At 42.5% G+C, this 60948-nt stretch overlaps 1 protein-coding gene across 2 annotated transcripts; it reads left to right on the forward strand.

Moving 5' to 3' along the window:
• Window positions 1-20426: 20426 nt before the first annotated feature.
• On the forward strand, window positions 20427-60263 carry LOC123366009 (arylsulfatase D-like). Of its 2 annotated transcripts, XM_045009072.1 has the most exons (15): window positions 20427-20452; window positions 21654-21795; window positions 25962-26298; window positions 28326-28515; window positions 29649-29798; window positions 31585-31645; window positions 35090-35239; window positions 36481-36602; window positions 38611-38733; window positions 46986-47409; window positions 49833-49969; window positions 50778-50912; window positions 58462-58624; window positions 58940-59061; window positions 59559-60263. In XM_045009072.1, the coding sequence occupies exons 6-15, from the start codon at window positions 31611-31613 to the stop codon at window positions 59927-59929; spliced, it is 1782 nt and encodes a 593-aa protein (XP_044865007.1). In that variant the 5' UTR covers window positions 20427-20452; window positions 21654-21795; window positions 25962-26298; window positions 28326-28515; window positions 29649-29798; window positions 31585-31610; the 3' UTR covers window positions 59930-60263. The 2 variants fall into 2 exon arrangements, with proteins under 2 accessions (XP_044865007.1, XP_044865017.1); XM_045009082.1 differs by lacking the exons at window positions 20427-20452; window positions 21654-21795; window positions 25962-26298 and having other exon boundaries at window positions 28289-28515.
• Window positions 60264-60948: the final 685 nt, after the last annotated feature.

Genomic DNA, 60948 nt, shown 5'->3' on the forward strand with positions numbered 1-60948 from the left:
CTGTGGCCTGCGTCGTGCAGGGGGTCAGACTGGATGATCATAATGGTCCCTTCTGACCTTAAAGTTTATTACTTTAATTTAGAACACAGCTTTTTTTCCAGATTGTCTCAGTCTCTAAGGAATTAACATACAGTATATTTACAAAACTCAGTAACTGTGATATCACAATGTTTGACATTGTTACAAATGCCTGCCTGGTTTTTTAATCAACTGCTAAAGGAATTCAGTCTGGTTAACTTGCTAGCTTGTTGCCCTAAATTACAGTTATAAATGGATCAAATTGTGCTTTCAATTAAACTAATGTAAATCCAGTGCCATTATCCCTGGTTTACCACCAGGTTTAGATGAGTACTGGGTCCATTATCTTTACATTAGTAATATCTAAGGTACCTTGCATAAAACAACATTTCTACACTGCTCACACAGTGCTACGTGGTATATTTAGAATGTTCTGTTCTAAAAGTATAGTATATTATACACCATTTTTCCTGTAACAATTTTTTTCTGTACTATTTCCTTTTCGTTCATTTTTTGCTTCTAGTTTTAAAGAACATTATTCAAGTTCCTTTTTGACATTTCTGATATGCTTTATCTGTTTCAACGATTTTTATATTCCTTCCAGTATTACCACTGAATGAATTATCTAGTGACGAGGATATTTTGATCAGTAATGTAGTGTATGGAGTGACTTAGTGAATAGTTTTCATCCCACCTTCTGCAGGAAGTGATCTGAGCCATTTGGCTTATAAATGAGTTGACCTGGGAATTTAGTTTGAGTTAATGATCTTTTCCATGTAACTCTGAAAATACTCACAAAGGAATCTAGGTTTCATCCATGGTGTTGCAAAGTCTGGTAAATGCATTAGCTAAGGGCAGAGATTAATTCAACATCCATGTAAACAAAATATGCTGTCAGAGTGTTATGGGGTGTATAGACCCCCATGCTGGCCTGGTGACCAGGAAATGAATGCTGCAACCTCCAGCTAGCGCTGATTGGCAGCCTCACAGCAGCTGGGAAAATTAAAAGAGCTGAGAAGCAGAGGGGTGGGGTAGCTGCCAGAGGAGCAAGCAGGCTGAAGAAGGAAAGTACTGCCAACAAGCTGGTGAGAAGCTGCCCAGAGATGACACCACTGAGAAGGGATGATGGATCTACAGGCTGGAGAAGCCTGAAGAACCTAGGGAGGTAGGAAGGAGCTCAGGGCTCAGCAGGAGGAGTTGTTGAGGCTTGATTCTGCCTGCATGGTTTAAGGGCACTGAGCTGAAAACCAGGGGAGTTGATAGGCCTGGGTTCCCCTACCAATCCCTCAGAGACTTAAGAACTGAGCTGACCTCACGTAGGGTGACCAGATGTCCTGATTTTGGGGTCTTTTTCTTATATAGGCTCATATTACCCCCCACCCCCATCCTGATTTTTCACATTTGCTGTCTGGTCATCCTAACCTCACAAAGTATAAGGGGGGAACCTGCATAGCCCAGTGAGAGTGAGACTGAAACCCTTTATAGCCTAGAATGAGACTACCACAGGGACTCAGGCAAGAGGAGCTGACTAATCACCCTGCCTGTACAATCAAACTCTGTGCAACACTCCATCTGACCAATGGGGGTGCTGGCACATTAGCACACCAGCTAATACAGTCCAATATGTTCTTGGCAACAAGGGCACACTGCTGACTCATATCCAGCTTCTCATCCACTGTAATCCCCAGGTCCTTTTCTGCAGAACTGCTGTTTAGCCAGTTTCTCCTAGATAGTTCCTTACCCACATTAGCCTGCCTGCATAAATAAGGGACTGACCTCCATCTTCTGCATATGACACAATGTGCTACAATGATTGTAGCACAAATCCACTTTGTTGTTCTTAGCCAATTAGAGGTGCTGAAATAATCAAACTCAGTTTTAGTGAGTAGAGTATAGCTGTTTCAAAATCTTAGGATAGACACTAGCATACTATACTCCAGTAATGGCATGCATGCATTATAAGTTCTAAACTTGTCTCCAACATTTACTAAATTTTCCTAACTTTGCTATTAAGCTAACTATGCTACTCTGGGGACCAAGTATATTGATTTAGAATATTTCTTCTGAGAAATCTTAAAAGCCTAGAAGCTGAATTTAAATACTGTTAAGGTTTTGCCAAATGTTTTCCTGTTTATTATTTGGAATCAAGCTGAGTTTTTTTTCTTTTCTCCTTCAGTCTTAATTCAAGAGCATATTGAAATGAACTGAACCAACTATGTGTTTTCCCACTTAAATGATGAATGTTGCCAGGCTTTTTGGTGTGATCTGCTATCTGATAATATTGCTTTGAGCCACCACTTTCCTAACTATGTAGGAGGAAGTGTACACAATTGCTGATAAAATGAACAATGTGGCAATGGAAGGGGAAGGCTGCAATTTTGTCTCGTTAAAGTCAATTGGAGTGCTAGGATCTCAGAACCTCTGATAATCAGTTCCTTTATTCAAGTTCTGAATATGGATTTAGATGCCTAACTTTTAGGCATTCAAGTATTAAAAAAAAATTGTGATAAATCATGTAGTGATCTGAAATGGAGATTTATTATTTTGTCCATGTAGGGAAGAGAAGCAAATTGCTTAGGCTGGAGCTTGTGATGAGCTTAATAAACTGAATCATAGAGTTAGAAGGGGCCTCAAGGGTCATCTAGTCTAACCCCCTGCCAGGATGCAGGATTTGTTGTGTATAAACCATCCAAGACAGATGGTTATCCAGCCTCTTTTTTTTAAAAATCTCCAGTGAAGAAGAGTACAAGACTTCCCTAGGCAGTTTGTTCCATTGTCCTGCTGTTCATACAATCAGGAAGTTTTTCCTGAGGTTTTTATCTAAATCTGCTATGCTGTAGTTTGAGCCCATTGCTTATTGTTCTGCCTTCTGTAGGTTGAGAACAATTTTTCTCCATCATTTTATGGTAGCCTTTCAAGTATTTTAAGACTACTATCATGTCCCCTCTTAATCTCCTCTTTCCAAACTAAAATACCAAGTTCCTTCAACCTTTGCTCGTATGGCTTTCATTCCATCCCTTTGATCATCTATTTTGACCACCTCTGGATCCTTTCCAGTTTCTCAATATCCTTTCTCTACAGTGTTGCCCAAAATTGGACTCAATATTCCAGCTGAGGCCTAACTAGCACCAGGAGCAGCTCTAGGGATTTTGCTGCCCCAAGCACAGCAGGCAGGCTGCCTTCGGAGGGTCCGCTGGTTCCGCGGCACGCCTGCAGGAGGTCCTCCGAAGCTGCGGGACCAGCGGACCCTCCGCAGGCAAGCCGCCAAAGGCAGCCTGCCTGCCGCCCTCACGGTGCCGGCCGAGCGCCCCCTCTCCCCCGCGGATTGCCGCCCCAAGCACGCGCTTGGCGTGCTGGGGCCTGGAGCCACCCCTGACTAGCACCAAGTAGAGTGGTACTATCCCCTTCCGTGACTTGCATGCTAGGCCTCTGTTATTGCAACTCAAAATTGCATTTGTTGGTTTTACAACAGTAACTATTTTACAACAGATTGTTGACTCATCTTGAGGTTTAGTTCTACCACAACTCCCAGATCCTTCTCAATAGTGCTGCTGCCAAGCCAATTATCCCCCATTCTGTATTGCGAATTTGGCTTTTCTTCCCTACGTGCACCACCTTACATTTGTCTTCGTTGAATTTCATTTTGTTGTCTATAGCTCAGTTCTCCAATTTATCAAAAGCTTTTTGAATTTTAGATCTATCCTCCAAAATGTTTGCAACCCCTGCTAGCTTTGTGTCACTGGAAAATTTGATCAGTATGCTCTATCTTCTAACTAAATAACACTAGACCCAGAACAGATCCCTGAGGAACCCCACTTGGGACCTCCCTCCAATATAACATCATTGCATTAATAATTACTCCTTGTTTGTGGTTGTTTAACCAATCATGTATACTTACTGGCAATTCTACTAAGCCCACATTTCTCCAGTTTACTTACGATCATAGAATAATAGAAGATTAGGGTTGAAAGAGACCTCAGGAGGTCATCTAGTCCAACCCCCTGCTCAAAGCAGGACCAACTGTAACTAAATCATCCCAGCCAGGGCTTTATCAAGCCAGGCCTTAAAAACCTCTAAGGAAGGAGATTCCACTATCTCCCTAGGTAACCCATTCCAGTGCTTCACCACCCTCTTAGTGAAATAGTTTTTCCTAATATCCAACCTAGACCTCCCCCACTGCAACTTGAGACGATTGCTGCTTCTTCTGTCATCTGCCACCACTAAGAACAGCCGAGCTCCATCCTCTTTGGAGTCTCCTTCCAGGTAGTTGAAGGCTGCTATCAAATCTCCCCTCATTCTTCTCTTCTGCAGACTAATCCATCCATAGTATGTCTGTTGAGTCTCTTGTAAAGTAACCCATCAGTTTTGTTCTTTGCAGTAGACGGTTTAGACACCCAGGTCAATTCAATGTATACCAAGATGCCTGTATTTTGCTGACTTGTGACCTGCAATGTAGCAGCCCTGTGTATTCTGTCAAGCTGAGCTCTTACCCCAAAATAGCTATTTTTCAGTTGGCTGCTGCACTACATGGGAGAGACATCTGGTAATTCTGACTAGATTAAAATGCCTGTGTCCTGGGGGAACCAGAGCATAGTCTTTCTCTTTCTGCTGGCCAAGACAGGTGGCAGGAACCATAGTTCTCTGCAAAATGGTCTGGCAGCCCAAGATCTCATCTTGCATTTCTTGCACATGCAAAACTTCCAGACGGGTGTGCAGAAATGTAGGATTGAGTCCCCTTGTAGCATGGCAAATGCTTGGAAGCCACAAATATATGTTGTATTATAGAGCCCCAGCAAGTCCTTTGGGGACTCTGTCTGTTTGCAGCATATTCATATCCCCGTTGTGGTTCTTTGGCCGCTATACATTACTTTTGTATTGGGGATATCAATAACTGTTCATCTATAGCTTGCTTTACTCGCTATTACTCATCAGCGCACTGTAACAGTGTGCTGGAATGCAGTGCTTGCAACCCCTCCCAGCTTGGAGAGGCTAAGTGACTTGCCCAACATCACACCGGAAACCTATGGTAGAACAGGGGGTTAGGTTGTGACCCGTAACTCAGAGGGTAGCACCCTAGCCGTTGCACCATCCTTCCTTTCTAAGCCCCCCTGGGGACAGGCAGAGCCCTCCAGGCCATGATCCTGTGTTGCCTTGGAGGGAAACTAATTTTGCCCTCTTCTACTGGAAAACTTTGGGGGAAGAGTGTTATTAAGGTTGCAAAGTCATGCACTCAGAAATTTGGAAATGCAAACAACCTGAACCCTGCTCTGTACTGACACTATCCAATGACCATCTGCTTATGCAACACCTAACTTTCAGGGACCTAGAAAATCAACTGGAACAACAATGGGAGCCACAAAGCGGTAGGTGCCTACGCTCCCTGTGCAATGGAAGGGGAAAGACAGGTCGCTGAGAATGGGATCCACAAAAGCCAGTAAATTAGGCAGGGAGCTGCCTACGCTAGCTAATAGGAAATGCTGAGGAGAAGACAGTGTCCTAACCACTGCCCCTCTCAGTGTGTTAGGCACTGAACTGGACTTAAGCACTGATCTCTGCTTGTGGTCCACAATCTGGAACTCCTCTCTTGGAGTTGAGCAGCTTAGAAGAGACGATTTTGGCACCTAAGAACGAGTTAGACAGGCAACTAACTCCACACCAAATGGCTGGGGGAGGAGGAAAGTGGGATGAGATGGGAAGAGGACTACCTCCCTTATAAACATTAGCCCAGTTTTGAGGATACTCATCTGGGATGTGGGAGACCGCAATTCAAGTTCCCTTTCTGTCTGGTGATGAACAGGAGTTCCCATCCTCTCAGGTGAGTGCCCTAACCTCTGGGTTATTCTGTTGTAGGTATCTCTCTCTCTCTCTCTCTCTCTCTCAACCTCTTTTTGTTGAAGCTGTTCCACTTGGATTAAATATTAATTGGGCCAGAGAAAGTAAGAATCATGCTGTAGTCCTGTGGCAAGGGCACTCATCTGGGAGGTGGGAGATCCCTGTTCAACATCAGGCAGTGGCAGAACTTGAACCAAGCTCTCCCACGCCATATCCCAAGTGAGTCCCCTAATCACTGGACTAAAGGTGTGAAGGGAGGTCCTTCACCCTCCCATGGTGTGTGCTCTTGGCTTTCCACACCTCTGTGGTTGGGTCCTGCAGGTGAGTTAGGTAGTGGAGTGCCTATATTCTCCTAGTTTGACAATCATGCTGGGACTTAGGCAGCACAGAGGCACCCAGACTGTCAGAGTGAGGCAGCAGTGTGCATGCCCACAGACAGAAATGTAGATGCTGAGGGAACTTTTACAGTGGAAAATATAGGCACTGAATGAGTTTAGGTGCCTACAATCTTAGGTTGCAGCAGAATGGGGGTTTGTAAATCACAATGGTGCCTAAGTCCCCTTGTGGATCTGGTCCTATTGGAGTCAAGAGATATGGTTTCTAATTCTCGCTATGCCACTGACCTGCTGTGTGACGCTGAACAAGTTGCTTCACTTCTGTGTGGCTCTGATTTTTTTAATTTGTCTCTATTTAGATTGTAAATTCTTTGTGGCAGGGACTGCCTTTCACTATGTGTTTACACAATAGTGCCTTTATCTTACACAGGGCCTCTAGACTCTAGTATAATAATAATTACCATTAAATGCAAGATTGGGGCCATGATTGTATTTACTCCAGCTTGATATACTTGAGATGTCTTATACTCATGTGATCATACTTCTAGCACTGGCTTGCTGCTTTAGGGGTTCCGTTTTGCATCTGCCGTAAACTGTGCTTGCATTTTAAACTCATAGTTGATTGCAGGTATGAAAGTTATGTCTAATTATCTGATTATGCCCACCACTTTTGTGCTTGTAGTATAAATGGTAGGATTTAGGCCTGTAATGACAGTGGAAAATTGCATCCACAAAAAAAAAAGATTTGGCTGAGAAATCACTGTCCCATAGCATCTGTATGTTCAGCTACTATGCTGATAGGGACCATATAAAAACCTAGGAAGAAAGCTACTTTGAGCCCACTTATGTTCTTATTGAAGTAAATGAGAGAGCTGTGGTTCATGAATTAAATAGTGCAGGACTGGGTTCTCTTTATAACATAGTATTTTTGGACCATGAGCTCCAGAGTGACTAAAGCTGGTTATATGATACCATATTTAATATAAAATCCCTAAATTGCTGTTTAGGATTATTGCCAAAAACATTAAAAAGATGGTGTAAATTCTCTCTCACTCACATACACCGTCCAGGCCATTATGAGGGGAGGTCTTATCTTGGCTTTTTGTATTCTAGGCTGCCAAAAAGTAGACATAGGAGGATAAACAGAGAAAGAGAGGAAAACTCAGAAATTATACCATCTACATTTGAAACCAAAGGGGACACACTAAAATATTTGATGTTCCATATTACTATAAACTATCTATCATTAATGAGTGTTTGTTTAATTTTTACGAATGGAGAACTAGAAACACTACTAGATACACATAAAGAGTTTTAGTAGTGACTTTCTATACCGGCATGAGAAATAATTGATTTTTCATATGTTCAGCAACAAATCACATATGTTTTACCTCACTGAAAATAGCGTAGTAAGCAGAAAGAATAGTATGAAAAATGAGACTTCAGAAAAACAATAGCTTTCAATTGCTTTCTGACCAGACAACACCTTACCCGTTAGCAGGCTGCCAAGGACAAAGAGTCCACAAATTTCACTCCTATCAGGCCAGTCTGGCTTTTCTTTTTTCAGTCTTGAACCAATGGCTTTTATTTTATCATGAAAGGGAACTCTGCAAACTTGTTTACCTGCACTGGTTGCTTGTATGTGTCTGCCTTGTCTTACTAGACTACTAGAACACATCAGTTAACACATTTTAGCAGCATAGTGCACAGTTAACTCAGGCTCTTCCTTGGGTTTTTCCCCTGACCCGCCCCCCCCTCATCCACACACAAACCCCTCTCGCATGAATGTGGTGGTGATTTCACTCCAGACTAGTTGGCCAAGCTGGGACCATAGACTAAAACCTGGGCTCCACTTTCACTTGGGATGGAAACCCATCCACTTCGCAATTTGGATCTAGATTAAACCACTCAAGTGCTGATTTATAGCCCTGTAGTGCCTTCCCACAATCCCCACCATGTGCCTAAAAGGAAAGACAAGTTATCCCACAATTCACTAAGAAAGAAACACAGAGCAGCTCAGCTTTGTGCAGCACAAAAAATCATTATGGTCTAGATAATACTTAGTCCTACCATGAGTGCAGGGGACTGGACTAGATAACCTCTTGAGGTCCCTTCCAGTCCTATCATTCTATGATATGCTTCCTGAAGTCCTAGTAACACCCTCAGGTGAATGCAGCATCAGTGAGGACACAGTAACTCAGGTAGGGCTTTGCAGTGTGGCTGCTCCCATCTGGGCTATGCTAACCCAGATGCCGATCATCTGAGTTAACCCTGCAGTGAAGACGTACTCTGAGGAACTACACCAGAGTGAAGGTCCCCAACTTGGTTCTGCACCACCTCCTTCTCAGTTATCCTCGACTGTTGCTGACTCTCAAAGCAGATTTGTTGACATTAAACACCCAGTTATTTCTGGCCAGGAGGCTATGAAAGGAGAATGTTTTCGAAGAGGAATTCTCTACAGCAGCTGTTATTTAAATAAAGTTGCTTTTTCTCCCAATGGATTTATCACAAACTTTACGGAACTGGAAATTTGCTTTGAAAAATATAAAAATTCTGCTCTGTAAAAAGATGCATTTATCTTCCTTCTCTGTTCTCCTCCTTTTTCTTCTTGGAATTTGTTGTCCACATGGACACTTGACAGATAACAGCACATTGAGCCTTAATGGGGCTTGGCTTTATTAGTAATTCAAATAAGAATTAAAACAACCCATAAATGTCAGCCTAAACTTTCTCCCCAAGCTTGGCTGTTCCTAGGGCTTCTCTGCATGACCTCCTATGTACTACTCCAGCTGCTGTTATATCCTACTTGGAACTAACAAGATCCTCTTGACAGCATAAATCAGAAGTAATTACTCTGCATCTTTAGACCAGGTTCTAGCATCTGAGATCTGCTTAGCTCAACTATGCAGAGCAGGGCCCTAGAAACAGCCATTCTGATATAGAGGCTTTCAAGGAAAACCCTGGTGCTGCAAAACTGGTGATGATACAGTAACCCATGTACATCTTCTTGGGTGCTGAACCTATGTTCCCGCACTGTGTTACTGCTAGTGTTATTAATAGGAGATGTAAAACAGATCCTCCAGTTCATTTGTGGAGTGTATTTTTAAGTGGAACATGATTGTTAAGTGTGCACTGCATTACAAACCATTTTAAGGTAGGAAGAAGAATATTGTATCCACTCAAAACAGTATGGGGAATGTAAATAGGCAGAATGTATAATAATTCAAACTGGAATATGGCCAGGCCATGAGAGCTAAAACCTAGAGATTGATGAATTTCCCAAAATTCATCAAAGTGAAATTAAGAGATTAGCATAGGTTGAAGTTCATTCTGATGCGGGGGGGGGAAGAGGGGCAGGAATTAGGAAAAGTGCCAGCAGAACAGAAAGACGGCATCATGAAATGCCCAACAACATAGATTTTTGGAGAGTGGAGCTGAAATTCTCTGACATCAGCCTAGTCTTGTTTGGTAAACACTTTGTGACCACCCTTGATTCTCACATGTGGAGCAGCAAGTTCTAATATCCAGTTGATAGCTTGACAGAATAGTGCTGGGGTGAGAATGCACACCTGAGGTTGCATAGAAATGCTGTGAAAGCCGATGTGCACCCTCACATCGGTACCACTGTGCACACCAGATTCAGCAGAACATCTGGAATGCCAACTCCTTTCACTGTGAGACAAAGCACTGACCTGTCAACCAAATCAGAAATCAGTTTGACGTTGACATAGCTACATGAAGTAGGCAATTTAAATTCTTTGTGCAGCCCTGCCAGAAACTGAAGGGTAAGAACAGCGCCCACTGTTGACCACCCAACAGTGAAACCTGATTGCTGTGAATGACAATGTATGTTAAGAGGAACAGCTACATCCTACCAAGTAGAACATGAGCAAAGACTTATAACAATGAGACTGGAGTCTGGTTTCTACAATCTATCTGGAATCCTTTGCCCTTGAACAGGGACCACTATGATGCCATCTTTCTGTTCTGCTGGTATTTTTCCTAATGCCCACACTTTTAAGAAAAGTTGATGCAGGCCAGTGCTCACTGATTCCAAAGCACCTTAGAGCAGCTGGGGTGGAATACCATCAGGTCCAGCAGCATGTCCATTCCATAACTTTTGGATGGCCTTTTGTACTTCCTCAAGTGATAGAAGATCAGTGTTTGTCCCTGGGTCTGCAGCCATGTGGTTTGCTGGGTCACACAGCGCTAGACAGCCATCAGCAGATTCCGCATGCTTTCATAATGTGCTTTCTATCTATCCAGGAACTCGTATGCTGATGAGCAGGGAGAGCCATGTGGTTTCTTGATGAGTATGTTAGGAGGCTGTTTATAGCTGCCAAACATAGATATCATCCCAAAGTTAGACAGGGAAACTGAGGTGCATAGAGACAAGTGAATCATGCAAGACCTCTCATCAGTTTTCTGACTGAGCTGTGATAGGTCCAAGCTGCATAATTCAGATCCAGATTTCAGACACATCAAATTTTGATCCACTGTTTTGGTTCAGCTAGGGTGACCAGACAGCAAACGTGAAAAATTGGGGCGGGGGGGAATAGGCACCTATATAAGACTAAGCCCCAAATATCAGGACTGTCCCTATAAAATCGGGACATCTGGTCACCCTAGCTTCAGCCCACTATCAAGATGTTGGCATTTGCAAAATTCATATTCAGGCTTGGGTTTGAATCCTGAAGTTCAGATTTGTTGATATCTGGGTGGGGGAGGTTGTTTGAGATGAATTTCCAATTTTATTGTTTTTATTCCTCTGCTGCCTATTTTATACCTATTCTGCCACCTTTACTCCCATTGAACAGTACCTTACTCCCTAATAGCCATGTTGAGGAGAGGGGAGTAAGGAGCCCTATGTATGAAAAGCAATAATACTAAAGTTTATTGTAAATCAGCACACTGCTACCTAGCGTAAAGTACTGTGTCTCTACACCCTCTAGTGGTCAAAACTCCCGAACAAAAACAAATTAAAATAATCCATTCAGTAACAGTTTTAAAAGCATCATTCAGTTGTTAGCCACAGAACACATGATGGATTGGAGGCAGTTGCTGAAAAAAGAGTCTTAATGAAAAGCGAAGATGAGGCCATATTTTTTTATTTAAAGAGGGTGATGAGATACAGAACTTAAAGACCCAGTTAAAGAACTTAAATGGCACTCCACACAGGCAGAGGTGTCCATGCTAACTGATCCCAATCTCGTGGTGGGATTTACCACACATCAATTCAGCTTATTACTGCATTAAAACATTTACTGTTGATTCTTATGCATATCCTGGAGTATGCATATAAAAATACAATATACCTCAAATAATTTAGAATTGCTTATTTCATTCTTACAGTGTCCTCATTGAAATTCTCGGTTATAAATACGGAACATATTACTGTCGGTTATAAGGAAATGAAGAAAGTAGGTTTCAACCACAACAAGGCTCTTTCTAGGCACATTGCTTCTGACCAAAACAATGACTTTTTTTCTTGTGGTTCAACATGTATTCCACACATTATGCCTCAGTCCTACAAGCCATTGAAGTGAGTTGCCTCTACAGAGGGGTAAGGATCTGCCCATGCTGAACAGCTTGCAGAACAGAGACCTTAATGTTTGTATTAAAAAGCTTAATTTCATTTGGAGATTGGACACCGTTCCATAATTTATCACACTGATACGCCCATCACGTGCTGTGTGCATGACATGCAATATATATTAATTAAAACAGATAATTTTATACACGTAATATGATTTCACCCACCTTTTGTCTGTTTTTTTCTTAGTTTTTCATGGCAGGGATTAGGTGTAGCAGCTACCATCCTGATCGGGGCCTGTGGGCATTACCACTGCATAAATAGATAATAATAATAATTAATAATACTTCTAAGCATTCAATAGGTTTGGCAGTCTGGAACAATTCCAGTAATCTAAGGGTTAAAAGAAGTTACTGTTGTGACTTAAAGCAACAAATGGATAGAAATTCACACAAAAATGTAATCCCAGATACTGTTCATTTTATTATCCACACTTCAGTGCACCAAACTGTTTGGATAACATGGTCCTGGGCTTGGGTAATATTAAATATTTATTCAAACACACTCTATATTTTAAACAAATTATCTAAACACTTTGTATCTATTGGCACAATGAATATTTGCCTACTTGCAGCTTCCAACACTGTTTCCACTACTGACTTCCTGTCTTTACATTCATTATTATAAAAAATGACAATTAAAGGAACTCTCCCAAATGCTTTATAACTCCCGCACAAGAAACTTAGTTCATTTAGGCTTGGGATTGCTAGGTGCAAAGCTCACTGATGCATACTCTAAAAACCCAGGAAATAAGTAGGAAAGTCATTCAGCATCCCATCTACACTCCACTCATCTATTCCCGAAGACCAGGGCTGCCCTCTGTTGAATGCTGGTGGCTTGTCAGAGGAAGCAGCTGCCTCTGTAGCACAGCTGCAAACTCTACGGGTGAAATTCTGACCTCAGTGAAGTCAATGGCAAAACTTCCATTTACTTCAATGGGGAGGAGGGGGGGCAAGAGTTCATGCCAGGTCTCTGAGAATTTGAGCTTGAACTCCCATCTTCCTCCACTCTCCTTATTATCCAGGACTAGAACAGGATAGAGGTGGGCAGTGAGACGGGGAGAGTTGTAACCAATGTTGCTAGAGATAAGGAGATTGCAGCTCCACTACAGAGACAGGTTGTCCCCTGTAACACTGGGAAAGGGAAGGAATTGATGGTTCTGAGCAGTTCCATCTGCTTTTCTTCCTAGCGAACACTTAGGTTATGAAGGGTAAGAGGGAAACTTTGCTTTATGTGGTTAACTATAACATTCCAAAAATGTCTGGGTTGTGGTGTGAAGCCTGGAATGTGTAGGGGGCTCTGGTTCTCTCCCCAGTTAGACTAAAATAACTGGCCATCAGAGCAAAATTTCAAACGTACTTTCTCTGCTGAAGTCAGTACATATTTTTCTTTTAAAACTTACAAGGAAAATTCTGTTACTATGCCAAGTCTGGAGACTAAATGCAATAATTAAAGTGTAAAACAAAAGGTTTTTAGTTCTGTTTCAAGTGCAAATCTCAACACCACCATAACTGTGGAGTCACTACTTAGGCTCTCATAATAAGTGAAAGCTGAAAGAGACACTGTGTGAATTTTTTAGATATTTTCTTGGTGCCTTACTATGTATATATTTTAAGGGGGCAGAAGATATTAATCTTCATATTACATGTTGGGTGTTATCCTTAAAGCAGTGATCATTTTTCCCCCAGTGGAGATAGCAACAGAGTTCAACTCATTTTACATTTAAGAAAACAGATCTACTTTCTTTAATAAAAACCTCACAAAGTGGAGAAATCAGACATATTAAAATCTGATGTCCTCACTGGGGGGAAAGAATGAAATCTGAAATTTCATGAACTGACAGGTCATTCACCTTGAGAGAAAGCCCAGAAAGTTCTTTGGACATAGTAAAATGAGAGACAAAAGAACTACAGTACTTAACCATTTTTATAAAGCTACAGATTCCATAGTGTATTCTCCAGCCCACAGCATGATGTACAAGCAAGTGAGAATTCCAAAAGAATTTCAATACGGTATACTACTTTAAAAATTCTGGCTACATCTCTCACCAAAAGCAGCAGATGGTTTTTTTTGTTTTTGTTTTTTCCCTGTGGGGTCAGAAAAGGTAGAGTATGTGCATGAACAGAGAGACCGAGAATGAGATTGACAGAGCAATACTTAGACTTCCTAATAAGTTCTGTGTAGACTGTTAAAAATTGTGCTTGTTTTGTCTGTGTCTATACAGAAAATGTTTCAGCACTTTTCCCACCATTGGCCTTGGAGCGGGGTTACATGTTACGGGGATGGAAACGCACGCACCCAATCTACACAAGCACTTCTACCGTTGCTATTGCCCAGGGAGCTGTGCTGATGCTTGACAAATAGTGAAAAAGTACTATAGACAAAGGGGCAAGATTGGCATATCACCAATGATTTGGTGTACCTAAGGGGCCTAATTTTTAAAATTTGGGTGCTCAACAATCAAGATGGGAACTCAATCAGTAACTACTTGTGGGAAAAGACTAGATCAAGGCCTTTAATTTGGCTAGAATGATTTTTTAGGTTTCATAGTATGCAGGTCCATGTTGCCCTTCCTGCCTATCCATTTCTTTGAGTGACAAGCATTAAAAGCAACAAGTTTAAACTGCATCCCAGGGCTCTGAATTCTGAACTTTATGAAGTGTGGCTTGTTGTCATCACTGAGTATTTCCACTGAAATATTGAACATAGCTTTTAGGCTACTGTTTTCCAAGGATTTTAATGTAAATGTGGTACGTGGTTCTTTTAATTGTCATAGAATATCAGGGTTGGAAGGGACCTCAGGAGGTCATCTAGTCCAACCCCCCTGCTCAAAGCAGGACCAATCCCCAGACAGATTTTTGCCCTAGATCCCTAAATAGCCCCCTCAAGGATTGAATTTACAACCCTGGGTTTAGCAGGCCAACAGGGCCGCCCGGGGGTGGGGGGGCAAGTTGGGGCAATTTGCCCCAGGCCCCAGGCTCCACAGGGGCCCCCACAAGAATGGGTGAGGCTCCCTCCCTGGCCCCACCCGACCCTGTCTCCGCCCCTCTCCCATAGCCTCAGCACATCCAGCAGCATCCCTGGACAGCGCTGCAATGTGGCTTGGGCGGGGCCCCTGAGCGCCGCCCCGCTCAGAGCTGTGTGGTGAGGGAGCGGGGCTGGGAGCTCCACGCCGAGCGGAGGGAGCTGAGCTCAGCCTGGAGCTCGCAGCCCCGCCCCCTCACCACGCGGCTCTGAGCGGGGCAGAGCTCAGGGGCCCCGCCGGAGCCACGCTGCAGCTGTCGAGGGATGCTGCTGGATGAGCTGAGGCTCCGGGTGACGGGGGAGCTGGGGGTAAGGTGCCAGGGCCAGGGGGGTTGGATAAGGGGCAGGAAGTCCCGGGGACAGTCAGGGGATAGGGAGGGGGCAGAGGTTGGGGGGGCGGTCAGGGGACAGGGAATGGGGGTTTGGATTGTGGACGTTCCGGGGGTCTGTCAGGACTCAGAGGGGGGGTGGATAGGGGTCAGGGCCATCAGGGGACAGGGAACAGGGGTGGTGTCCCGGGGTGGTGGTTGGGGGAGGGTCTCTGGGGGATGGTGAGGGGACAAGGAGCAGGATGGGTCCGGGATTCTGAGGGGGGCGGGCAGTCAGGGGGCAGGAAGTGGGCGAGGGTTGGATTGGGGCAGGGCCAGGCTGTTTGGGAGGCACAGCCTTCCCTACCCTAAAGCTCATTCAGCAGTTTGAGGCTTGCAGAAGAGCCAAGCTGTTAGCTTTTCCATTAGGGCTACCATCCCTTTCACTTCTCAAATGCCAAATTATAGTCTATATTTAATTTCAGTGCCATAGGGAGAATCATGTCAGGGGAGGGTAGCTTCATTTAAAATTAGCCACTGGCGGAGGGATCACATGAGAAGAGCAATATCCTACACCACCTACCTCCTTCCCAACCCTACCAAGGGAGACCCCCCGCTCCCTTGCAGTGCATTCCCTGAGGCTTCAGAGAGGTTAATTCAGTGGTTCTTAAACTTTTATACTGGTGACCCCTTTCACATAGCAAACCTCTGAGTGCGACACCCCCCCCCTTATAAATTAAAAACACTTTTTAATATATTTAACACTATTATAAATGCTGGAGGCAAAGCAGGGTTTGAGGTGGAGGCTGACAGCTTGCGACCCCCAGTAATAACCTCGTGACCCCCTGAGGGGTCCTGACCCCCAGTTTGAGAACCCCTGGGTTAATTTAATTTTAGCACCCTGTGTCCAGTCACATGCATGTGCTATTTTGAGCATTTCAGTTTTGACAACATAGGCTCATCCCAAATTCTGGAACAAGCTCAAATGCTCAGTTCGTGGAGTATGTACATAAGCTATACTTAAGACAAACCCACAGTAACCGTCTCCAGTTTGTGAGGGACCCCATGGAGCCAGTCTCTAGGAAACAGATAAATGCATGGAGGTTAAGTCCATTAATGGCTATTAGCCAGGATGGGTAACAAATGGTGTCCCTAGCCTCTGTTTGTCAGAGGGTGGAGATGGATGGCAGGAGAGAGATCATTTCATCATTACCTGTTAGGTTTACTCCCTCTGGGGCACTTGGCATTGGCCATTGTCAGTAGACAGGATACTGGGCTGGATGGACCTTTAGTTTGACCCAGTATGGCTGTTCTTATGTTCTAACCTAAATGAACCCAAAGTTATGGAGACAGATATGAGTCAAGGAAGCCAGCAGAGTATCAGAAACTTGGAAAAATCTCTGACTGGATGGGCTCAGGCATTGGGTGACCAGCTAGGTGGTTCAAAAGTTTTGGATTTTTTTTTAAGCAGAATTTTTGTATTGTTTCTTTAAACAGTCAAACACAGCAAGCAGCAAATATTTGGCCACACACTTCTGAAACCCCAAATCATATTCAGGTTTTGGCAGACTAATTTTAGCTTTTCAATTAAAAAAAAAACAACCAATTTTGAAGGAAAGCAGACATTGTCCGTGATTTTTTTCTGCTTTTTAAAAACCCCTAGTTTTCGATCCAGAAAAAGTTTTGATAGAAAATATTTGTCCAATCCTTTTAATGAGCTTTAGTGCCTTTTAGCATTAGCTGATGCTGAGAACCAGTGACACCTTGTAAAGAAGTTTTCTCAAAACTGGGTTTGTGCCGAAATGCAGAAGGTTTATTTTTCCCAGGGCCGCCCATGGGGGGGGGGGCAAGTGGGACAATTTGCCTGGGCCCCGCAGGGGCCCCCACGAGAATATAGTATTGCAATTTTTTTTTATGGAAGGGGCCCCCAAAATTGCTTTGCCCCAGGCCCCCTGAATCCCCTGGGTGACCCTGCAGGCCAATGCTCAAACCACTGAGCTATCGTGTGTGGGGGGGAGGGAGGGGTGAGTTCTGCAGGTCTGTCATATTTCTATCTTGTGGTTTTTGTCCTGCACTATGACTGGACACCACAACATTGTTTAGGATCTCTCCCAACATTGTGTAGGGCCCAGATGCCAGCATACCTCAGAGGCTGTGGGGCTGATTTGTTTATAGGTGAAAACAAGTCCTCCTTCAATGAATAGCATTAACGACTTGGGTATGAGATTTCAAAGTCTTTAGGCCAGTCATTTCAAATAACTTTTGACATAGCTTTCAGCTGTATTTCAACACTGATGACCATTTTAATCAATTCTAGCTTCTGTGGTGAGACTGGCAGACAACCCCAAACCAAGCCCATACAGGCTCTTGTATTGCCCTAGGGATCTGGGTAGTCTCTAGGCCCCTTAATAACGTATGTGTTTATCACTAGGAACATATTTAAATCTTAGATATATGAATAGTCTTTGGCATCTGAGTGCCTTATCTAGCTCTTTGCCATTGTTTAGTGGTACCAGTGGCTTGTGGACTGTCACTACATATAATTATCAAGAGAATGCAAATATTTTGTGAAATTCTTCTACACTTGTTTGCTTACCAGCTAGTGTCTTCCTTGCTCTATGTGAACATATTTGGTCTCAGCATCTGTAAGCTGTCTAAAACAATATGCTGTAGGCTTTCAATCACCTCCATGTAGCTGGAGTTATACCCCACTGAGACAATAGCTACTGGTATCTGCAGAAACAGCTGTAGTCTTGGAAACACAGAATGGGGATAAGGTCAGTAAGTTCTTTAGCGCTTCAAACACACGATAATGTACTTTATCCCAGACCCATAACGAGGCTGATTTAAGTGGTTTTAAAGAATATGCATTCTGAGTACAGATTTTGCCTCCAGAAATGGTCACACCAAGAATCTGCTTTGATTCTGACATTTTTTAAGCAGGGGAAATCCTGCTGTTGCTTTGAATTCTTCTGGATCTGTTTAGCTTCAGCTGTAAGCAGAACAACCCTATCTCACTTTTTATTTTTTTTATTTATTTTCCATACATGAAAACACTTGGGATAGACATTTTAAAGGGGTGTGTGTGTGCATATAATATATATATATATATATATATATATATATATATATATATATATACAGTAAACTTTCACTCACTCCACTGTAAAAGAAGGAGAATGAGAGAGGCTCTGTTATCAGCTGTATTAGTTCTGCAGTGCAAATAGGATTAAAAATACAGCTACTAAAGGCAGCAGCTTAAACAGAATATCATGAAACCTCCAAGAAGTGAAGTAATTAACATTTACGTTAAACAGGAACTATACTGTGCACAAAGTGTTCACAAACTGACTGAGTCACCACGTGATCATATTTATGTAACCCTTCCTGTCCCTTCCTCTTTCATTCTCATGTTTTCTCCCTTACTTTCTATGTTATAGCCAATCCTCAAGTGTAAACTCTTTGGGCCAAAATCGTGTTAAGCTATATGCAAGTGGTCTAGTACAACTTTGGATGGACTGCAAATAATAATACTGTGATGAACAGGCTAAGCAGCAATCCACCAGTCCCATCCCCTCCCCCCTAAGCTATGATGACCCTCCAAGGTGAACATGCAGAGATCCTCCTATCCTGCCTAATAAGGGGAAGCGGTGGAAACTGAATGAAAGACTCTGACGCAGGAAGGAACCTTTCTCTGCAAGGAAGAAATACCGTCAGCTTTCCTGCATTGCTCCAAGCTTGGCATGTGGCTGCTGCAAGGGAAAGTGCTGAGAAGGCCAGAGAGCCACATGTAGAGCAGGCTGTGATGGGCAGATGTAACTGGGTTCACATCTGTGAAGAAGTTGTGAGGAAGCAGTAGAGAATGGGGAGGCAGGGTCTGCAGAAGGCTGAGCAGAGAGGAGCTTGAAAAGAACTCAGGGTGGGAGGGATGACACAGAGCAAAGGGCTAGCTCCGGCTCTTAGAGAGACAGGAGCCTGAGGAAGGCTGTTGCAGACAAAATGCACTAGACACTGTGGACTAGTCAGAGAAGTATTCAATGTGCTCTTGTAATCTATGCTTCTGTTGCTGTTCCTTTTGTAGTAGGAAAAGAGCCTGAGACATAAGCCCTTTTATCAGAGGCCTGGTATAAGGCAGGACCTGCTCACAGACTATGGCAAGAACAGGGCTGATATTGCAGAAATACACATCCCTAAGAAGTGCTAAGCACAGAGTACTCACGCAAACACATCCTGATATCAAGTGGTACCAGAACATCCCGATATCAAAGATAGTACAAAAACATTCCCCAAGGATAAGAGAAATATATTGGCCCCTCCTAAAAGATATGGTCAGGATAATAATACCTAACTTGTTTATATCCGGGTATAAAGATGTATCTCAGAGGGAGTATCTTTGGCCAGCCCAGGGGGCAGTGGAAAGTCCCATCCCTGACTGAGCTCCATCCATTGTCACAGGCATACCTGTCTTAATATCCTCATAGAGTCTTCCAGGTGCTATTACCATCCTTTGTCAACAATAAACCTGGACGGATACCTTTATACCTTAACGGATCTTGTGGTCATTGGGCAGTTCACTCAAGGTCTGCTGTGCCAGCTGTCTGCACAGAGCTGGGGCAGCACACAGGAAAAACACACACATGCAGCCAAACATCTAACACCACCTTTAAACAGTAGTAGCTGGAGGGGAGGGGGCATGAACCCTTGGAGCATGTTCAGCAGGGCAACTCCCAGGTTGGGGGCCAATTCCACTCCCAAGTATTTTTTTTAAAAAGGCACCATACTTGTGAGTGAGTTCAGCCAGACCCAGAGGGGATGTGAAGGTCTCTGCCTTGAGGGCTGATGCTCACCGGCCCGTTTTTACTAATTGCAACAAGAAGATAACCACAAGGAGAAGGAACCAGCCTATTGAAAGAACTGGGCATTTGCTGCTTGTTCCACTCAGGATGGTGTGGTGACATTAATGCCAAATCAGTGGTGTGTGTTTTAAATGCATAGGATTTGTGCACTGTGTACCTCTTTGGTACTGAAGAAATCTGTATGTTTAATACTATTATTTTTGTTTACATAGAATTTGCAGTATTGGTGTAAAGATAAGATTGTGGTTAGATTTATGAGGAGTCTTAGTTAACCCTCAAATTGTCGTCTTATTAATGTCATAGGGTTTTTTTTTGATCCGGGTAGCTTTACATTGTGGTGTCTTTATTCCAAACCGGAATAACTTAGAATACAGACATCCATATCTGCATATTTATCTTGTGCTGTTATCAACAGGTGGGAGACTTCCACTGTCAAAATAGGCTGAGCCTGCTCGCTATTCCTGCAGTAAAATGGAATTCTACCAGGTACCTGTGTAATCAAAGCTTAGTGGTTACACTCTGACTGGGTATTGGACCCACAAGAAGGGGCTACTGTCCAGGACTGTTGCGTACAGGGAGTGTGGGAGGCACTGGAGCCTAGCTACTGGTGCAATTGAAGCAGCCTACTGTCAGGAGCTATTCAGGAACTCAGTACTGCCAACCTCAAAAGTTCAAAAATCATGAGTCAGATTACCAAAAATCATGACTTTTTTTTTAAAAACAAAACTTATGTTTTTGGTCCTCCTTCGGATTTTTAAACGAACCCCCTTCCCCGCTCCCTCTCTCTTCCTGCCCCCCGGTGTGTGTGTGTGTGTGTGTGTGACAATTAGTGTCACCAGCACTCCCAAATGCCATAGACTAAGGTGACTTTGAACCTGGCTGCAGAAGCTCTTGCTGGCTGCCTGATGATGTGGAGCTTCCCGCTTCACCCTCAAACCCAAAATTATCATTAAATCTCTGCTCCACCCTGACACACATCTGCCCCTCAGCACACCTCTGCCTCTCCTGGGCTTCTTTACCCCCCCCTCTCAGACCTAGGAGGCAGTTGCAGCAGGTCCTTTTCTCCTCTTTCCCAGAGAGGCATTACTGGCTGGTTCTCTTCTCTAATCTTCCTCCCAGCCTGGGAGAGGGGAGAACATATCTACAGAAATGTCTGCTCATTTAGGTGCATTTTACTGAACACGCCCACTCTCGCATTACGCTCCTAGCTAGTTTTTACAAGAATGTTATCCTTAGCATCTACGTAAGCCCCTTCCATTTTCTCAGTGGTTGAAACATATTATTCTGAATGCCCTATGCTATCAATTACAGGCCCCCCCTCCAGCCCATTTGTATTTGTAAGGAGGTTCTGACTAATTTTAAAACAAAAGAGAAATAAGATTGCCAACTCAAGCTAAATAATTAGTGCTACGTTATTAAAATAAGAAAGTTCTTGCAATTATCATGTAAGAACAGTGAGGTTTTTATGCCTTGACATAAATGGCATAGATCATAAGAATGAACACAAGTGTACGTAAATGAAATCCTCAGTAAAGGTCACTTAGGACAGAAACTTGTTTCCTTTTCACTCTTGGGATTAAAAAGTTTTTAATGTGATTAAGCATTGTATTTGTAAATGATGTGAAATATCTCCACAACTGACACTTGGCTTTTTGTATATGTTGTATATTTTAAATTGTTTCCTGAGGACTCCATTGTGCAGCACTGGTATGGGCACTGATGACTCCGATACTAAAGTGAAGCGGTGCCTAAATCAATAAGGGAAGATGACATGAATGATGACAAGAAAAGGGGAAGTCTTAGGACTCACTATGAGAGTTAGACTGAAGGTGAGAAACAGAAGACACTCTGCCATTAAGAGTTGGAATAAACCAGTTTCACTCAGACAAACTTCAGTGATTATTACTGCAGTATCAATACTTTCATGATTTTCACTGTTGTTAAGATAAGTTACCTGCCTAACTCCTCCTATCAGAGATTTCCCTACACACACACACCAAATTTCCCCAACACCCTCCTCCTCCTCCCCCAGTTTTGTGAACTAGTTAAATGCAGCGTTGCCAATTTAGTGATTGTTTGGAAATTTGAATAGAAATTGAAACATTAATACACACTTTAAAAACATATAAAGTGCATGATAAAATACGTGTATCTGAAAAAGTATAATAGATTTGAAAAGTATGAACATAGACTAGCTTCCTTATACAGCTGTTGTTTTTTATGACAATGTCAGTGCATTCATTTCAGTGATGTTTGCCAACCCTTTTTTTTTTTTTTTTTTTTTTGCTTGTGGTGGCAAAAAACCTAGCGCCAGCCCTGCCAGCAATAGAAGCTACATTTGGATCAATCAGAGAGCTATCCATTGAAAAAGTACTGGAAGAAGCAAAGACTTCAGTCCAGAAGTTGATTAATGAAGGCATTTATACTGAATCCTTAAGTGAAGAGGACAAGAAGTGTTTGTTAAGACAATTGAAAAAGTACACAGACTTGATTCTTAAAAATCTACAATAGCAACTTGTAGGTTCTATTCAACTTCTACGTAGCTTTTACAGATCCCTGTCCTATAAAACACCGACAGTTGTTTGAGTGGAGTGAGGCACTACCAGCAATGGGGCTGCTATGTGCTCAGGACAGAATAGAGAATTTGAACACAGAGTGGACTATTATACGATGAATGAATGAAGATATGACTTCAACTTCTTTTTTATCATTTCTAGTGGCTTGACTCGATCTTTGTGCTATGTTTCCTGGGAGGAAAGAAGTAGGAATTCATCTCTTGCTCTCCCAGTCACAACAGCTACAGTTGAGCGTTCTTTTTCATCATTAAATAGAATTTTGTGTTCTGAAAGAAGTCGCCTTCTGCCTGATCATGTGAATGAACTAATAGCATATCAGTTGAAGGAATGGAAGTACTGGACACATGAGAAGCCACCAAAGATGAACACATTGCATTCAAGAAGTACATTAACAGAGTTGTGCAAAATTATAACAAGAAACCAAGAAGGATGTAGATGTAGTGCTTCATAGAAGACTTGAGTAGCCAACTTCAATTTGTGTGATGATTTTAAAACATGAGTTAAATCTAATAAAATGGTCATGAAACATTTTTCAGTTTTTACTATGGTGTCATACAGCCTCACAGTCTCACCCCACATCAGCCCTGACCTCTTCTTCCCTGCCATAAATTCAAGCCCCCCCCCCGCCCCCCATTTCAATTCCTGGGGAAAACATTGCCTCCTACTACTGATAATTTCAGAGTAAATGCTTTACTGTCATATTTTCCCCTTTGTTACTTGCCTAGGAAAATAATTATAGAACCATTGGATTAGAAGGGACCTCAAGGGTCATGTAGTCTAACCCCTGCCAAGATGCAGGATTTGTTGTGTCTAAACCATCCAAGACAGATGGCTACCTAGCCTCCTTTTGAAACCCTCCAGTGAAGGAGCTTCCACAGCCTTCCAATGCAGTCTGTCCCATTGTCCTATTGTTCTTACAGTTAGGAAGCTTTTTCCTGAAATTAAATCTAAATGTGCTATGCTGTAGTTTGAACCCCTTGCCTCTTATCCTGCCCTCTGTGGCAAGAGAGTACAACTTTTTTCCATTTTTTTTTAATGGAAGCCTTTCAAGTACTTGAAGATTACCATCATGTCCGTCTGTCCCATCGCCTCTTTTCCAACCTAAACATACCCAGTTCCTTCAGCCTTTGCTCATATAGCTTGCAGATCCCTTTGATCATCTTTGTTGCTCACCTCTGGATCCTTTCCAGCTTCTCTACATCCTTTCTATACAGTGGTGACCAAAATGGGACAGTACTCCAGCCGAGGTCTAACTAGCACCAAGTAGAGTGGTACTATCACCTCCTGTAGCTTGCATGCTAGGCCAGTGTTAATGCAACCCAAAATTGCATTCGTAGTTGGTTTTTTGTTTTGTTTGCAAAAGCATCACATTGTTGACTCGGCACAGCAGGGTCTGCCACCCAGCCCCACACAGCAGGGGTCGGGGTTAAGGTCGGGGTTGCTGCCTGGCCCCACACAATGAGGTCCAAGGTCTGGCTGTGTCTGGGTTGTGGGGTCGGGTCTGCTGCACAGCAATGTCTGGGGTTACGACTGCCGCCCGGCCCCACACAACAGGGTCCGGGGTCCAACTGTGTCCAGGGTCGGGTCTGCTACACGGCAGTGTCCAGGGTCACGGCTGCTGCCCGGCCCCCCACAGCAAGGGTCGGGGCTGCTGCCCAGTCCTGCATGGTGGGGGTCAGAGCTGCCACATGGCCCTGCATGGCAAGGTCTGGGGTCAGGGCTACAACCCGGCCCCACACGGCAGGTGGCAGGGTCGGGTTGGGGTTGCCACTTGGCCCTGCACAGTGAGGTCCAGGGTCCCTGCCACCCAGCCCCACCACTGGGGCTCCGCTCCTTGCCCCGCTCTGTGGAGGGTCTCTGGGCTGGGATGCTGGGCATAGCAGTGTGGGTGGGGAGAGTTGGGGGCTGTGCTGTGGTTCTCAACCTGCAGCCAGTCATGTGGCCCACAATGGTTAATAGGCTGAGAACCACTGCACTAGACTATGGAGAGATTTTTGGCTTCATTCTATAGTGTCCTGTATCTTGTGTAATCATTATCCCTTTGAAACATTAGTGAAAACAAGATGGTTAGCATTTTACACCCACTTTCCTCTCTTTGCACAAGAGTAAACAACTAAACAAGGTTCAAGGCAGGATGGATGAATCTAATCTTTTCTTCTGAAATATAAGCCTTCAGATATTAAATTAGCCACTAGAGGGACCCTGGTCTTCACCATACTGTATTAGAATTACTAGTTAAAATATGCAGTGTACTTGATGCTTTAAAACATTTTTTTCCTGTACCTTACAAAGGTGGGTTTATATCACTTCCCCCATTTTACTGATGGAAAAACTGAGGCTAAGCAAAATGACTGTGGTTTTGTTTTTGTTTTTTGTTAAAGAGATTCCGGACTAAGTGTTCTGATTCATCCTGAGCTCTATGTAACTGTAGATTCAGGGTGGGATTTTCTGAAATATTCCGGGTTGCCCTAGCTCTGCTCCCACTGAAATTCATGTGAATTTTATCATTGACTTGTGTGGGAGCAGAATTAAGTCAATGCTGAGAACCTTTGAAAATCCCATCCTTGAGAAAAAAACAGATGTACTCTCAATTTGGCCTTTGCTCTCTAGAGCAAAGCTTAAATTTAAAAGTAACTTTCTCATTGTTTTGTTGTATACCTTTAAAGCTAATACACCCATTAATGATCTTTTTTGCTTATGATTTTTAAATGAGGGGGTGTGTATAAGAATAGAATTTGTTCTAAAGGCTCACTAATCATTAGAATTTATTCATGTTCCAGAAGAATTTTACGGTAGCCAGCATTTCACAATGTAATACCTGCTTGGGGTGTTATCAGAGTTCATTGGAGAAGACTTTACTACTTTTCCACTGATTGATTGGTTTTTCATGAGGTTAGCATTGGCTGAATTGCATTAGCTGACCTTGGAGTGAATAAATGAATGTCTTTTGCCAGCCTAAGTTTTATTGTTGTGTGCTACAAATGTTTATGTATCTTAAAAGCAAGGTTTTTTTAAACAATTTGTCTACACATGTGTACAAATTACTGCTTAATAAGTTGTTGTTCGTTTCTGTTATGGAAGTTTATAACTTGTGGGGTTTATTGTCCATTCAGGGATCATTGATAAACCTTTCAAGGTCTCCCTCTCTGTGTCAGAGGAGAGTATGTATTTTAAAAGCTAAGGAAATTCTATCCTAAAATTATAGACATGCACTAGGTTTTTCACTGGATTCTAAATTTAGTAAAACATTTAGGAAATAAGATGGTAGTCATATCCTGTGGTTATACATAGCCAACACCACTAGCTTAAAACAAGCTGTGGAAGAACATATGAAAAGGGAATGAGAGAGCCAGTAGAAGATAACAAGAAGGAAAGGTTTTTATTTTAAAGGTTTTTCTATCTTCTCGTCCTTTTCTCAGGTTCAGGTCTAGATCATCAATTCAGAAAGAAAAATCCAAATCCAAGACTGAGAACATGGCACATGTAGATACGATTGGATGTGTGTAACAAAATGAGTGATTGCAGTGGCTATCAGCCTGTAAAGCGCTGGCTGGTGGTGCCCAGAATTAAATATTGTGAGAACCCAGCTGTAACAAGCCTGACCCTGGGGGTACGGAGACAGAGTCTGCAGGAAGTTCTCCAACTTGTATGAAGAAAGGCCCAGAGCAGACACCAGGCATGGCTGACCCTATGGCAGTCAGAGTGGGAGCAGTTTCCCCCTTCGGAGGCCTTGGGTCCTCACTGACCGAACTGAAGGTTTATTTAAACTGTGGTTTCCAAGGGGCTGGTGGGGGCCAGGGGAGGTGGTTGTGGTGTTTTCCCAAACTAATGCTGGGTTTCTTTTCCCTTTTAATACAAGGGGTGTGTGTGTGGGGGGGGGTATTTTGTTTTTGTTATTCAGACTTGGTGCTTGCAAGTATTGCTTCATAGAGGTGCCTAGGGATGGTGTTAAGTTTTCCCAGCTTACTGGATGCGGTCTTGAGCTGGCCCTGTGTTGTAGTGCCAAGAGGAATCCTTAGATATTGAACCTGGCCCTTGTTGCTGCTAACTTCCCCTGGCAGGAGGGTTACGTAAACAAATGGCTAAGCTGTGTCATTTAGGCACAGCCCTGCATTGGTGGTGGCTTGGGGCTACCCTTCCTCAGGGGGAACACAGAATGGATTGTGCATTTGGGCTTGTCTTCACTGAAAAGTTAATTCAAATGTTGTCTGTAACTTGAGTCCTGTCCACACACTAAAGCCCTTAACTCAAGTGTGGTGGTGCTTTTTACTTGAGTTGGCTGGCTCATCAGTTTGCTAACACCACCACTCCGCACTGTGGATGCAGGCGAGCTCCACTTGAACTCAAGTGTACTAACTTGAGCAAACTGGTGCAGCGAAGACAAGCCTTTAATGCCACACATGAGTGAGGGCTTGTCTAGGTGAACATTTAGTTCATGGGAAATGGGGATATGAATCTGTCCTGCGCTAGCCTGCCACACACTGTCCATGTGGACCCTGATGATACACCCTAATAGTTTGTTAGTGTATGTTAATAATCTCCCATTCCAAAGCAGGGCAGATCAAAGTGCACGAACAAACTGTTAGTGCACATCAGCTGGGTCCACATGGACAGTTATGGGTTTTTAATTCCAGGGTAGACATACGCTGACAAGCCCGTGCCAGCTGACTTAGTTTTTGGGGCTCGGGCTACAGGGTTGTATAATTGCAGTGTAGACATTTGGGCTTGGGCTGGAGCCCAGGATCTAGGACCCTGCAAGGTGGGAGGATCCCAGAGCTCAGGCTGCCACCCAAGCCAGAACATCTACACTGCAATTAAACATCCCTGCAGCCTGAGCCCCATAAGCCCGAGCCAGCTGGCATGGGCCAACCATGGGTGTCTAGTAGTGCATGGCAGGCTAGATTCTCTCTCACACACACACGGTAACAAACTAAATGTTTATATAGACAAGCCCTGAAAACGGCAACAATATGGACAGCAGCTCAAGTGTTATTTTGCAGTATGGCTACGTTCACTCAAGCTATGTTAACTCAAGAGAAGTAACTCAAGTGTTGTTAACTCTGCCATGAAGACATACCCTTTGTATGTATTGGTCAGGTCAATACAGAGTCAGAACTGCCTTTTAAAAAATAACATGATTAAAACATGTAATGCATATTATGCCTTTAGATACACTGACCATTCTTTATTCTGGTTACTGGGCATTATACCCTCCTTTCTGAAGACAAAATTGGGACATTATAGAGAAATATTGTAAATTCTCTCTGATATTAGAAGCTTATTTTCTTTAAAAAAAAATCTATTGCAATTCCTACTCATTGTTGCAGTCACTCAAAGCTGTTTAAAAGAGATTAGTTTCCCTCACTTCATGCAAACTTTACGGAATTGCTCCTTCACTAGAAGTGTAAAAGAAAGTATTACATTTCTTCTTTTTTCCAGGCCTGAGTTGCAGTGATGAATGCTTAGAGTTTCAGTGGAACTGTTTTGAGCTGAAAGGGAGACAGACCCCTTAATCTTCTTCTGGAATCCATTGAACAACAGAAATCATTTTAGCTAGGTCTCTAATGAAAGGCCTACTGTTCACTGATCAGTCCCACATGTGTTTATGAATGTTACCACTGTGCAAACATGAGCAGGAAGTATACTTTAGGGAAGTTTAGTATATTGAGCCTCTCAGCAGCAGAGATACGTAATAAGGTTTCTCTGGTTTGAATTCTCTGGTGCTATACTGATTAAGCTAAGCTTTCCTTCAGTGGGAAAGTGTCCTTCTTTCCATGCTGCAGAGCAGTGCGCATGAGCAGACAGAGGAAATATGATGACTGCCCTCCAGGCAACAGCTAAAACAGATGGTAAATGCTGTGCTGTGGCAGAGGTGGTTTCACCGACGAACATGAAATGACTTAAAATCAACTCTGAAGCTGAGCTCACAGACTGCCTTCTATTCTAAACTACTAGAGTGCAGCGTGACACCAGGTACTGTACTTTTCACTTTCTATGATCTATTGTAGCAAAATTTTGTTTGGAAATGTACAGGAAAATATTAATGGGCATTCCAAAAAGTTTGTTGTTTCCCTCAGTATAAAATAATTTGATAAAGCTTTTGAAAAACGTTTCTTGTTACAGTGATCACTGCCATGCACAAATATTCCTTGCCCATGATGGTGCTGTATAAAGTGGGAGCAATCAATTGCATTTTGCATACGGTGCATTTTGCATACTAGTTGATTTTGAATTATGAGATGTTTTACTTTGTATGCACTCAGTCTAAATTAAGTACATTTTAACTAATTCAGTGGCACAAAATAAAATCAAATGATCAAATAAGAGAATTCCATGAGTAATGATGAATTGTGTACTACAGACTGAGGTCATCCTTAAGAAAATGCGGGAGGGATAGCTCAGTGGTTTGAACATTGGTCTGCTAAACTCAGGGTTGTGAGTTCAATCCTTGAGGAGGCCATTTAGGGATCTGGGGCAAAAATCTGTCAGAGGATTAGTCCTGCTTTCAGCAGGGGGTTGGACTAGATGACCTCCTGAGGTTCCTTCCAACCCTGATATTCTATGATTCTATGAAAAGGATTATTGTGTCTAAAAATACCTATAGGTTTTGCCTAGGGCTGTGCTATTTTGCTTGAAGCTAGATGCTTCTGACTATTTTGAGAGCAAAATAGAGAGAAGTTTTAGAGGCACGGTCAGTATAAATCTTGTATAGTTAATAAAATATAAAAGGCCTCTTATTTACAACACCTTAAATTGTTAAAAGTGGGGTGTGATCCAATTTCATTTTCATTAGCTTTACTATTTTTTGTATTTGAATTTAATACAGTTTGGATAATAAAAAGTGACTAGTCTGTTTAAGAGCAGTTATGGGATAGTGGTTTGAGCTCATAGGAGTTAGAGGTTAGAGCAGCCCTGAGTTCTCCACACTTGCATATGGATTCAGCAGCCCCAAAGCCCCTGTTTAGGTAGCCAGGAATTACCAGTGTACAAAGGCACTCTGATCATACTCTACCCTCCTTAATCTGGGCAGGGGGAAAGAGACTTGGAGAATGTGAAGATAAATTAATTTAGTTCACTTTTGTCACATATTGTCTTTTATTTCATAGGCACCAGTCCCATATTCTGAGTAAATGTGAGGAGGGTAAATCCAAAGGTCTGACTTTACGGGCCAATCCAGACCTGAATAGCAGCTAAACGCACAATAACTGCACCTAACTTTCAAAGCTGCTGAGTACCTGCAACTTCCTTTAACTTTGGTGGGTATTAAAGTTGCTTAGTACAGTGATACTCAGACTAAGGCTCCGGAAGCCTCAAGTGGCTCTTTAACGTGTCTCCTGCAGCTCTTTGCAGCACATGATATTAAAACATTGTGTGATTTAATTATTAACCAATCAGGATGCTTTTACTATGTTATTAAACAGTTGTACTGAGGTCTGAGTATCATTGGCTTAGTATCTCTGCAAGTAAGGTCATAAATGTGTGGCTAGAGGAGGGATCTGAAGGCAGCAAGAAATTTTCACTCATCTTAATATGGTTCATTATATATTAATGCCCAGACCTAAATCTGGGTCTCTACAGACTAACTGGGGGCAGTACATGCGGCTAGGTACTTGTTAACAAAAATAATTGCTTTCAGTATTTTCAGTCAACTTTGGGGAAGTTCCTGTGAGGTTTTTGTGTGTGTACGCCATGTATTGGTACCACATCCATTCTAAAACCCTAATTGTAAAAACTGCACTTCTTGTTCTAAGGCAGTGGTAGGCAACCTGCAGCCCACAGGCCACATGTGGCCCATCAGGGTAATCCACTGGATTACCGCCAGACAGTTTGTTTACATTTGCAGCTCTCAGTGGCCGTGGTTCGCCGTTCCCAGCCAATGGGAGCTGCGGCATGCCTGTGAATCAAGATCATTAGGCTACTATTTTAATTCTTTGTAATGACAGTATCCTGTTCTAAATGTGTATAAACCATGCCAACTGTACAGGAGAGCTTAGAGGAAATGTGTGAAAGTAAAATACCCAGATCATAGCTCTGGAGAAACAACCTCCAGAGAATGCACCCAGAGAGAAAAGGTGTAAACAACTGAAATGGTGCAAAAAAACAGTACCAATCAGGAAAATGTACATCTCAGAACTTGAGATAAAGAGCCTGAGAGAAGCAAATTGTCAGCATTACTGTGACAATATCAGCTGACAATCTGTAATAGTGGATGACTAGACATTCTAACAATTAAACATATCTTTAGGAAGACTAAAAGAAAATAGATTGTAAAATGAGCTAGCAGGCTATTATTGTGCTTTAAGATCTCTTACAGTTCCTTAACTTAGAAAGGGTAGACTGTGTTAATATAATCTTGTAGTACAGTAAAAGAGCATTATTACCCAATCAATGGGGAAACTGTCCTAAGCTAAAGAGAATAAATACATCAAGAAAGGGAGGGAATGGGCCCCTGTCTGAAAATTGCAGGGGAGACAGAGAAATCAACTGTCATTTTAGTCTCCATCACAAGTTAATATGATGATGTTGGTGCAATGCCATGGGAGCTAACGATTCCAGTTGCCATTCTTGTGGCATCTGGTTACTTCTGTGGACTTGCACGACTCAGTGAAATGTGTATGTTACATAAGGCCTTGTTCAAATGGAAGTCTTTCCATTGGCTTCAAAAGGCCCTGAATAAGGCCCATATACTAGGATAATATAATTTGGTTCTCCCTTCACTTTCCTCTCGGTCTACTTGTCTATTTGTCTTTTCTTAGGGTACCAGCTTCTCAGAGCATGGATCATGCCATCTTCTCTGTTTAGAAGGCAACTAGAACACTGTGGGCATTTCTGGAAGTAATTAATGATAATATCAGTTTATCGTGACCTGTTCTTAGAGGTCTATTCCTTTTTGTTGTCATTGCTTTTTTCATTTGGGGCCTGATCCAAAACTCACTGACGTGAATAAGCACTCCCATTGATTTCAGTGGGGTTTGGATCAGGCTCTTTAATCATTTACATGAGTCCATTTTTTATTTTAATGTGGTTTGTTTTATTTTACAGAATCCTGAAATCCCAACCTCTGTGTCATGGTGGAAATCATGTGGCACCTGACAGGCTACTGGTAAGAACAAAAAACTCACTAGAACAAATGACTGTTTCTTCCTATTTATGAGTAAAAGCTCATTAGAGTTGAATAGTGGCATAATAAAGTCTACATCAGCATCATAAATATAACAGCAGTGTGGATATAAAAATATAATAAAATCTAACAATAATGTGAGTTGTTGGTGTGGTGGTATTTTTATCCAATTTCTTCTTAATCTTTTAAATTACCAATGGCAGAAGCTGCCCCCCTCCCCCCAAAAAACCCAACCCCCCCAAAAGAAACCGATTCCACTTAAATGTACATGTCATGTGTAAACGTCTCAAGTTCAATTTTTCTGGGAAGTTTAGAAACCATCAAAAACAGCAGTTTAAATTATGGGACTGGATTTCCCTGTGTTACACCTGTTTAAGGTCAATACATTGGTTGCACTTGTTCTCTGCATGATTTTGAGAATTCTAGGAAAAACCATTTGTTTATTGTAAAGACACTCCAGCCCCTCTATGGTGGGTAAAAGGGCTAGATTGGCATAAAGGAGCCCTAAATAATAATACCTAGCTCTTACATAGGGGCTTTTTATCCGTGGCTCTCAAAGCACTTTACAAAGGACATAAGTATCATTATTCCCATTTTACAGTTGGGGAAACTGATGCCCCGATTCTGCCTGTTGGAGCTTGCTCCCACAGAAGCACTGTCAAGTACAGCTCTGAGTCTGCCCTTAGAGGATCCCCTTGCATAGTGGAAGAAGTGGGCCACAGCGCACAACACTGGACATTCTGGACAATGTAGTAGTCCAGCGGGCAGCCCTGGGAAGCTGCTGTAACTTAGAGAGGCCTACAGGGCCTCTGCCTCTCCCTGGGCTGTGAGTTTTGTGCTGTGCCTCTAAAGGTATGTCTGCACTTCGAGCTGGGGTTGAGATTCCCAGCTCGAGGAGACATACCCACGCTAGCTCTGATGTAGCTGGTGCATTAAAATCGAATGTAGCCATGGCAGTGCGAGTAGTGGAAGGGGCCAGGTGCCCCAAATACCTGCCTAGGTCTCTGATGGGCACACACTTTGGGCAGCTAGCCACTCTCACCAAAGCAGCTACATTCTATTTTTAGCGTGCTGTCTCCATCAGAGCTAGCACGGGTTTGTCTCCTCTAGCTGGGAATCACACCTACAGCTCAAAGCGTAAACATATCCTTAAAGGCTTAGCACAGAATTTCATCCACTAGATATCTTCTTGTCTCACAGACCTTTTCCAGAGTAAAAGTATTACCCTAGCAGAAGCCTCTTCATTAGTACTGCTAAAGAAGATTTGATTGACTGGGATTTATCTGCCAAATTAAATAGGTAAAATGATTTATAATATCATACTGCACAAAACTTTTTTGGAGTTATGTGAGAAGCAGAACTATGGGTTTCAATATGCCAAGGTAAAATAGTTTTCCTCTCTGTCACTTTTTAACTACCAAGTGGAGGCCTATAATTTATCCATGTGTTAAGCTATGGCCAAGAAGTAGTTGCTGCAGAAAGTAGTAGTAGCTGGCTGATCTTTTAATGTTTTCTTCCTTATTTAGATCTTTGTCATTTGAAGAGTTACATGTGTTTCTTGAATTAAAACCCTTTCATATTCTTTGAAATACCTTTCCAAATCCCAGTCAGCCAGTACACACAAGTTATTCCTCATTCCATAAGTATTTTTGACTTTTTGCATAAGCTGTAGGAGCTTTGAACTTCAGTCTGTATGTGTAATGAAAGCAAACAGCCAGACTCCAGTGTTGCTTCAGGGATTGATGCAGTACTTTTCAGTACATTTCAGATAAACAGAAGATGGGAGTGAAGTATGTAGGAGGTATTGCCATCCTGACACTTTCTAACCTATTTAATTGATGTGTCTCTTCAGTATGTAGTATCTGATTGTGTGTAAAACAGACACTGGATTTTAATGAAACTCCATATCCAAATCCTTATTCTGAAAGATTTGAATTTTGTGACTTGACTTATGGGACTTTAATGAAACTCCAAATTCAACCCCCCCCAAACTAAAGTAATATTCACACTCATATCTATATCTGGATATAAGCTCTAATATAGACCTTGTAATTTCTATGCTAAGGTGGGCTTTCCTGGAGTTCTGAATTGACCTAGCATGGATCATTACAAGCAATTAATCTGTAAAATCTATATAATTTAGTCAAGTCATTTATCAGGATATGTACAAGAAGGATACTGTGTCATCTTGTAATACATTTTTGTTATGTGCATATTGGGGGTGTAGGTATTACTGCCCAGTCATTCTTTTCCATGCAGACTTTATTATCATTCAGTAGACACATTGTTAACTGTGGAATAGAAAGGAGTGAGGTAAAATGTCATGGCTATTGTGCAAATTATTATAGTACTTCAGTAATTTTAAATATTCATGAGGAAAAGGTGGGTAAATGTTGCAGGAAAATTTAATTAGACTAAATAGAAAAATAACCATAATAATTGGTAACATTTTGATTAGTTAGCTCTTGAATTGTCCTTACGATACGAGTGTGATGATTGAAAATGTATCATCCACAACTTTAATTCTTTGTAGTTTGGAATGTTGGATCAACACTTAAGTCTTTTTCTTGGCCAAATGTTAAGAACTTTAAACTTATAAACTGTAGCAGTTTCAGGAACCCATAGAAACTCTATGTTTGAGATCCATAAAGCTGATTGAAATACAAAATGTTTTAATTTTTTCAGCATAGTGGCACATTATATATTCAAATAGATAACAGAGGGACAAATTTATACTTGAATACAGATCTGTATTCTTTCCCTCACTTATTTACTTCTAGCTAAAGATTTATAGAACTGTTTGCCCAGAATGCAAAACTTGCATGACGATGCCATAATACCACTTTAGAAACCAAGGGGCATTTTGGCTATATTAATATTTGTGCTTATTCTCACAGAAATCCTCACCTAATAATAGATATGTGGCTTGCTCACAGCCTAGCCCTGCTAAACTCTTATTGCTTCCTATAGTACGTTCCTGCTGTCTTCTTCCTTGGAGATATTCATTATATGGCTATGAAAGAAATGAAGGAACAAAATTATTGCTCTCTTGCTGACACATGGAACCAGATTGGCTGTCTTTATCTAATCCTAGGTGTTGAAGACAATGGAAATCTCTGTTGGTTCACACTATTCAAGCAGTAAATAGAAAGTGATGGGAATGAGTGAGTTGCTTTGTAGTGGAATAGGTAGCAGGGGGTCATTTTTCAGTTTGAATTTCACTGAAAGCTCCTATATAATAATATAAATAATACAATGTATTTTTTTAATTTGTGTTGTCAGTTCTTCATAAAACTTTTCACACTTTGTTCCTTCCGGGGTTAGAATTATCTGATTTTAACCTGCCATTTCCTTCTGGGTGTATTTAAAAATAAAAATAGCCAAATTATCTTGATTAGGCCTTTTTTTTTTTTTTTATCTTTTCAGGACCTCTCTGACCATCCTGCTAGTTTTATGTCTGTTCCTAAGGCCACCTGGATCACATGCTTCAGTCAGTTACAAGCCCAACATTGTACTGATACTGGCCGATGATCTTGGTATTGGAGATGTAGGCTGCTATGGAAATGATACTATAAGGTAAAGGATTTAAGCATGGTAATCAAAGTTGTTAATTTACTTTTTTATTGTAAGAATGTCATAGTCTGTCCAATTCCTCCTCTGCTGAGCCACTTGCTGGCAGAAGGACGGGATTCCCTGCTGGTGTCACCAGCAGTAGGTTAAAGGTACTAACTGGACCATCTCTCTTGCAGCGCTATAAAAGCCTCACAATGACATACTCTGTTAGCAATGGCTATATTTATTGTCAGTTATTTATCAATAACAATTCTTTTGTGTTCTTTTGGGCCTGATTTTTAGAAATGCTAAGCACCCACCCCACCAACAGAAGTCACTGGGGGTGGTTGGTGAGCAGCCCCTCTCAAAAACAAGTCCTCATTGCATTTGCATAAGTTTGGGTGATTTTTTTTTTCTGACTCTCAGATAAAAAAAAATTAAACATGAAAATGAAATAAAAGGAAAAATAAATGTTCCTTATGCTCCTAAAAGCAGCCAGTTGAGAATGTTTAAGGAGTTAATTAATGTTAACAAAATGGAAGGTAATTTTGATATACAGTGATATGTTGATTTTGTTCCATCCCATTTCTGTAGGCTTTATATGTGGTTGTTTAAGCAGAGAACCAATCCTGAAGTCCTCGCTTGGGCAAACCTCACATTGACTTCAATGAGAATTTTGCATGAGTGAGGACAATCTGCCTTTTGTGAAGAGTTCTGCATAAAGAGTGATGCTATGACCATGCCAGGTGTCTTTCTACCATAAGAGTAGGGCAACATAATTATTTTTTTGGAAAAAAATATCCACATAACCTTCAGCCTCCCACCATGTATTACATTATCACCTGCTATTTCCATTAACCAGCAGGCTTCTGTCAGTTCCTCAGTAAGGCTGTGTTCCTGCGAGCAGCCACACAGGGATGGGCCCCTGCAGCCACAGAGCCCCAGTGGCCTCAATGTGGCTGTGCACCAGCGTGAGGATACACCTGCATGGAACTGCTTGTAGGGATGGGGTCTAAGCTTGGGAATTTTAAAAAGTCCAAACAATTGTAATGACCAGACTAAGAGAGAGAGAAATAAAAAATCTATTATCCTAATTATGGGAGAGGAAATAGCTAACAGCTAACTTTAGTAGAGAGCTCAGGAAATGCTTATTAGGTTTTCTATTCTTTTTTTTAAAAAGAAGACATACAGTACACAACACTGCTAATCACTGTTAGTTGACAGACCACTGTAATGAAATGTGGTTGTGCTGGTTTTGTTTTTAGGACCCCTAATATTGACCATCTGGCAAAGGAAGGAGTGAAACTTATTCAGCACATTGCTGCAGCTCCACTGTGCACCCCAAGCAGAGCAGCTTTCCTGACTGGCAGATACCCCATCAGATCAGGTTTGGACCTGTTTCATGGTACAGTGCCATGTTAGCAAGAGATCTTAGCTTTTAAACATTTAGGCCAAAGGGACCATTATGATCATCTACTCTGACCTCCTGCACATTGCAGACCACAGAACCTTGCCCACCCACTCCTGTAATAGAGCCATAACCTCTGGCTGAGTTACTGAAGTCCTCACCTCGTGATTTAAAGACTTCAAGTTACAGAGAATCCACCATTTACTCCAGTTTAAACCTGCAAATGACCTGTGCCCCATGTTGCAGAGGAAGGCGAAAACCCATCAGGGTCTCTGCCAATCTGATCCAGGGGAAAATTCCTTCCCAACCCCAAATATCAGTTGGACCCTGAGCATTTTGACAAGACCCAACAGCCAGACACCTGAGACAGAATTTTCTGTAGTAACTCGGAGCCCTCCTCGTCTAGTGTCCCATCCCCAGCAGCTGGGGATATTTGCTTATTTTATGTTATAATTATTGCAACATGGATCCATTCATCCCTGCCTCTGCACGGCACAGAAAAGAGCTCTGATGTAGCTATCATGAAAGGAGGCTAGGAGGTGCAAACAGATGGGAGCAGTAGCCATGATGTCCCCCACTGAATTGCCACCAGAAGCTTCTCCATATGGACAATGCACTTTTGAAGGTCCATAGATATTTAACAGATGTAGCTGGCCCATATGAAAGGCAGTGGGGTAGAAAATAAACAGCCATTCCTGGCAGTAGTTTCCCCTCAAACTAGTATGTTTTGTGGCACAAAAGATCATGGAATGATGCTGCTCTGTAATAGTGATGCCAATAGTAATGTTTTGCTATAAAGTTGCTAAATCTCAACAATTTATAGCACAGTGCTCAAATGGCTAAAGGTTTCTTAAACCCAGTTTACTTTAGTCCTAAACACTAAAGAGAAATACCTGCGATAGTAATGTAATGGGAAGTAAGTGCATGTAGGCAATATACTCAGACTAGTTTCATTCCCTCTGGTCAAAAAACAGGAATGACAGACATGCAAGACAAAAGTCAGTAACCTATAATTCTGTAACTGTGTTATAATTCACCCAAACCACACAACAGTAATCAATTTGACAGACGCATTCTTTTCTCTCCTGATGATACAAGTTCCAGGGATGAAAAACAAATAGTTATGCAAGCTTCTAGATTGCAATTCCCTAGTCATTGCACTACAGCAAATTATTTCAGTGAGTATCCCAGGGAGTTTGACACTAATATGCTGCCCCACTTCCACCCTTAACCTCCCATTGAGATCAGTGGGAATTGTGCACACACATCTACAGTCAAGTCAGTATTCCTATATTGCAGTGCAGAACCCGTAAAGTCTGGAGGATATTGTAATATATAATAGCCATTATATTAGTGACCCATTTCAGTCTTCCAGAAACTTGACATTTGATTTATGTTTGACCATCTCCATGCCCTGTTGTGTTTACAGCTTTCCTCTTTTTCCCACCATCAAACATTCGCTCGAATCCACAATTTTGGTTTCTAAAAATCTGTAAAAAAAATTTTTTCCTATGTTTTCCAAGTCCTGCTGCAAATAATGATTAAAAGGTAGAAGGAAAACATCACACACATCTGTGTGAGGTTCAAATGAGAAATTGGTAATATAAAAGCAAGAGTTTACATCTCTCCATTCTCACCCAGAGATTAATTTATCTTCACTGGGGCTTAACCAGACAATATAGGCTAGATTCTTAGGTGGTATAAATCAGCACCACACTATTAAAGTCAGTGAAGCTATGCTGATTTACATCAGCTGAGGATCTGGCCCCAAGAATGTAAGTATGTTTTCTAGTGGCCTGCTAATTATTCAGTTATTGGAGGCGGGGGGAGAGAGACAATGGAAACATACAAAAAGTTGATTATTGAGTCTAGCAAGTGTTGACTCTGCAGACAAGAGAGCTTTAACGAGCTATTATAAAAACAAAATTTGCTTTTGACTAAAGCACCCTCATTGCTGTGTTTAGTACTTTTAAAAATTGTATTATAGGTATGGATGCCACTAATGACTATCGTGTTATTCAGTGGGCTGGGGCCTCAGGAGGGCTCCCTCCAAATGAAACCACTTTTGCCAAGATACTACAGCAGCAAGGCTACATCACAGGACTAATAGGTATGTTGAATCAATATTGGTTGGGTAAAAAGTATTAGCTGACAACTTAGCACTGAAATACTTCATTGTGAGGGGATTGATCAATTCTCAGTTTTAATGTTTATGACATCATATCATATAATATGGCTTTGTTCCCTTGTGTCAGTGTCAAACTGTCTGGAGTGGCTCACAAGCCTGAGTGCCAACCTCAGGGCAGACTGATAGGAACAGGGCACAAAATCCAAACTGACTGTATGTTCTATAATTAGATTTCACCAACCAAGTATCAAATGTGACCTCCTAAAGCCTTATAGCAGCCTTAACATGGAGTCACAGACAGTCCTCCTTTGGGCATTCCAATCTATCTTGACACCCAAGCAAGCCTGCCTTTGTAATAGACGGCCCTTTACACCAAAAACCACATCAGTATTCAATTTATTCCCAGACCCGAAGAACCAGTCACTTACCCCAGGTCAACTGTACCTCCAATCTCAAATCAAAGAGAGCATGTGTAGCCAATCGTGTAATAAACTAACTAAAGGTTTATTAACTAAGAAAAAGAAATATGAGCATTATTTATGCAGTTAAAGCTGGTAAACTTACACCCACAAATGAGTTAATCAAGTTTCAAAGGATAAAAGACGCTTCTATAATAAGCGAGGTTTTATGTCTTTAGGGCAAACCAAAGCCAAGCAGCTTGGGGATCTCTTGCTTATGTTTAGGAATCTTTGCCTCTCAGAATCCAGGCAGCATAAAGATAACAGTTACTCCTTAACAGGCATTTTTATTCCCTTCCCCCAGGGTTCAAGATGTGCACATACCCTCTTTATGGGGGGTGGGGAAGCAATCAACAAAGCCTTTTGTCCACAATGGCATGTCTGACTTTCTTTTGCTGGGGAGGAGATAACACCTTTTGTGGTAAACTGGCATTTCACACTTAGGCCTGATCTATACAACGCATTTAAACCGGTTTTAGGAGCGTTAAACCGATTCAACGCCACACCCGTCCACACTAAGAGGCCCTTTATATCGATATAAAGGGCTCTTTAAACCGGCTTCTGTACTCCTCCCCAACGAGAGGAGTAGCGCTAATATCGGTATTGCATATTGGATTAGGGTTAGTGTGGCCGCAAATCGACGGTATTGGCCTCCGGGCAGTATCCCACAGTGCACCACTGACCGCTCTGGACAGCAATCTGAACTCGGCTGCACTGGCTAGGTAGACAGGAAAAGCCCCACGAACTTTTGAATATCATTTCCTGTTTGCCCAGCATGGAGCTCCGATCAGCACGGCTGGCGATGCAGTTCGAAAACAAAATCCAAAAAGAGCTCCAGCATGGACCGGACGGATGTGATCACTGTATGGGCAGACAAATCTGTTCTATCAGAGCTCCGTTACAGAAGACGAAAGTTCAAAGTATTTTTTAAAAATCTCCAGACAGACACCATAGCAGAGACTCAGCACGCTGCTGCGTGACAAGCGTAATGGAAAGCCAAAGAATCAAAGGGACGCTCATGGAGGGAGGGAGGGAGGGGGGACTGAGGATGCAAGCTATCCCACAGTTCCTGCAGTCTCCGAAAAGTATTTGCATTCTTGGCTGAGCTCCTAATACCTGTAGGGTCAAACACATTGTCCGCGGTGGTTCAGGGCATAGCTCGTCAATGTACCCCCACCCCCAGAAGGAAAAGGGGAAAAAATCGTCTCTTGACTCTTTTAAATGTCACCCTATGTGTACTGAATGCTGCTGGTAGACGCGATGCTGCGGCACTGTACTGTAGCATCCTTGCCCCCCCCTCCTTGGTGGCTGATGGTACAATATGGCTGATATCTGTCGTCATCATCAGCCTTGTGGTAGATGGTATAGTGCAATAGGACTGCTATCCATCCTCGTCATCAGCCCATGAGTGCTCCTGACTGGCCTCCCAGTCATTCCCAGTAGACGGTACAGAACGGCTGTTAACCGTCTTCATCATAGCAACAGGGGGCTGAGCTCCATCAGCCCCCGCCCTTCATGTGTAAAGAAAAGATTCTGTACTGCCTGGACTGTCATAGCAGCAGGATGCTGGGCTCCTCTCCCCCACACTGCTTAATGTCCTGTCTGGACTATCATAGCAGCTGGAGGCTGCCTTCCCCTCATTTCATTTCACTAACAAGTCACTGTTTCTTATTCCTGCATTCTTTATTACTTCAGCACACAAATGGGGGGACACTGCAACGGTAGCCCAGGAAGGCTGCGGGTGGATGGAAGCAACAGGTGGGGTTGTTGCAGAAGCACCCCCTGTGAATGGCATGCAGCTCATCATTCCTGCATGATCTGACACGGAGCGGCTGTGCTCTCTAGTTCTCTGATACACTGGATCTCTAGTACACTTGCCCAATATTCTAGGCAGGACTGAGTCTATTTTTAGATACCATAAAAGAGGGATTGACTCAGGGAGTCATTCCCATTTTTGTCTTTTGCGCTCCCAGCTGATCTCAGCCAGGGGCACCTATGACAGCAGCAGAAGGTACAGTGCAATAGGACTGGTAACCGTCATCTCATTGCCAATTTACAATGGCATGGTAGACGGTACAGAACGGCTGCTAACCATCTCTGCTGTCATGCAAAAGCAAATGAATGCTGCTGTGTAGCGCTGCTGAATCGCCTCTGTCCGCAGAATCTAGTACACATACGGTGACAGTGACAAAAGGCAAAACAGGCTCCATGGTTGCCACGCTATGGCGTCTGCCAGGGCAATCCAGGGAAAAAGGGCGCGAAATGATTGTCTGCCGTTGCTTTCCTGGAGGAAGGAATGACTGACGACATTTACCCAGAACCACCCGCAACAATGATTTTTGCCCCATCAGGCACTGGGATCTCAACCCAGAATTCCAAGGGGCGGGGGAGACTGCAGGAACTATGGGATAGCTACGGAATAGCTACCCACAGTGCAACACTCCAGAAATCGACGCTAGCCTCAGACCGTGGACGCACACTACCGAATTAATGTGCTTAGTGTGGCCGCGTGCACTCGATTGTATAAAATCTGTTTTACTAAACCGGTTTATGTAAATTCAGAATAATCCCATAGTGTAGACGTACCCTTGGTAATGCTTCTTCCCTGACTGTGGCGGGATTTACAGTTTTAGCAAACATTTAAACATTCCCTTAGAACAGGGATTGGCAACCTTTTGGCATGCAGCCCATCAGGGAAATCTGCTGGTGGGCCAGGACAGTTTGTTTACCTGCAGTCTCCATGGGTTCGGCCAATTGCAGCTCCCACTAGCCGCGGTTTGCCACTCCAGGCCAATGGGGTCTGCAGGAAGCAGTGGCCAGCACATCCCTTGGCCTGTTACAGACTTCCCTGATGGGCCGCATATAGTGATGAGCTGCCAAAATATTAACAACAGGTTCCCTCCTCCTCATCCCACGACGGGGTCGTGCCCTCCCCCGAGACTCCTGCCCCATCCAACCCCCCCATGTTCCTTGAGGCCCCCCCCGGGACCCCTGCCCCATCCACCCCCCCTTCCCTGTCCCCTGACTGCCCCCTGCCCATGCCATCCAACCCCTCCTCTCATTCCTGATGCCCCCCCGGGACCCCTGCCCCATCCAACCACCCCTTCTCTCTGTCCCTGACTGCCCCTGGAATCCCTGCCCCTGACTAGCCCCCACCACCCCATCCAACCCCTGCTCCTTCCTGACTGCCCCCCGGGACCCCTGTCCCCATTCAATCCCCCTGTTTCCTGCCCTCTGACCGCCCTAACCCCTATCTACCCCCCCACAATCCCCCGAACTCCCCTGCCCTCTTCCAACACCCCCTCCCTGCTCCCTGCCCCCTTACCACGCTGCCTGGAGCCGCTCGGCTGGGGCCTGGGCCGCGGGGCCTGAGCCGGGCCGGGGGCGCTCGGCTGGGGCTGGGGCCGGGACCGGGCCGGAGCTGGGGCGCTCGGCTGGCGCCAGGGCTGGGGGGACCAGGGCGCTTGTTCAGGACCGGGACGGGGCTGGGGGGGCCGGAGCGCTCGACCGGGCCAGGGCTGGGGGGGCCGGGGCTGGGGCACTCGGCTGGGGCCGGGGCCGCTCGGCCGGGGCCGGGTCAGGGTCCCAGCTGGAGCCGCTCAGCTGGGGCCAGGGCTGGGTAGGGGTCCCGGCTGGAGCCGGGACCGGAGCCACTCGGCCGGGGCCAGCACTGGCACTGTGGGGTCCTAGCTGGGCCAGGCTGGTGCCGGGACTGGGCTGGGGTGCTCTGCTGGGGCCAGGCCGGGGCTCGGGGGGCCAGGCTGGCGCTGAGGGCGCTCAGCCGGGACCGGGCTGGGGGGGGGATGCTCAGCTGGGGCCAGGCCAGGGCCAGGGGAGCCAGGCCGGAGGGAGCCGCTCGGCCAGACTGGGCTGGGCCTCGCCGCGCCTCCCTGGAGCCCTTCTCATGCTCCCCGCCCGCCCCAGCTTACCTGCCTGCTGCTTCTTTCAGGCTTCCCGTGAACATCTGATTTGCGGGAAGCAGGGGACGGGGAGGATAAGGGGGGCAGAGCATTCAGGGGAGGAGGGGTACGTGACCTGGAGCCGGGGGCAGGGTGGACAGCTGCCCGAGCCTTTGTTAAATAAAGCCCTTTTAGAACCAGCTGTCCTGGAACAACCGGTTCTAAAAGGGCTTCTAAATTTAACAGCTGGTTTCTGCGAACCGGTGGGAACCGGCTCCAGCTCACCACTGGCTGAGTGCCAAAGGTTGCCAATCCCTGCCTTAGAACATGGGATACAGATACTATAGGTAGAATTAATGCATGTAGCATCCCACAAGCATTCCATAAAGTCTAAACACATTCTTGTAACTCTAATATCTATTTTAACAACATTAACACACAGGTGAGTGAGACTGGTTTCCAGCTGTGCATTTGTCAGTGTTCAGTGAGGCCTGGGACCTTGGCATGATCTGGCACCGGGTACATCCTGTAGTCACTAGTTCTGCACCAAAGAAACTATTCCAGTCAGAAAGACATTCAGCTGGAAAGAATATATGATACTGATGATATGCTCACCTTTAAAATAGAACTGTATCACACCCAACCACAAGCACTTGTCCAAGATCTAACTGCCTATGCATTCATTTAAATAGACCTTGCAAGGTTACTGTACCAGTAATAGTGCTATCTAGGGATTCCCAATAATATTACATTAACATGTACAAATGAGTTACATTTTGAGCCTGTGCCTTTAGGTTTTTGACACTTTGGGCCAGAAGCACAGCTGGTATAAATTGACACAGCTCCAACTGAAAGCAACGGAATTAAGCCAATTTACACCATCTGAGGGCCCTTCACATATAGCGGTACCATGAGTTAAGATTATTCAAAAGTTACAGTATACTACATTGTACTTGAACAAGATTTCAATACAGCCCTGATAAAACATCCTTTTACGGGATTAATAAAGATGTCAGTTTCATTTGTACCTGTCTAATTGTGCCACTCAGTTTTCATAAGGCAACTTGCTAAAACAACTATTCACTTTTTAGTCATGACCTGAAATAGTATTCCTTCAAATGCTTCATCTAACCTCCCGCACCACAAGGGCGATGTCTGAAAAAGCATAAACAGAGAATTATCAAGACTGAATTTCCAGAGGACTCAACCCAACCTAATATGGATACCTAAGTCTGGGCAGGCAAAAACTCTGGCCTACATATACAAAACAGCATTTACACACATAAATTAAACATCTGCTATCTAATGTGCATGCACAAGTTGATTTGTGTACATTCAAAATCTAATACAAAAATTAGCAGAAGATATTGAAAATGTAGCCCTGAAGGCATTAGAAAACAGGTTAAGAAGAACACTTTTTCTCCCTCCTCCTGGTGTAAACAGGTGTAACACAGAGAATCTTCATTTTCCTTGTGATATGAGGGAAAATGCTGTAATTGTTTCAGAATTTTCATAAATATCACATTTGACGCTGCCTAGTGCTTCCACTTGGCTTCAGTATTGAATCACTGACATAAACCATATACAGTTTCCTGTACTTCACCATAGACATTATCCCTTAGGGAGCCCATGGCATTTCATTCTGAGGATTTAGATGGCAGAGTGTGTTCACTTTTTGCCCATGAGTGCCCAAGTTTGAGTTCCAACATAGACATCAAAAGCATCATATAATTCAGCAAGACTGCCAGTCTTTGTTGAACAGAGTCTGGGGGGTCATAAGCAGCATTGGCAATAAATAGCAGGATTGAAATGCATGACCATTAAGTCAAGGAAGTGGCATCTTGCACAGTTCCTGCCCACATTACATTTAGCTGGGCACTAAATTAACTCACAATTTCTTTTAAGATGTGTACCCAACTTTGTATTTTCTAATTGTCTAAGGGCTGCATATTTTGTCTCTCTTTAAAATTGAAATGGGTTTAACTGAAGAGCAAGAGCAGCTATTAAATGATCAGCAATGTGATTTGAGGACAATATTTTTGTTAAAAGCGTCTGAGTTGTCTTTCACAATGTTGCTTACTGCATGTCTGCCAAAAACTTATTTCTCTTATTTATATGTTTATTCTCTATGGGCCTGTTTTTTTTTTTAAGAGAATCTGTGAACCCACAGCTACCATTAGCTTCAGCTAAAGATTTGAGCATTCAGCACTTTTGAAATTCAGTCCCATTATATCTGTGTCTGTATTTACAGACAGTATGCCTATATTTTCATCACAAAGTGGAATTGATCATGGTGTATTGGGAAATACCTTGACTATAGGGTGACAAGACAGTAAGTGTGAAAAATCGGGATGGGGGGAGAGGGAGTAATAGGATCCTATATAAGAAAAAGACCCAAAAATCAGGATTGTCCCTATAAAATCAGGACATCTGGTCACCCTACTTGAGTATTTGGCTGAGGGCAATTCAGACTGCCTGATCATAGTGTTTACCCACCTATTAATCATTTTATATCTGCATCTAGCAAGGAGGCTGCATCCTTTTTTCTCAGATATAGACCTTTTGGTTGTGATCCTTGCTCGTGTCAGCTCAGTATTACAATATTACAGTGCTCTCTGCGTGTGGCTAAACTTTTAAATCCAATTGCAGTCTGAAGTTAGTGTGCCACTAGTAATTCATTGGGCCACTTGTTTAGCAAAATTCTTGCTCTAAGTGCATTACTCTTGTGCTCCATAGTTGGGGCTGGTTGTGCGTGGATTCCAAAGTGGAATTCAAGGTATTGTTTTTGATCCATGACAGTGAAATGGCCTACCGGATGGACTAGAACTTCCCCCTGTATCACACTTGCGATCAGCAGCGGCACCCAAGGAACTCCCTTAATATAGATGAAAGGGAGCGGCTGGCCCCTTGGATTTGGAATTCACAGCCCCCATATCTTGGTTCAAACCATCTTGAATTTAGTGATCTTCTGAGAATGCGGCAAAGCCCATCTGTTTGGGTGGGCCCTTGCGGGAGGATTGAGCTGGATTGTGGTGTGGCCTTTTTCTCTGAGTAATGATTATATATTACGGGAGAGGAGTGGCTGTTGTTTTGTTTTATGATGGCTTTATTATTTCAGTTGGAAAGAGTATCTAGAGCTTGGACAGGTACCATAAACTAGTATTTCTTTATGCCTATTCACTGTATATATCCTCATCACTAAAGCTATTTACATCCAATATAGGGTTTACACTGATATCTCCAGCATCTCATGGCTTGTTTGGCAGATAGCCAGAAAAGATGTCACTTTCACTGGTATAAGGGGTCTTGAGCCTATTTCACTTTATAATTGGCTCCATATTTATATCCAGATCACACCCTATCATTTTGTAACCCACACATCATCTGACTTTCTACATAGATCTACTGCTACACTGTTCTAAGTTTTCCAGAACAATAACCTACTTCATTCATTATGTTGGCTTTCTAGAGGGTACAGAGGCAAGAGAACAATGTTGTTTCAGCCTGTGTAACAAAAGGACTTCTTTCCCCTTTTTCATAGCTGGCAGAAGTCCAAGAATGCCAGATATTTTCTGCCTTGCCCTTTAAATCCTGGCTGTTCACAATTACTGGATCCTATTTTAGGGCCTATGAATAGGGCCTAAACCAATCCAGGCAAGAGGGACTGTGTACCCAAGCAGAACCCCAGTGGTTTCAGAGGGACCCGTGAGAGTGTAAAGACTCGGCCTCTTGGACCAGATTACATAATTAGGGCCTTATTGTAGGAGGAAAAATAAATTTTATTAGTGAGGTGGTTTTTGCTTTTTGTCCTCATGAGAGCAGAATATTTTAAATGATTGTATTGTAACTTTACATTTAAAAATATATATATTTTCAGGGAAGTGGCATCAAGGTGTGAACTGTGAATCCCGCAACGACTACTGTCATCACCCTTTAAACCATGGGTTTGATTATTTTTATGGCATGCCGTTTAGTCTAATGAATGACTGTCAAATAACACAACCTCCAGAGAAGGACAGAGTCTTGAGAACCAAACTCTGGCTTTACTCTCAGACAATTGGCCTTGCTGTACTCACACTTGCAATAGCAAGACTTACTGGCTTGGTCTCAGTCACCTGGAAAATAATCACCTGCTTTGCTTGGTTTGGTTTTTTGTTCTTTGCATCCTGGTTCTCGAGTTATGGATTCATAAGATATTGGGACTGCATTATGATGAGAAGCCATGAAATTACTGAACAGCCAATGGTGGTAGAAAGAACTACATCCCTTATACTGAGAGAGGCCATTTCTTTTATTGAAAGGTAAAATACATTTCATTTTGACCATATTTATTTTAGTTCTTGAATATCTCACTACATTGTTTAATTATCTAATTGATTGATCGATTAGTTTTTATATAATGCTTTCAGATGTAGAGCCCTCTATATGTAATTATTATCTTGACTCCAAAAGTTAAAGCCATAGACATAGAGTTTAAAGCCAGAGAGCACCACCAAATAACCTTGTCTGACCTCTGGCATATCATAGATCACTAATCACCCCCGCAACACCAAACTAACAACCAGTATTAGATAAAAGTATTACAATCCTTGGAAGACTAAACTTTTGTGTGGCACAGGCACAGAACAGGAGGGAGTGAGGTGCACCAATTCCTGAGGTTCCTGCAATGGCAGGGAATTGATTTAATGAGGTATACCAAGATTATTCTAGCAAGTGACCCATGCCCCTTGCTTCAAAGGAAGGTGAAAACTCCCAAGGTTTGCCAGTCTGACCTGAGGGAAAAATGCCATACGTTGGGTCAGGAAGAAATCAATGAGATCCTGAGCATATGAGCAAGACTCATCAGACAAGCACCTGAAATAAAAATATTCTCAGTACTGTCTCAAAGCACTGCCCACCCCGTTCAGTATCCCATCTCTAGTCAGGGCTATCTCTGAGGTTTCAGAGGAAGGAGACAAAATATACACACACACTGAGGTGTGGGGGGAGGGATTCCCTTCCTGACCCTTACTGGTAAGCAGTTGAAGCCCTGAGGCATGCGATTTTAGGAACATAAGACACAGGTTAGAAGGGATCTCCAGGCTGCCAAGACCTGTCCATCACCACAGGCTACCCAGTCATGCAATCCTATTCATAAATGTGTCCATCTCTTTCTTAAAACCGATTAGGTTATTTGCTTCTTCAACTTCAATTGAGAGGCTGGCTCAAAACCTTACTCTTCTAATAGTTAGAAACCACCTTCTAATTTCCAGACTAAATTTATTCATAGCCAGTCTGTATCCATTTGTTCTTGTGCCAATATTTTCCTTTTAAGTTAAGGCTGCCTGAAGGTTTCCCTTATAATTTACTGTTTTCAGGAACTCTGAACTTTTCAAAATTTTCAACTTTTGGACAGAAAATTTCCAGGCTCTGTTTATAGAATTACTTTTTGTCCTCATGAGACCAGACTATTTTAAATGATTGCAGCTCACCTCAGTTACTGATCTATATTGGTGCTTCAACCTAGATGGAGCTACCATAAGGTAGGTGCATAACTGTTTGGAAGACCTTTCCCAGAGAGTAGTTATCAGTGGTCCACAGTCATGCTGGAAGGGCATAACGAGTGGGGTCCCAGCAGGGATCAGTTCTGGATCTGGTTCTGTTCAATATCTTCATCAATGATTTAGCTAATGACATAGAGAGTACACTTATAAAATTTGCAGATGGGTGAGGTTTCAAGTGCGTTGGGGGATAGGATTAAAATTCAAAATGATCTGGACACGGTCTGAAGTAAATAGGATGAAATTCAATAAGCACAAATGCAAAGTACTCTATTTAGGAAGGAACAATCAGTTGCACACATACAAAATGGGAAATGACTGCCTAAGAAGGAGTACTGCAGAAAGGAATCTGGGGGTCATAGTGGACCACAAGCGAAATATGAGTCAACAGTGTAACGCTGTTGCAAAAAAAGTGAACATATTCTGGGTTGTATTAGCAAGAGTGTTGTAAGCAAGACACGAGAAGTATTTCTTCTGCTCTACTCTGCACTGATTAGGCCTCAACCAGAATATTGTGTCCACTTCTGGATGCCACATTTCAGGAAAGATGTGGTCAAATTGGAGAAAGTCCAGAGAAGAGCAACAAAAATGATTAAAGGTTTAGAAAATATGACCTATGAGGGAAGATTGAAAAAATTCGGTTTGTCTAGTCTGGAAAAGAGAAGACTGAGGGGGGACATAACAGTTTTCAAGTACATAAAAGGTTGTTACAAGGAGGAGGGAGAAAAATGGTTGTTCTTAACCTCTGAGGATAGGACAAGAAGCAATGGGCTTAAATTGCAGCAAGGGAGGTTTAGGTTGGTCATTAGGAAAAAAACTTCCTAACTGCTAGGATGGTTAAGCACTGGAATAAATTGCCTAGGGAGATTGTGGAATCTCCATCATTGGAGATTTTGAAGAGCAAGTTGGACAAACACATGTCAGGGATGGGCTAGATAATACTTAGTCCTGCCATGATTGCAGGGGACTGGACTAGATGACCTCTCAAGGTCCCTTCCAGTCCTATAATTCTATGATTTCACAGAAACTAACCCCATAAGCTTCTAGTTACTGAAACATAAGCCAAATTAATATGACAGACTACCTTCACAAAAGAGCTGTGACTTGAATTTTTTAAAAAGTGAAGTATGTGTATAAAGTAAGGTACTTTGCAAGGAAATGACGACAGATTAATTCTTTTAAAGAAACAAGCATGGGCCGTTCCTCCTCTTTGTTTCCTTTCTACATGTCCACACACCCCTCATCACCACGGAGTTGTTTCTTGGGAAGAGCAGGTATGGCTTATATGGAGATAATGTAGAGGAGATGGACTGGATGGTGGGTAAGTCGATTTAACAAATGATACTTGCTCTAACAACCTAACACACAATTAAAATGCTCACAACATTCATAAAGGAGAGTCATTTTTTCTGATTACACTGTGGTAGTCTGCTGCTGAGGGCTCATCTACACAAACCATTACTATGCGGTGAGCTCTCCACCAGGCAATTGTCTGTGCTGATCCAGCTGCTATGCACTAACCGTTCCCTAGTGCATCTGGCAATCTGACCCATACTGACTATGGACTGTCTATTGACGAACTCTTGATTCAAACTGCAATATGTCAGCGTGGCCTAGGAAATGTTCATTGCATAGCAGCAGGGTCTACACAGACAGCTAATGCATAGCATACTGGAGAGCTGTAGATTTACACCTCTGCTAGCTGCACAGTCAGTGTTTGTGTAGATGTGCCCTCAAATTGTAAGATCTCCAAGACAGGGACCATCTTTTTGCTTGGTGTTTGTCCTGCACCTACCACAACAGAGTCCTGATCCATGACTAGGGTTCATAGGCACTACTACTACTACTACTAATAATAATAATTAATTAATGGGCTAATGGTACGTTATAACTTTCCTTTGCATTTAAAAAGTGTCAATGAAATCACAAGCAAAGGTTCGGATCTCACAAACACTTCAGTACATTCTTATCTTTATCTGCTCAAGTAGTCCACTTGAGCTCAGTGGGTCTACTCACATGCTTAAAGTTAAGTGTGTGCATATTTGTAGGACTGGAGCCAAAATTTGTTTTGCTAGTCCTAGCTCTGCTTTTGTTTCTTGGTACATTCTTATCACTATTTTTATTTACAGGCAGGGTCCTGGATGCTATTGATAAGAAAGGTTTGAAAAATACCACACTCACATACTTTTCCTCTGACCATGGTGGGTTCTTGGAAGCTCAAGGAGGAAAAGACCAATTAGGTGGCTGGAATGGAATATACAAAGGTGAGGATTGTTATCCAGAGTGAATTCCTTAAAAATGCAAATTGTCTTCCTGATATAATCAACAGAGTATTTAATGGTACCATAGGCAGCAAGTAAGTAATCAAATCATATTTATTAAAATAGCATTTTAGTGTTAGGACATAAAGCATAGCAAAGGCATATTGTAAAATCAACAGTGCTCCATAAAACAGATACAAATTTTAAAAAGTCAAAAATTGAAAACACACGATTAACCCTTCTCCCAAAATCAGTTACTCCTTTAAAATCATACCCCTGAAACGATATACAGAAATAACATAACAAGGATTAAAATTGTAGGTCATAAAGATTAAAGATCTAGGTCTCATCTACTTTTTTTTCTTCTGACCAGGAAAATATGGCAGCCACCCATATAATCTAGAAATTTCTCCCCATAAAAAGTAATCTGGTATTTGAGCTGGTGTGGTAAAAAGCATCTGAGCCAGGAATGCGGCTAACCATTTATTTCCAAGTGACAAGAAAGTAGACAGCATAGTAAATCTTTGACCTGGCCAGAGCTCCTTGGCAAAGACAACTATATCTCTCAATATCAGTGTACCTCCCTTCCAAATATGCTGATTGAATGGTTTAAGAGAGAGCTGTAAAGGCTCTCCTTAACTTATTATTCGAAATATCCAAATATTTCTTGCAACTATGAATATTCTTTAAATGAGAAAGTCAAAGGGACATATTTGTTGGATGGACAACTAACATCCTGTTGTCTGTAAATATTTCCTGCTCTAAACTTAAGTAAAGATTTCACCCCCTTGCCTGCGGTCCTAGCCAGGTCAAGTTCTGAGAAGCCCAAAGAATGGAGAGAACAATGGACTTGCAGAAGCCAGGGGAACTTTAGGGTATGTGTCTTCTCTTGTTAAGCTTGTTAAGCCTTGGAAGACACTGTAGATTCATATGCCAATAATTAATGCAAAGGCACTGATCCCTAGTTGAAATTGTACAATCTCCCTATGTAAAGCAGATGGTGGGTAATTTGGGAAATGGAGCACTCTCCTTAAAACTTTTTTTGCACAACCTCTAACACATTAAAGGTTTTCCAGCTCCAAATGTCCACATCATATAATATTTGGGCATGGATTTTATCCCTGAAAACTCTAAAAGCCAGAATGATTAAATTATCCCTGTGGACCCATGTAAAATAAAGCACCAGTTGCATAGAACTTAAGGCTCATTTCTTTACCTCTTCTATAGATTTATCCCATTAGCCATTATATGTAAAACAAATACCCAAAAAAGGTTTCAATGTTCCTGTTCAATATAATAGCCTTCAATTACCCATTTAAGAAGCTTTGGTCTGTGGCCAAAGGAAATTACTTTAGTTTTCTGGGTCAAATTTGTTTGATTTGGAGCTCCCTTTTGTGGTCAGGTACTCCTGCTGGCAAAAAGAGCTAAAATCCTTTAACATACCCATGAACCCCGGAAGTATATGAGGCAGCAAAATCATGGCATAAAGAAAGGCCAATGTAAATTGGTGCAAACTTCAGGGAGGGAAACACTATACCACTTCTAAAATCACCACAACTTCATTAGCGTAAACGTGAAATAGGAAAGAGGCCAATAAACAACTCTGGACTCCCTTAGTGATGTTGATAGGGTCAGTTAGCTCACCTCGTTGCCATAGCCTACCTTTGGCCACCATTTGGCTATAAAGATCTCTCAGAGGAGAGAGTACCCAAAGAGCTATGAGAGCCCTCACAAGTTTATCCCAGAGATGACCTCTATCAATGGAATCAAAAGCCAATTTCAGGTCAATAAGAACCACAAAAAATTCCCCCTCTTTGGGGGGGGCAATATTTATGAATTAAATTAATACAGGTATGTGACGGGGTGTCCACCCACAATTAATTGCCCAGGCTGCACCTGGAGAAGGATACAGGGAGCAGGGATTTAATTAGAAGAGGCTCAGCTGGGCAGGAAGAGGCAGGGGCTATATAAGCCAGGAAGCTAGCAACAGAAGGGGCTGGAAGGAAGGAGTCTCCAGTCACTCCCTGGAAGAAGGGAGGTGTGTCTGGGGTTGGAGGCAAGAAGCCTACAGTTACTCCTTGGGAGGAGAGAGTGTAGCTTGGCAAGCCCAGAGAAGGGGGAGAGCCAAAGAGGTAGGCAAAGTTCAGGGGAAAAGCAGCAAGGTATGGGATAGGTCAAACCTTGCCTGTCAGTGAGAGGGCCCCTGAGAAGGGACCTGGAATAGAGGGACGGTCCAGGTACCCCTACCAGCTGCTGATGAAGAGACACTGGTGGGGCACTGCCTGACCCTGTTCGTGAAGAGAGACTTTCCTGCCCTGGAAGGAGGAAACACATATGGTGACTCAGCTGGAGGGTTGAGTCATGAAAAGGAAGCAGCAGTTCCTGGAATAAGAGGGGTCTACAGGGTGAGAGGATGATGAGAGAGACACTTCCAGGGAGGGCACGTCTGGCCAAAGCTAATCCCCAGGATGGCCAGCAGGAGATGCCACTAGTGGTGAGTGCACCCTTGTGACAGGGTAAAATAGTTTTCAATGATAGAGCAGCCATTTCTGAAACCAGCTTGTTTCTCAGCAAATAAATTACCACTTTCTACCTAAACCTTTAATATCCATAGGAGATCTCTAGTATAGTTTAAAAATCACATGTAAAAGGCTAATTGGTTGGTAATTCATAGGCTCATTGCTGTCACCTTTTTTGTAAAGAAGCACAGTATAACTGGTGGACCAACATGGAGGGGAGAAATTCCTGTATTATTTATATTAGTAAATAATTTACTAACACAGTGGTCAGGGGCCCACACATTTATACTGTCCTTACAAACTTGTGTTGCAATAACATCCTCCCTAGGAGCTTTGTTATGATATTGTTGGTTTATCAAAATTGTAACTTACTTGGAGATTGGAGGCCATTCTGGAAAGGAACAAAGGTTTGGGGATATGGGCTTCAATATTTACTTTAATCTTGTCATACCCATTGCCACCAACTTCCAAAATAGAGATGATTTTTTTTTCTCTGTGGCATCATGTTCAAATTCCTTCCAAAGGGCCTTTTGATGCTCCAACTTTTATTCAGCAATTTTCTATATTCCCTTCTGAGGAGAACTAATTTCTTAATAGAATCAGGAGAACCATGATTTCTGACACACATTACACTGGTCTACAATTTTTGAGAAGTCATCTGCTTCTGAGATAAAATGTGCTATTTATTATGTATTTTGATGTGCTGAATTCAAATATGACAATTAAAACAACTGATTGGCTACTGTTTCTAAGTTATTTATGTTTTTACATTTTATGTCTATGTATATTGTGTAGATAGTAGAGTTTTAATCATAAATTGTAAACCTAGGTCTTTCCATGTGTTTATGGTTGCTTTACATGATAATATTTCACCTGTCCTGTTTATGTAACACTAAAAATCAGCAAAAGGGTTGTATAACTAAAATTTATTATGAAACAAAAGGCAAAAAACTATTATGTACATAGTTTAGTCCTATTCAGTGTCTACTCGGCACTTCTTGGCTTGTCTCTTGTATTCATTAAATGGAGCATCTCTTGTCACTGTCCAGCAATAGTCTGCAAGCATTGATGGGCTCCATTTGCCCTGATAGCGTTTCTCCATTGTTGCAATGTCCTGGTGAAATCACTCGCCGTGCTCATCGCTCACTGCTCCGCAGTTCGGTGGAAAAAAATCTGGATGAGAGTGCAAAAAATGTATCTTTAGTGACATGTTGCAACCAAGGCTTTTGTATGCCTTGAGGAGGTTTTCCACTAACAACCTGTAGTTGTCTGCCTTGTTGTTTCCGAGAAAATTTATTGCCACTAACTGGAAGGCTTTCCATGCCGTCTTTTCCTTGCCACGCAGTGCATGGTCAAATGCATCATCTCGAAGAAGTTCACGAATCTGAGGACCAACAAAGACACCTTCCTTTATCTTAGCTTCACTTAACCTTGGAAATTTTCCACGGAGGTACTTGAAAGCTGCTTGTGTTTTGTCAATGGCCTTGACAAAGTTCTTCATCAGACCCAGCTTGATGTGTAAGGGTGGTAACAAAATCTTCCTTGATTCAACAAGTGGTGGATGCTGAACACTTTTCCTCCCGGCTCCAATGACTGTCGGAGTGGCCAATCTTTCTTGATGTAGTGGGAATCTCTTGCACGACTATCCCATTTGCACAGAAAACAGCAGTACTTTGTGTATCCAGTCTGCAGACCAAGCAAGAGAGCAACAATCTTCAAATCGCCACAAAGCTGCCACTGATGTTGGTCATAGTTTATGCACCTCAAAAGTTGTTTCATGTTGTCATAGGTTTCCTTCATATAGACTGCATGACCAACTGGAATTGATGGCAAAACATTGCCATTATGCAGTAAAACAGCTTTAAGACTTGTCTTCGATGAATCAATGAACAGTCTCCACTCATCTGGATCGTGAACGATGTTGAGGGCTGCCATCACACCATCGATGTTGTTGCAGGCTACAAGATCACCTTCCATGAAGAAGAATGGGACAAGATCCTTTTGACGGTCACGGAACATGGAAACCCTAACATCACCTGCCAGGAGATTCCACTGCTGTAGTCTGGAGCCCAACAGCTCTGCCTTACTCTTGGGTAGTTCCAAATCCCTGACAAGGTCATTCAGTTCACCTTGTGTTATGAGGTGTGGTTCAGAGGAGGAGGATAGGAGAAAATGTGGGTCCTGTGACATGGATGGTTCAGGACCAGAAGTTTCATCCCCTTCCTCTTCCTCGTCTGACTCAAGTGAGAATGATTCTGGTGCATCAGGAACCAGCAGTCCTTCTCCGTGGGGTACTGGGCGTATAGCTGATGGAATGTTTGGATAATGCACAGTCCACTTTTTCTTCTTTGACACACCTTTCCCAACTGGAGGCACCATGCAGAAGTAACAATTGCTGGTAAGATCTGTTGGCTCTCTCCAAATCATTGGCACTGCAAAAGGCATAGATTTCCTTTTCCTGTTCAACCACTGGCGAAGATTTGTTGCACAAGTGTTGCAGCATATGTGTGGGGCCCACCTCTTGTCCTGATCTCCAATTTTGCAGCCAAAATAAAGGTGATAGGCTTTCTTAATCATAGTGGTTATACTGCGCTTTTGTGATGCAAAAGTCACTTCACCACAAACATAGCAGAAGTTATCTGCACTGTTCACACAAGTACGAGGCATCTCTGCTCACTTTGGCTAAACAGAAATGTGTCCCTTTGCAAAATCAAACACTGACAAATAAGAGAGCATGACACTGTATGATTTCTAGAGCTGATATAGGGCAATTTGTTCGGCAGAGTGATGTAAGCTTCGTTATGATTGCATCATCCATGACTTCTAGGAATAACATGATGCAATTCATATCATGTATGATGCAATACCAGCTTCAGATTGCATCATTCATTGTTTTGCCTAAAAAGCAAGTACTGTCCAAACCCAGTCATAGATTTATTCATAGATCCAGTCAAAGATGTATTTTAGTCATTTCTGGTTTAAATTGAGATCCCTTCCCTTTATAACTCACTTATCCTCCGCTATTCCCAAGTCAAGGGTCGTATATACTGACCCAATAGCATATATTGAAAACTAGAGCCAATCAACAATTTTAAGCATCATTTTTGTTCTCAGTGACCCAGAATTAGTAAAGTTTGACTACATTTATTTCAGAAGCATTTTGCCTGTAGAGCATTATCTGAAGCTGTTTCGTGTGTGTGTGTATATATATATATATATATATACATATATAATCTTTTCTTATAGTTTAAGTACTTGGTTTATTGTAATAGGTTTATAGATTTATATTAAAGTAAGTTTGGCTGTAATGCAAGAGACCTACAGGCCATATCCTGTATGTTAAGCTAAGGCAAAGTTAGCACATCCTATATTAAGACCTTTTACCCAGAAATGTAAAGTTGACCTATACCTTGTTACCTAAATAGATAAGTACCCATGCCTTTTATCTAGACCAATAGACAATGGAGAATGGCATGGGGTTTTTTCAATGTTGTACCCACAGACTTAACAGGTACACCACAAGGGAACTTATGTGCGTATGGACATGTCATCAATACACACAAACATACTAGCCTATGGAGTAAGCGTATCCTAACATTTTGTGGTTGAGGAATGAAATTTGGGCATAGGAGGAAGGATTTCCGGCACTTATGCCCTATAAAAGAGGTGACCCGCCTCGCTAGAGCGCTCCTCTCTATTATTCTCACTTACCTCCTCCACTATCTCTATCTATTCTATCTATCTACGATAACCGCTAATATTAGTAGGCTGTACTTGTTGTTCTTAAACGTTAAGTTTCAAGGGAACTAGGCTAAGCTTCGTTTCCCTAAGTTGTTTTCCTAGTTTGTTTGTTAGGTTTTGATTTTAAGTTTGTCAGTCAAGTAAACCCTAATTTAGTTTTGATAGCTCTTAGCATTAGATTTTTCTAAGCACTGCAGCCCTCACTCAAGAATTGAGAAACCTGAACTGCAAGGCTGGTCCTGTGTTTCTTACCACCAGGTTATCAAGGAAGAGTGTGAGTATATTAACCAAAGCTTTGTTGCATATAATTCTATATTATCATGTGTATCTTTCAAATAGCAGTAATGCAATTGTAACTTTGTAACTCTGAGTATTTCACCATTTACTTACTATTATTGATTTTAATAAAAAGTCTTTAAGGCTATATCTGTCTCAGTGTGAGCTTCCTGTCATACGCCCGAGGGTCATTTGTAAATTCTGTGGAGCCTGATTCGGGACAAGAACTTTTATCTTCTGATCAAACAGATTGACAAGCCTAAAACCCATACTATTAATATTAATTATTATCTATATTAATTAATCAATTTAAATAAAATAATTGATCAATTAAATTAATATTAACACATCCTAAATCAGACTACACTACTCAAGTAATTAATCAAAGATAGACTGCTCAAAATACTAGGGGTATAAGAGGATTTTTGTATGTGAAAGGAATTGATAAAGCTGCATCTATTTTCTTATGTTATTAAAATGTTCCCAAAAAATTCAAGGAGATACACTAGTACATAGGTAATTAGGTGATTGGATGGAATGCTTTAATTCAGAGGTCCTCAAACTGGTGCTTCATGAAGAACTGGCTAAATTGCATTAAAAACCATTAAGACACATTAAATACTCGTACAATATTAAACAGTTGCTATAGTTCTAACAGGGTGTTACATGATTGTGAATCGAAGGCGATCCATTGACTTGTGAATGGGAAGGGAAGCGTCAATGTGACCATCTACGTAATAAAATGTGATCCATCCTATGGTCCAGTGTGGCAATTCTCTTTTCTGTAAAACAAAGGGGAATCAGTAGATGGGTAAGCTACCGAGGGGGCAGCTGAAGAAAATCCATTTTAATGGGATTGAAACAACTAAATTTGTTCCTAAGGAGGATGGGCTCATGGTAAAACTGAAATAAGTGCGAGAGGCTTAACTAAGATAAACCAATAATGTTTGGCGGGTTAAGTAAGCAACACTTCACATTTCTAAAATATCTTCTATTGCCTTGTTATTTAACAATAGGTGGAAAAGGCATGGGAGGCTGGGAAGGAGGAATCCGTGTGCCAGGGATATTTAGATGGCCCGGAGTGTTACCTGCAGACACAGTTATTGATGAACCTACAAGTCTTATGGACATTTACCCTACGGTGGCTTACCTGGCTGGAGGGATAGTGCCTCAGGACAGGTACAGAAATTGTAAAACATATTCACTCCTTTTAAATTTCCAATATGGAATCTTTTTTGAAAATGATCCTAATGTTAGATCTCAATATTGGATGTTTATCATGTGATTTCCAGCCTACTTTTTCAGATCCCTAAGCTGTATATAGTTCATATAAATCTTTTACATGTTTGAGATTCACCCCTTTCTCATAAATGTTCCTTGTTCCAAAAGTAAGTTTGCAATTGTGCTTTCAATTGCAATGACAATCGAGTACAGAACTTGTTATCCTGCAGCTCACTGCAGTTTGGTGACTGCCATTCTCTCTATCAACATTAGAGTGATCGATGGCCGGAACCTGATGCCTTTACTGCAGGGGTCCATTCAGCACTCAGAGCATGAGTTCCTGTTTCACTACTGTGGCATGTATTTACATGCAGTAAGGTGGCACCAAAAAGACAGTGAGTATAACGGTTCTTCCAAAAACAATGATGGCTACAATCTCTAGGAAAGCATATGTATAGTATCATTCAGTATTAATATAGGATAGATTTTAGCTTTGCAACAAGCCTAGGATAGGAGACTGTGTGTAGTTGTTCCACCTAGGAACAGTGCAGGTACTCGTAGAGTAGTAATAATTTGCTGCTGTCCCGCATGTATATTTTGATATACACGCTACGGGCACAAGTATGCTGACTAGAATATTGGGTGCAAAACCAAGGTTCTCCCTGCTCAGTTGCTCTGGGAGGGGTAGTATTGGCTTAATCCTGTTTGGATGGACCCAGTTTTGAATACCCCATCCAGCAGTATGAAGGCGAAACTTGGCACCTTGTGTTACGGATTAAAAACTTTACTTGTTAAATTCTGAAAATATGTTCAGTGCTGAAAGACCTTTCACTCTTCTAATGCCATTTTATGTCTATCTGCATCATCTTACATCTGGTTTCTCTCCTACCAGGTGGTGCACTGTGGAAGGCTCATTATGTGACTCCAATATTCCAGCCAGAGGGTGCTGGAGCGTGTTATGGAAGAGGAATTTGCCCATGTTTTGGGGAAGGTGTAACCCATCATGACCCTCCTTTACTCTTTGATCTCTCCAGAGACCCGTCTGAGGCCAAACCTCTATCACCTGCCACTGAGCCCCTGTTTGACACAGTAATAAGCAGAATAGCAAGAGCTGTTCAGGAGCATCGCCAGACGCTGACTCCAGTCCCACAACAGCTCTCATTATACAACATTATGTGGAAGCCCTGGCTGCAGCCGTGCTGTGGGACATTCCCGTTTTGCTGGTGTGATAAAGAAGGTGACAGTGCACACCCTGCTCTGTAAAGAAAATATATTGAAGGTTAACTGTGTGAAAAGCTTTAAAATCAAGTGCTTTTTTTGAGCAAATGGATTCTCTTTTTGTTGATTTAGGATTACACAGTTGGCTAGCTGTATGAAAAATAGGGTTTAGTGAAGGCCATTTCATGAAACAAGATTTCAGTCTACATGGACCAAATTAATATGTTCCAGTATGGCAAGTCTTAGGAGTATCTATCCACTGCTGAAGATATAGCTCAGATACATTGCAGTGTGCCAAAATTAAAGATGCTGTATTAACCATAACTTTGAATCTCTTGAAATTTGTGGATATAATTTCACTAGCTCAGCATCATTTTTATATTGAATTTCTATGCAAGGATGTATTACCAACTTTCTAGCAAAGGGCTGCCTGCAATGTTTCAGCCCAGTTGGTCATATATAAGACACATCTTGTGTAAAATACTTCCAAAATAATTTCCTTTGATACTCCATGGAAGAAGAATCCCTTAGTCCTTCCCTAGTTCCTCATAGAGGCTCCTCTAGGTGATTCTTCTATCTTGCAGCTAGTTCTTCTAGCAGCAGTGGTGATGGCAGATATATCCTCTGGCTATGCAGTAACTAGTTGGTTGAGGGATTAGCTCTCCCATGGAGATTATTTGGGGAATGGTTTGCCTTTGGTTCTTAAAGAGGACAGGCCTCTCCTGGCTGATGGCAATCTCCCCTAACTGGTCTGGGGCTGTCAGTCCGGTCCCTAATGCATTCCTTAGAGCATGGTGGAGGACGCAAGAGGGAAGGAAGCTCCCTTTTCAGCAGCTTCCAGAGGAATGGGTGGCATGCCTGAGTGAGCAACACTCAGCACCAGACCCAACCCTAGTGGAGGCTGAAAATTGTAATATGCACAGCCAGTCTTAGTACTGCGATAGAGGGCTGTGTAAGTTATTCTAGCCACCACACTGCAGTGATAACTGATTCCTGCTGTCAAGTAACAATAAAAATAATAAGGACTCAGATCCTCCTCTCTTACTGAAAAGCCCATGGGAGGG

Source organism: Mauremys mutica, chromosome 1, assembly GCF_020497125.1.
Source record: "Mauremys mutica isolate MM-2020 ecotype Southern chromosome 1, ASM2049712v1, whole genome shotgun sequence".
Taxonomy (NCBI): Eukaryota; Metazoa; Chordata; order Testudines; family Geoemydidae; genus Mauremys; species Mauremys mutica.

Bases quoted from the DNA above. Each gene is read 5' to 3' on its own strand.
- LOC123366009 (XM_045009072.1), top strand. From the start codon at position 31,611: ATGGTGGAAATCATGTGGCACCTGACAGGCTACTG. The intron at 47,410-49,832 runs GTAAAATACATT...ATTCTTTTAAAG, and splicing joins GCCATTTCTTTTATTGAAAG to AAACAAGCATGGGCCGTTCC. The intron at 59,062-59,558 runs GTGAGTATAACG...CTCTCCTACCAG, and splicing joins AAGGTGGCACCAAAAAGACA to GTGGTGCACTGTGGAAGGCT.